Genomic DNA, 72,089 nt, shown 5'->3' with positions numbered 1-72,089 from the left:
GTAGGAGGAATTGTGTCAACATAATTTAGACATGAATCTGACATTGAAATCCATGAAATTTATTAACACAAAATTATAGCCCCTATTTATGGGGTAAATTAAATTACAGAACTTAAAATTGTTTCTGCAAACGTTCCAGGTTTAATGACTGGTTTATGATAAAATAGTTGGAATATTTTTTCCCCTGACCATCCTGCTGCCTTGAGGATTTGGTCCATTGGTACATCCAACTGCATAGCTGCCGATGTAGCTGCAGCCCTGGTGGAATGAGATTTAAAAATATTAGTATCCACCCCAGCCTGTATTAGAACCTGTTTCAGCCATCTTGAGATGATCTGGACCGTCACTCTTTTGTGTGGTTGCTTATGGCTGACTAAAAGTGCCTTCTCATTGCCTCTGATGATTTTCGTGTTCTCCATGTATAACGACAAATGTCTTACTATACAGAGACGATCATCTGTTGGGTAAGACCTAAATTCTATATTGAGGCCTGCTGATCCCTGTCTGTTCTGCTTTACTAATTCATAAATATGAAACGTAATATTTTCAGATGAAGAAGTCATGTTGTCCAGTCTTAATTTATGTAATGACTGTACCCTTTGTGCCGTGACCAATGCCATTAGCATGACTGTTTTTAATGTCAGTCTATGTAGGGACAGAGCTGTTGCTGGAGACCAATTCCTGAGCATCTTCAGGACAATACTCACATCTCATATTTGAGAGTACCTGGTTCTTGGGGGATTGGTATTAAAGATTCCCCTTATAAAAGTTTAGTTACCAGTGGGTGAGTCCCAACAGAGTGACGCTCTGTTCCTTGCCATAGATAAGTTGATAGGGCACTTCTGGCGCAGTTGATGGCACTATAACTGAGCCCCTCATCATAATGGAGGCCTGCCAGGTATTCCAGAACAGACGGGATGTCCATATCTCTGTAGGTGATGCTGTGTTTGTAACAATACATCTCCCACTTCCTGATATAGACCAGATACTGTTTTTTGGTGGACTGTCTGTGGCCCGCCGAAATCATGTTCACTGTTCGGTCCGTCAGTCCCAGCTGTAGTAGTGGTATTTTTAAACTCTACAAATTAATAAATTCAAATAGTTATGGCATGGGTGGCTATCCCTAGTTACGGGATGAACCAATAAGTCTGGTCTATTCGGGATGGTGATACATGGTTCTAATACCATGTTCAGTATCACTGGGACCCATGGTTGAGTAGGCCAATCGGGTACTACCAAAATACCAGACGCAGAGTCTTGCTGTATTTTCCTTAATACCCGACTGATGAGGCAGAAAGGAGGGAATGCATAAATAAACAATTTCCCCCAATGCAGCGAAAATGCATCTGTCGCCGCTGCCCCAGGGTCTGGTTCCCATGAAACATAGTTTGATAACTGGTGATTAAGCCTGGATGCGAATAGATCGATATCTGGTGTTCCATATCGTGCTGTAATATCAGCAAATACTTTTTTATTCAACATCCATTCGGTGTTTTCATTAAATTTGCGTGACCTGGTGTCTGCCACTAAATTTAGTTTACCTGGTAGGTAAGTAGCTGATATCCAAATATCTCTCTGGATACACCACTGCCAAATTGTATTAGCCAGATTGTCACATGATGTCGATTTGTTTCCACCCATGTGGTTGATATATGCTACCACGGTGGTATTGTCAATCTGTAGTCTAACATGCTGGTGATATGACCCAGTACAATATGACATTAGGCCATAGAATGCACCCAACATTTCCAGGTAGTTTATGCCCAGTGTTAGTAATAATGATGCCTCCTGAGCAGTCCATCTACCTCCACAGCTGGAGATGGAATTGGTGGCACCCCAACCAAGTGCACTGGCATCAGTTTGTAGCACCATAGAAGGGTTGCTGATAATGATTGGATTGAAACAAAGCCGAATGTTATCTATCCACCATTTTAGTTCCATTATAGCTTTGATTGGTAGCTTCATTGGTCTGTCAAAATGACCAGCATTGATTTTGAGTGCTTGTATTTTTGCTCTCTGTAAATTTTGGTAATGTAAAGGTCCAAATTGTGTGGCTGGAAAAGCAGCCACCATTTTGCCAATTACTTTTGCTACCAATCTGATGGACGGTTTACTGATGTCAATGAGGTTATTGCAAGCCTCTATTAAGTATATAGCCTTTCCCTTTGGCAAAGTCACCGACATGTGAACTGAGTCAATGGTGAACCCCAAATAGTCCATAGTAGTGGAAGGCGTTAATTTAGATTTAACTGGATGGATAATAAACCCCAGTTTTTCAAATAACTGTTTTGTGGCTGTTACAGTTTGTTTGGCCAATTCCAAAGTTTTGCCCACAATTAGTATGTCATCTAGATATGCCATGACCATGTGTTTTCGTTTCCGTAGAAACGCTGGGGCTGGTTTCAAAATTTTAGTGAACAGTCTGGGCGCTGATGTTAATCCATATGGCAGCGCTCTATACTGTCAGAGCTGTCCCAGCCAGTTGAATTTTAAGTAACATCTGTGGTCACCTCGTATAGGCACTGAATAGTAAGCATCTTTTAAATCGATGCTAGCCATGAAGTAACCTTTGGAAATCAATTGTTTAGCAGTAACAAAGGTTTCCATTTTAAAATGAATATATTGTACAAATGTATTCAATTTGGTCAGATCTATGATGATGCAACAACCACCATCTTTTTTGTTTTTGGTAAAGATATTGGACACAAATTCTAGCGGTTCGTGTTGGGATTTTTCAATTACCCCTTTTGCGTAAAGCCGCTCCAGTTCAGCATGCGCTTCTGATATTTCTTTACCGGAAAGTACGAACATTCGGTTTGGTATATGTTGAATTGGAGGGCTGTACTTGTGTATAAATTTTATTGTATATCCCTGGATACTGCTTAAAATATAAGTATCGGTAGTTAACATACTCCATGCATCCAGAAAGGAGTGTAATCTCCCCCCAACCTCCATGCTCCCTGCAATTTGTAGGGAACCAGACCCACCTACCTCCATAGTTACCAGTGACAGGTTTACTTCTTTTTGTAAATCCTTCGTTGATGTTGAGGCGTCGGTGTCTGGGTTTGTGGTTTGGTTGATGTTGGAGGTTTGCGTATCTTCCAAGAAGGCCGGCCTGGGCCATGGCCTAAAAAAGACTCATGTTCGGTGTACCGGACCTTCGAGCTTTCACCAGTCGGTCTTGTTCTACTGGTGGGTGCGTAAGGGTACGGTCTATGGCTGTAGTGGGTTTTTGATGGTCCCTTTTATGAGTCCCAGGGTTTTTGCTTCCTCATCGAGCTCCTTGACTTGCTTTGATAGGTTACCTCCAAATAGTAGTATTGGTGGTTTTATGTTTCCAGGTTTGCACAGACCCGCGAATTTTGGGTTTAAAGTAGGTCGGATGGCACTCTTCCTGATGCTGTTTATCTCTTATTGAGTGTTGCCAAGCAGTGCCAGTGCATCCTGTTGGTCCTGGGACATGTCCTTCTCATCCACTGTGCGGGTAAATGCTGTTATCCCTGCTGTTAGGAGTTTTAATACCTTTTGGAGTTTGATATCCATGCCTCTAACTCCTATTCCAATATGTTTCCATATACAAGTATTTACTACAAGAACATTCAGGGATATACAGTTACCCGGTGCCAGGTGCCTTGACGTGGTGTCCAATACAGCCTGTTCTTGTAGCTGGTTAAAGGACATATAATCTATACTGGCAGCTAGTTCTTGCTCCAAGTTTTGGCCAGTCTGGTCTGGCTGTATGAAGTTGGACACCATGTCCAGTAGATTTACACGTTCCTGCACCCACTGCACACTTGATTTCTCTTCTGCAAACCCATCTTCAGGATCAGCCCAGTACTGACCCCCAGTGCTCTCCTCTGATGAGGGAGAAGCACTGTGCAGCCCTACAAGAGGTGCTGCTGTGGGTTTTACATAGAGCCCACAGTGACTCGACTCCATCTCCCGGAGCCTGTCACGTTGGAGCAAATGCTCCACACACCGCTCCATCCGGCTCCAGCGCTCACGGTCGCTGGCCGCCCGCGGCTGCTCAAAGTCACGACTTTGTTAGTTTTTTGTCTTGCCTTACCGCCCGGCCGCGGAGTGGATCTGGCCGGTGCGGAGGCGACATCAGGCACAGCTGATCCCATTATAGGTGATTCAAGTGTCGCTGGCCGCTGCTGGCTGCCCGCTACTCCGCGGTCCTCCCCCACCAGCTTTGTCGCAGCCCTCGTTGCTTTCTTCGACTTGTCCATGCTCCCCACCTGTAAATCGGTATGGGAAACACAAAAAGACCGCAGAGTAACTCTTACCTGCAGGTTCCGGTTTTTAAACTGCCGCTGCGGGGGAACGTCGTTCCACCCCGCCTGACTGTTTCGCAATGCGTGTAGAGATATGACACGCATGCGTCCTGGCGGGGTTCTTCACGTAGTCACTCATGTGACTCCAAAGTAAAATCAGTACCCCGTCCCCACTTTTTCCCCATATCACTTAATTGCGTTAACCCTAAGAGCTAAATCTAATTCCCTCTTGAAAACATCCACTGAATTGGCCTCCAATGCCTTCTGTGGCAGAGAATTCCACAGAGGCTTGGCTTGGCTCTGTTCCTCTTCCTGTACTGTTTTGGTTAGTTTCTGGAAGATGGGATATTGGAAGGGTTTCCCATATAATATTTCATATGGGGAGATTCCCCTTACGCTTGGTATCATTCTTATATTTAATAATACGAGCGGTAGGCAGTCTATCCAAGAGAACCCTGTTTCTGCCATGGCCTTTCGCAATTTGCTTTTGATAGTCCCGTTTGTTCTTTCCACCAACCCCGCCGATTGGGGGTGGTACGAACTGTGGTGTTTTACCTGTATCTTTAGGGCACTACTTAGTTTGGCTATTATCTCATTCACGAAGTGACTACCATTATCACTATATAACTATTCTGGGATTCCAAATCGGGGGATGATATCCCTTAGAAGGGCCTTCGCCACTGTCAACGCATCTGCGTTGGCCATGGGGAAAACCTCTCCCCACCTAGAGAAAACGTAAATTATCACCAGGCAGTACTTTTTCCCTTGTGCAGGGCTCAATTCTATGAAGTCCATGTTTACATTTTGAAAAGGATAATTTGGTTGTGGTGCTTTGCGCGGTGCTTGCTTCAACCCCCTTTGTGGATTGTATCTGGCACATATCTCGCATGTTTCACAGTATTTCTTTGCATAGCTTGTGAAGCCGTAGGTTTTGAATATTTTGTCCACTATTTGTATCATTCCTCCTGTTGTAACATGGGTTACCCCATGGCTCATTAAACATGCATATTTAAATAGTGATCTTGGTAAGATTAGTTTTCCCTCATCATTCCTCCATAGTCCATCTTCCCCTCTTTGTCCTTCTTTGGCCCATTTGCCTTTGCCATTATCGGTAGGGGGAGCGACTTTTTCCATACATCGTAGCACTTCATGATCTATTTCTTGTAATTCTAGCCCAGAGGCCTCCTTTGCCTCCAGTTCTCGCCCTCCTGCTTCTTTCACCGCCTGGTCCGCCCGGTGGCTTCCCTTGGTTACTTGGTCAGTCCCTTTAGTATGGGCGGCGCATTTGCAGATTGCTAACGCTGCGGGTAGCAACACTGCCTCCAACAGTTCCAGGATCAAGTCTTTATGTAAAATGGGCTTTCCTGAAGAGGTGACCATGCCACGGTTACGCCATTGTGCTGCGAAAACGTGGACAGTGGAGAAGGCATATGCACTATCAGTGTAAATGTTTACATGCCTCCCCTTCGCCACTTGACACGCTTCAACGAGGGCCACTAGCTCAGCGGCTTGCGCTGAGAAATGCTTAGGTAGTGCTTCGGCCTTGATGATCCTTGTGTCATCAACGATCGCATATCCCGCCATATTTTCTCCAATCTCATTCTTTTTGCATGACCCATCAATATATAGAGTTAGGTCTGGATCCTTCAGTGCCACGTCTTTCAGGTCAGGACGTGGCATACCAGTTTGTCTGTTTCTTCCAAACAGCTGTGTGGTTCTCCGTCCGCTTCGGTTGGCAGTAGGGTGGCCGGATTCAGCATAGTACATCGCTCGATTGTCAGGTTAGGTTGTGAAAGCAGTACCGCCATGCAAGAAAGCTGTCTTGCCGGTGAAAGATATGAGATCATTTGTTGTAACAGCAGTACTGCGACCGCATGTGGGACCCGCAGTGTTAAGGTCCTGTACAACACTATGGTGGCGGAAGCTTGCACCGCGAGGAATGCAGCAATAACTGCTTGCAGGCAAGTCGACAGTGCTCGCGCCACCTGGTCCAGTTTCCTAGAATACTATGCCACTGGCTTCATCTTTCCCCCGTGTTCTTGTAGCAAGACCGATGTCATATATCCGTTCTTACTGTCAACCGCCTGGATGAACGGCTTCTCTGAATTTGGCAGTGCCAAAACGGTTGAGGAGACTGGCGCCTGCTTGACCCTTTTAAATGCCTGTTCCCCCTCTTCGGTCCACTCAATTCTTTCCTTTGCAGCCATAGGTTGGTCATATATCAGTTGCAGCAGTGGAGCCGTCATTTCAGCATAGCTTGCGATCCACTGGCGGCAATAGTTGGCCATACCCAAGAACTCCATCATTTCTTTTTTTGTATTTGGCCTTGGGGCGGCCAAGATCCCCGACTTACGTTGTCCATCCAGTTCCTGTCCTTCCTGGGATATGTTATGGCCCAGGTACTTGACCTTTTCCTTACATATCTGCAGTTTCCTTTTGCTTACTTTGTGTCCATTTTCTGACAGAAACTGTAGAAGGCTTAGAGTGTCTTCTATACATTCGTCGCGAGTGGGGGAACAGACCAAAATGTCGTCCACATAAAGCAGGATTGTGCTATTGTGAGGGGGTCGAACCTCTCAAGGTTAGAGCTCATGGCCATGGAGAATATGGTCGGACTTTCAGTGTATCCTTGTGGCAGTCTGGTGTATGTCCATCTTTTGATCGGGGGGTGACCTTACTGTTTCAATTCCCCTGATTAGTCCCACATCCGACGGTCCTGCCGACCACAATCCGGCTAGCAGGTCTTTTAAAATCTCCTCCTCTTCCTCAGTGAGGTTAAGGATCAATCAATCTTTCCCTGCGGCCAAATGGACCTCCTTCGATCCCCTTGTCCTCCAGTTCAGGGTTCTAGTATAAATACCGGTATCCCTTCCTTTGAACATCTGGCTCCCATCATCGAGTCGTTCCCACTTTTGCTCCGCCTCTCCCTCTGTCACTAATTCCCCTAAGTATCGCCACCTGCCCCCCTGTTTCTTGGACAGGGAGACGTGGGGTCTAGACGGGTATCCCCTGAAGAGCTCGTAGTCCTTCTTATCCAATTGGACTGCAACGGCGCAGTTTCCCTTATTGTTCCAAAAGAGGTTGGTCAGTGTCATGGCAGAACTAGGGTCCTTCATAAATTCGGTTTGGTATTTTTTATCCGGTCCTGTGGTAGGCTTAAACCACATTGTACAATGTAGGTCTTCCGCCCTGTGTATTATCGCCTCGTCTAACATCGGTAGTGGGGAAACTGCTAGAGTCAGTTATTAAAGATGGGATAGCAGCACATTTGGAAAGTGGTGAAATCATTGGACAAAGTCAGCATGGATTTACAAAAGGTAAATCATGTCTGACGAATCTTATAGAATTTTTCGAGGATGTAACTAGTAGCGTGGATACGGGAGAACCAGTGGATGTGGTGTATCTGGACTTCCAGAAGGCTTTCGACAAGGTCCCACATAAGAGATTAGTTTACAAACTTAAAGCACACGGCATTGGGGGTTCAGTATTGATGTGGATAGAGAACTGGCTGGCAAACAGGAAGCAAAGAGTAGGAGTAAACGGGTCCTTTTCACAATGGCAGGCAGTGACTAGTGGGGTACCGCAAGGCTCAGTGCTGGGACCCCAGCTATTTACAATATATATTAATGATCTGGATGAGGGAATTGAAGGCAATATCTCCAAGTTTGCGGATGACACTAAGCTGGGGGGCAGTGTTAGCTGTGAGGAGGATGCTAGGAGACTGCAAGGTGACTTGGATAGGCTGGGTGAGTGGGCAAATGTTTGGCAGATGCAGTATAATGTGGATAAATGTGAGGTTATCCATTTTGGTGGCAAAAACAGGAAAGCAGACTATTATCTAAATGGTGGCCGACTAGGAAAAGGGGAGATGCAGCGAGACCTGGGTGTCATGGTACACCAGTCATTGAAAGTAGGCATGCAGGTGCAGCAGGCAGTGAAGAAAGCGAATGGTATGTTAGCTTTCATAGCAAAAGGATTTGAGTATAGGAGCAGGGAGGTTCTACTGCAGTTGTACAGGGTCTTGGTGAGACCACACCTGGAGTATTGCGTACAGTTTTGGTCTCCAAATCTGAGGAAGGACATTATTGCCATAGAGGGAGTGCAGAGAAGGTTCACCAGACTGATTCCTGGGATGTCGGGACTGTCTTATGAAGAAAGACTGGATAGACTTGGTTTATACTCTCTAGAATTTAGGAGATTGAGAGGGGATCTTATAGAAACTTACAAAATTCTTAAGGGGTTGGACAGGCTAGATGCAGGAAGATTGCTCCCGATGTTGGGGAAGTCCAGGACAAGGGGTCACAGCTTAAGGATAAGGGGGAAATCCTTTAAAACCGAGATGAGAAGAACTTTTTTCACACAGAGTGTGGTGAATCTCTGGAACTCCCTGCCACAGAGGGTAGTCGAGGCCAGTTCATTGGCTATATTTAAGAGGGAGTTAGATGTGGCCCTTGTGGCTAAGGGGATCAGAGGGTATGGAGAGAAGGCAGGTACGGGATACTGAGTTGGATGATCAGCCATGATCATATTGAATGGCGGTGCAGGCTCGAAGGGCCGAATGGCCTACTCCTGCGCCTAATTTCTATGTTTCTATGTTTCTTCCGGGACCCTAGCCTTGCTTCCTTGACCAATGCTTCTCCCATTGCTCCTGGTCAGTTTCGTGCCAGATCTATGGTGTAGTAGTAGTGAGGTTCGCCTACTCCTTCCTGGACTAATATATCCGCCCTGCCGGGTCCCAATCTGACTGCCCTCATTCCGGACCCGGTCGGCATCACCCTTATCTTTAGTCCTTGCATAACATCTCGTCCCAGCAGGTTGACTGGGCACGTCGCTGATATGAGGACTTGCTCCTGCCACTGATCTTGGGATAATGGTTCCTCAAAGGTGAGGGGCTCAGTTAAGAACTCGACATTGGTGTGACCGGTGGCCGATTTTACGGTGATGGAATCTTTGGAGTACTTGACTCCTGGGGGTTCCCTCGTCTTTGGTGATAACAGTCTTGCAAGCCCCACTGTCACAGGAAAATTAGTTTTTTTCCATTGGCGAAGAGGGTAATGGTTGGTTTTACAAAGTTCTGTAGACCATGCAAGATACATTCCAGATCCAAGATTTTTTAAAGTGTTTTCCTGGCTCTCTTTATAGGGTGCTGGCTGTGGGTCCCTTACCCCCTTCTCCTTCCCCTAGTCAGGATCTAGTCTGCTTCTTTGGTTCTTCCTCGTCTTTTGCACCCCGCTTCGGCTGCGGACATTCTTGGGCCCAGTGGCCGATTTTTCCGCAGTTGAAGCAGCCATTTCCCGTGGGAGTTCTGCCACCTCGGCCCCTTCCCCTGCCTCGGCCCCTTCCTTTATACCCCTGTTGGTACAATACTGAAATGGCTGTCTCTTCTCCCTCTATTACTTCGGCCAGATAAACTTGTTTGGTTGTGATTTTTCTGCTTTTTGCATTTTCTTCCACATGTACTGCCCAGTCCTTAAAATGCCTTAACCCTCCGGTTCTGTAACCCACCATGTGCTTCTTAATGGACGAGCTTATTTCTGGCCGCATGCCGTTTAATAATTCTATTTTTAGTTGTTGGGCGAATGGTCCGTCATCCACCCACTGGACGGGTGCCACTATCCCGCTATTTGCCTCGAATGCTTGTCTCAATCTGGCGAAATAGTGGCGCACGTCCTCGTCTTTTGTCTGCACACACTCTCTTATTTTATTATAATCAATCATTTTTTGGTAATGCTCCCTTATACGCCCTTCCATAGCTATTCTCCTTTGTTGGTAAACATTGTCATTAGGTTCCCATTCGAAATGCAATCCTGCCGCGTTATGGGGGTTCCAATCCCCTTCTATCAAACACCAATCAAAACCGAACATACTTCGCAAGGCTTGTTCATATTCAATACTGTTTAACCAATAACTCACGACCAGGTTTCCAAAATCCCGTTGCCACTTTGTGAAACTCTCTTTGGGGTGTGTTATCCCTTCTACTGCCTTAACATCCTTGAGTGTCCATGCCCGATATACATATACCGGCTGGGCTGCTCCTCCTGGATGAGGCATGGCTATCATTGGCAGAATATTTCCCTCCCCTTCGCCCACTTGGTTAAAGGTCGGGCGAGACGGGCTCATTAGGTCCCCATTCCCTCTCTTATTTGTTCCATTAATGGCCCCAATGGTTTAAAATGAGTTCCTGACCTGGTGACGCTCGGATTTTGTAAACCTGGTTGGGTCCGTGAACTCGGGCCGTCGCGGTCCCAGTTTCGCTCCTTTCTCCCGGTGGCAAGGCCACTCCACCTTCCCGAAAATAGGGAGGGGGGTGGGCACTCGCCGTCCCGGGCAAAGGCACCGACGTATTTTGAGGCGGCAATCGATAGAAGACCTCGTTGTCTCCTTTCTGTAGGTACGCCGTCGTCTGTTCTTCTTTTTTCTTTTTCTCCTCCTGCCCGTCCTTCCGCTACACCGAGCCAAATTCGTGCCTGTTGGTAGCCTAATTTATCTTTGTTTATATGTTTCTTAACGGCATCATTTAATATTGCGGACATTAGTTTAGAACAATCGTCTACCAATAATTTACCACTAAACCCATAGTCCCTTTTCCACCTCCGCAGGTGTTTACAATTTTGTTTGCTATCTATAAACATGTATTTTTCATCGCCTTTGTACTTTTTTGAATTTGTCGAACCCATACTCCCCTCTCGTTTACTCTGTCAGTACATACAATTTCCTTTTTCCTCCAAGTCACACTTGACAAAGGTTTAATGAAGTCCCAGACATCCGTGGCCGCGCCGCACTACTCAGGGACAATTATTCACAACAGTTGTCTCTTACCCTTACTTGGTCCTTTTTTTTGTTTCCTGTACAGTTTCGCGAGAGTACAAAGAGGTTCGTCAAAAAATCAAACAGTTTACCTTTTCAGTTTGTCGAGCCCATTCTGATTCCCTCCTCGAGACGTACGACGATACTTTTTCCCTGTCAAGTCCAACTTGACTCTGAAGTCCCAGACTTCTTTGGCGACCCGGTCGCCGGAGTAGTCCAACTACTCTCTTCAATTGTCCCAAACAATTCTGTACGTCGTCTCTGGTCTCCGAGGAAGGTAACAAAATACAACTCAAAGTCAAAATTACTTAACCCGGGGGCCCCTTCCTACGGAACATTCAGTTTTATCTCGGTCGTGTCGATTGGACCCAGTCACTCTGTTTCCACCTTCCGTAAATCCTTAAAGTGATCGCTCTTGGTTTATTGGACGAAGGCAACAGAGGTATTGGGGCCCCATGTTGGGCGCCAATTATGTTAGAAATATTTTCCCAACAAACGACAGTAACAGAAATTTAGATCCAACTGAATGTTTAATACATGAGAGAGGATCGCACAGAGTACAGGCATCTGAGGGAGTCTCTCTGCCGAAGCAGTGCCCAAACTCATTATTTTATACAATGGAGTAAACAAGGATGTATCTACCACAACTTAATCTCATCACGCAGGGTACAACTTAATCTCATCATGCAGGGTACAAAGCACAAACCCACAGTCAGCACATAATGTCATTCCAAGATAGACTTGCCCATACATGATTCTTAAAGGTACAGTCCCCGATACCTATAGGAATGAATTTTTATATCATTACCAAGGTACAGTGAAAAGCTTTTGTTGCGTGCTAACCAGTCAGCAGAAAGGCAATACATGGTTACAATCGAGCCATTTGCAGTGTCATTTCCAGTCACGATAAAGGAATAACGCTTAGTGCAAGGTAAAGCCAGCAAAGTCCGATCAAGTGTTCAAAAGGGAACTGCAGATTTCGCTCCATAGATGCTGCTGCACCCGCTGAGTTTCCCCAGCAATTTTGTGTACCTTCGAAAGTCCGATCAAGGATAGTCCGAGGGGCGCCAGTGAGGTAGATAGTAGTTCAGCACTGCTCTCTGGGTGTGGTAGGATGGTTCAGTCGCCTGATAACAGCTGGAAAGAAACTGTCCCTGAATCTGGAGCTGTGCGTTTTCATGCTTTTGTACCACTGTGAGGTTTGTTTCTCATCAGGGCAGATAGGGAATCTAAATTCAAATTAGGTTAAACGTCAGAATCTGGAAAAGTAAACAAACAAAACATTATATTGTTGCTACAATCCACGCAGCTCACTTACATCTGACAGACAAGGTAATCATGCATGAAGTGGCCTATCTGTGACTCTGTACCCACAGTGGCCGATGCTTCATTGCTTGTCTAACTCAGGGGAAATTAAGGATGGATAATAAATGTTGGGATTGCTGGGGATTATAAGCTTCAGGCTCTGGAATAAATAGGAAACCTGGTGTCACACTCCATTGCAAGTGGCATATAAATCAAGAAATAAACGAGGTGCAAAGAAGGAGAATGAAATAACAGCATAAAAGAGTAGAGTTGGCACATAAAATCCTGTCACTTAAGTTCCCAACTATTTTAACCCTGATTTTCTGATGGACAATTATTATCTTTGCCACACTGGCCATAATGGGACTGTAAAGTCGAGGTCCACAGACTCGCCAGCCGCCTGCCACTTTTGTAGGCTGGAAGAGTCTATGTGTACCACGTGTATATGGAGTGTGTGAGGCTGCAGCCCCTGTTCCATTATCTAAAGGGGCTGCTCCTTGCTTTCTGGCTGCATTTCTCACCCACCATTCGCATCTTTGGACACCCTGTGCGTAGGGGAGAGGGTAGGGCCGAAGATGTCCTGGTTGGGTTGCTCCTGGGCCTGGCCAAGCTGGCCATCCGCGAGTCACGGCACCAGGCCCAGGAGCAACCCAACCAGGGTTACGTAATTTCCGGGGTTACGTCAAGTCAAGTTAAGAGAGTTTATTGTTCAAGAAGGAACTGCAGATGCTGGAAGATCGAAGTTACACAAAATTGCTGGAGAAACTCAGCGGGTGCAGCAGCATCTATGGAGCGAAGGAAATAGGTGACGTTTCGGGCCGAAACCCTTCTTCAGACTGATGGGGGGTGGGGGGGGGGGGGAGAAGGAAGGAAAAGGGGAGGAGGAGGAGGAGCCCGAGGGTGGGCGGATGGGAGGGTGGGAGGAGACAGCTAGAGGGTTGAGGAAGGGGAGGAGACAGCAAGGACTAGCAAAATTGGGAGATGGAATACGAGGTGCTGTTCCTCCAATTTCCGCTGTTGCTCACTCTGGCAATGGAGGAGACCCAGGACAGAGAGGTCGGATTGGGAATGGGAGGGGGAGTTGAAGTGCTGAGCCACCGGGAGGTCAGGTTGGTTATTGCGGACTGAGCGGAGGTGTTCGGCGAAACGATCGCCCAACCTCCGCTTAGTCTCCCCGATGTAAATCAGCTGACATCTAGAGCAGCGGATGCAGTAGATGAGGTTGGAGGAGATACAGGTGAACCTTTGTTGCACCTGGAACGACTGCTTGGGTCCTTGAATGGAGTCGAGGGGGGAGGTGAAGGGACAGGTGTTGCATTTCTTGCGGTTGCAACGGAAAGTGCCCGGGGAGGGGGTGGTGCGGGAGGGAAGGGAAGAATTGACGAGGGAGTTGCGGAGGGAGCGGTCTTTGCGGAAGGCAGACATGGGGGGAGATGGGAAGATGTGGCGAGTGGTGGGGTCACGTTGGAGGTAGCGGAAATGGCGGAGGATTATGTGTTGTATTTGCCGGCTGGTGGGGTGAAAGGTGAGGACCAGAGGGACTCTGCCCTTGTTGCGAGTGCGGGGATGGGGAGAGAGAGCAGTGTTACGGGGTATGGATGAGACCCTGGTGTGACCTTCATCTATGGTGGTGGAGGGGAATCCCCGCTCCCTGAAGAACGAGGACATTTCCGATGCCCTGGTATGGAATGTCTCATCCTGGGAACAGATGCGGCGTAGGCGGAGGGATTGGGAGTAGGGGATGGAGTCTTTACAGGGGGCAGGGTGGGAAGACGTGTAGTCCAGATAGCCATGTGAGTCAGTGGGTTTGTAATGTATGTCGGTCAGGAGTCTGTCCCCTGCGATGGAGATGGTGAGGTCAAGGAATGGTAGGGAAGTGTCGGAAATGGTCCAGGTGTATTGGAGTGCCGGATGGAAGTTGGTGGTGAAGTGGATGAAGTCAGTCAGTTGTGTGTAGGTGCAGGAGGTGGCCCCAAAGCAGTCGTCAATGTAACGGAGGTAGAGGTCGGGGATGGGGCCCTGATACGTCTCGAACAAGGATTGTTCAACGTAACCGGCAAAGAGGCAGGCGTAGCTGGGGCCCATGCGTCTGCCCATAGCTACGCCTTGTGTTTGGAGGAAATGGGAAAGTCAAATGTAGAGTTGTTGAGGGTGAGGACCAACTCCGCTAAGCGGAGGAGAGTGTCAGTGGCTGGGTATAGGTTGCTCCTCTGGTCGAGGAAGAACCGGAGGGCTCCGAGGCCATCCTGGTGGGGGATGGAGGTGTAGAGTGACCGGACATCCATGGTGAAGATGAGGGGGTGAAGGCCCAGAGAGTAGAATGCGTGGAGGCGGCGGAGAGTGTCCGAGTTGTCTAAAACATAGGTGGGGAGGGATTTGACCAAGGGGGATAGGATGGAGTCAAGGTATGTGGAGATGAGTTCGGTGGGGCACGAACACGCAGAGACAATGGGTCTGCCGGGAGAGCCGGGTTTGTGGATTTTGGGGAGAAGGTAAAAACAGACCGTGCGGGGCTGGGGAACGATGAGGTTGGAAGCTTGGTTGGGCAGGGCGTGGGAATTGATGAAGTCGGTGATGGTGCTGGAAATGGTGGCCTGGTGCTCATCAGTGGGGTCATGGTCCAAGGGTAAGTAGGAGGAGGTGTCCGAGAGTTGGCGCGTGGCCTCAGCTTTGTAGAGATCGACGCGCCAGACTACCACGGCACCTCCCTTGTTGGCTGGTTTGATGACCCAATCTGGGTTTTTGCGGAGTGATTCAATGGCAGTGCGTTCAGAGGGGGAAAAGATTAGAGTGAGACAGGGGAGTGGAGAAGTTGAGGCAGTTGACGTCGCGGCGGCAGTTCTGGATAAAGAGTTCCAGAGCAATAACCAATCTGACCTCCCGGTGGCTCAGCACTTCAACTCTCCCTCCCATTCCCAATCCGACCTCTGTCCTGGGTCTCCTCCATTGCCAGAGTGAGCAACAGCGGAAATTGGAGGAACAGCGCCTCATATTCCGTCTGGGGACCTTGCGTCCGGATGGCATTAACATTGAATTCTCCCAATTTTGCTAGTCCTTGCTGTCTCCTCCCCTTCCTCAACCCTCTAGCCGTCTCCTCCCACCCGCCCACCCTCGGGCTCCTCCTCCTCCCCTTTTCCTTCCTTCTCCCCCCCCACCCCCCATCAGTCTGAAGAAGGGTTTCGGCCCGAAACGTCGCCTATTTCCTTCGCTCCATAGATGCTGCTGCACCCGCTGAGTTTCTCCAGCAATTTTGTGTACCTAAGAGAGTTTATTGTCATGTGTCCCAGATAGGACATTGAATTTCTTGCTTTGCTTCAGCACAACAGAACATAGTTGGCATAAATCCAGAACATATCAGTGTGTCCATATACCATTATATAAATATATACACACGTCAATAAATAAGCAGGTAAAGTGCAAATAAACAGATAATAGTCTATTAATGTTCAGAGATTTGTTTCCGTTGAGTTTAATAGCCTGATGGCTGTGGGGAAGTGGCTATTTCTGACCCTGGACGTTGCAGTCTTCAGGCTACCTGAAGGTAGCGGGGAGGTGAGTGTGTGGCCAGGATGGTATGGGTCCTTGATGTGTCCACACCCGGGTGGTACTAGGGAGGAACTATGCGCTGTCTACGGGCACCCTGTGGGATTTCCGGAACTGCTGGGCACCGCAGGAGGTTAAAATGCTAATGTGACTGCTGGGCCTTAGGGCCTATTTCCATGTTTCATGGATCTATGGCTCTAAATCTACACCACAATCTCTCCTAGATAATTATGGTCTTCCCAAACAGTGGGGAAAACATTTGAGGGATTTGCCCAAGGGCCTGAGCTACAGGTAGAGGCTGGGACGGCTATTCAATTCAATTCAATTCAATTCAAAGCACCTTATTCGTCCCCGAGGGGCAATTTAAAAAGGCGCATTACAGTAGCTTTTTAAAAAAAAAAAAAAAAAGAGGGACACAATCAACAAACATAAGCAGCACGCATACTGCACAATCAACCAACACGCATTTCACAGACACACTGCACAATCACACAACACACACCGCACATCAACATTCAACACATAGTAATAGTTTTTAAAGTGCTTCCTTAGTGCTTCAATTAAAAAGTGCATATAGAAGGTTATTTCATTTCATATGTTCATGAGTCAATGATCAGCATTAAGAAGCTGGACAGCCCTGGGGATGAAGGTTGCCTTCCTCCTCTGTGTCCGGCAACCCGGACAGCGGAGTCTGCGTCCTGAGGGGAGCCACTCAAACTCAGGAAACAGGATGAGAGAGGGGTCCTGAAGAATCCTGCGTGTTAACTTTACAGACTGTTGGTCGCATAGGGCAGTGAGAGTTCGGACGGGCAGCTCAATGATTTTTGAGCAGACCTTGACCACATTCAACAGGCGGTTTCTGTTTTGCAGGGTGATGGAGTGGAACCAGCTAGTGAAAGAGAAGGTTATTACATTTTCAATGAATGAGTAGTAGAATGTGGTGAGAATGTCTTTGTTAATCCCAAATGACTTCAGCTTCCTGAGTAGGTACTGTCTCTGATGGCACTTTAAGGATTTCCTCTGTGTTAGAGGAAAACCTTAGCAGGTTGTCGAAGGCTGTTCCCAGGTATTTGTATACCTCCACTATCTCCACTGGCTCCTGCTGGATGATAGTGGTGGCTGCCTCAGCCATCTGTCTCTGTTGGGGGGAAAAGGTCACAATCATGTCCTTGGTTTTGCTTATATTTAGCTCAAGACAAGACTTTTCACACCATACTATAAAGTCCTGCAGGGCTGAGCTGTGGTGTTGTGTATGGCTGGGAAGCAGAGACAGGAGGACAGTTTGGCTGGGTGGATCTGCAGTCATCAGTGTAGAGAATGAAGAGAAGTGGGGAGAGGACACAGCCTTGTGGAGAGCCAGTGAAGGTGAAGAGGGTGTCGGACAAGGTGTGGTTCACCAACACCCTCTGTGATCTGTTGGTGAGGAAGTCTATAATCCACAGAGTGAGTTGGTGGTTGAGGTGGAAGCGGGTGATGAGCTTCTCAGCCAAAATATGTGGCTGCATGGTGTTGAATGCTGATGAGAAGTCTGCAAACAGAAGTCTGGCTATGGTCTTGGGGATTTCCAGATGCTTATGGATGGTGTTTAAGATGAATATTTTTGCGTCATCGACACCCCTGCCAGCCTGGTAAGCAAACTGCAATGGATCCATCATCAAGCCAGTTGCCTTGGTGATGTGCTCCTTGATGATCCTTTCCATGGCCTTCATGACCAGGGAGGTGAGAGCCACCGGTCTAAGGTCATTCAGGACCTTGGTGGTGCCCTTCTTTGGGATGGGAATCACTGTTGAGTTTTTCCACATCGCGGGGACTGTGCTGCTGGTCAAAGAGCCCTGGAACAGATGCTGGAACACACCTCCCAGCTGCTCAGCACAGTGCCATAGGGTCCGCCCACAGATGTTGTCTGGCCCTGGAGCTGTGTTCTTTTTAGTCCTTTTGAGGGCTCTCCCCACCTCTGATGTGTTGATGTTAAGGCCGGAGTCATCAGGTCTGAGTGTGGAGACGATTGATTCTAGCTGGGTGCTGTTGTCCTTTTCAAATCTGGTGTAGAAGGAGTTATCATTCGGGAGTGAAGTGAAGCTGCTTCCTGCTACCTGAATGGGCTGCGGCTGGTAGAGACAGGGTTCACTGCTGCCATGTTCTTGAGGCCCTGCCAAGCCGCACGGAGGTTCCCTTTTCCAAAGGTCCGTAAAAAATGTTCTCTTTTTCTTATTCAATATGTTTTTTAGATCTTTAGTCACCCAGGGTTTATTGTTAGGGAAGATTGTGACCTTCTTGGAGGGGATAATATTGTCTACACAGAAAGTGATGTATGCTGAGACTGTATCCGCTTGCTCACTGATGTTGGTGGAGGAGAATGTGAGGGTATTCCAGTCTATGGTTTCAAAACACCCTTGAAGCCTGTCAATACTGTCCGGTGTCCACTGTTTGATGTCCTTGATGACTTTCTCTGTTCTCTTTACCACAGGTGTGTAGGCAGGAGCGAGCAGTATGCTGCTGTGGTCAGCAGAGCCTAGGGGAGGGAGGGAGACGGCTCTGTAGGCGTCTGGGACTGACCCATAGCATTTGTCCAGTGTTTTCCCTAGACGGGTGGTGCAGTTGACATACTGGTAGAATCCTTTAAGTGACTTGTCAATTGAACAGTGATTGAAGTCACCCATGATGAATTTGGGGGCGTCCGGAGATATCAGTTCGAGTCTGTCGAGCATATTTCTTATATGTTCCGTAGCAGTGGATGCATTTGCTCTGGGGTGGATATAAACCAGAATGAAAAACAGTTGTGGGAATTCCCTGGGAAGGTAGAAGGGACGCAGGGAGACAGCCAAGAGTTCAATGTCAGGGTTGCACAGTTCTTCTCTGACAACAACTGTTTTGCACCAGCGTGGATTGATGTAGAGGCAGACACCACCGCCATGGTGCTTGCCAGTCAGTTCAGTATCACGGTCTAACCTTACAGGAGACCCGAAGCCATCTATGTGCATGCTGTCACTGTTGTCACTCCCAGTCAGCCATGTTTCAGTGAAAGCAAGAATGGAAGCAGTCCGGTATTCATACATGTGAAAAACGTTAGCTTGCAGTTCATCAGTCTTGTTACGCAATGAGCGCACATTAGCAAGGATCACTGAGGGAAGTGCACGGTGCTTACTTTCTCCTCGCCTAAGTCTTGCTTTAATTCCACCCTTCTTCTTCCTCCCCAGTCTCGTTACCTTCTTTCTATTGTTGTGCAGGGTGCCTGTCCGGTCGTTTGGGAGTATACATTGTAGCTCCTCCGGCAACTTGTCTATGGCAGGGGCTTGGTGAGAGTGAAAATGCAGCTGAAGTAAAAAGTCCCTGCAGTAAGTAATCCGTTGGTTGTCCGGAAGAGTATATCCATATGATGCAGTGGGCAGATAATCCAAGACGAACAGTAGAAGCATAAGAGTCCATAGTGTCCATGTGAAGTCCATACTTTGGAGCAGTGAACGCAAAAAGCTAGCTGGCTAATTAACGTTAGCTCGTTGGTCCGGTGTGTGTGTGTGTGTGTGAGGTAGTGGCAACGCCCGCACAAACACACCACGAAAGTACTGAACTATACGGCAGCAGTTGCCCGTCAATCGATACCCGATGTACTTAAAACGAAACAAAACTCACGTAACTCACGTAACGTAACGAAGAGACAAACATTCAAAGCTACTCTCTGCACCGACCGGTCGACCGCACGAGCAGTGACCCGGAAGGCTAGGACCTTACTCCTTGGTGCCGAGAGGTGATCTTCTAGAGATCTTCTAGAGATGTATAAAATCATGAGGGGGATAGTCAGGATGATCGCACATTGTTGTTATCTAGTTCTAGGAGAATCAAGAACTAGAGGGAATAGATTTTAGGTAAGAGGAGAAAGATTTCATAGGAACCTGATGGGCAACTTTTCAAACAGAGTGTTGGGTGTGTGAAACATACTATCTGCGGAAGCAGTTGAAGCAGGTACAATATGAACATTCAACACTACTTTTGCACAGTCATGTGTTTTGGAGAGATATTGGGCAAACGCAGGAACCTGAAACTAGCTTAGAAGGGGTACCTTGTTCAGCAAAGACAACTTGGGCCAAAGGGCCAATTTCCATGCTGTATAACATGACTAAAACTACACTGTAATTGTTTATAGAATCATAGAATGATACAGTGTGGAAATTGGCACTTTGGTCCAACTTGCCCACACCGGCCAACATGTCCCAGCTACACTCATCACACCTGCCCGTGCTTGGTCCATATCCTTCCAAACTTGTCCTATCCATGTTCCTGTCAAACTGTTTCTTAAATGTAGGGATAGCCCCAGCCTCAACTACCTCATCTGGCAGCTTGTTCCACCCACCCACCATCCTTTGTGTGAAAAAGTTAGTTACCCCTCAGATTCCTATTAATTTTTTTCTTCTTCACCTTGAACCCATGTCCTCTGGTCGATTCCCCTGCTCTGGGTGCGTCCACTCGATCTATTCCTCTAATGATTTTGTACACCTCCATAAGATAATAAGATTAAACGAGAACTTACCAGTTTGAAGTTTGATCTTTATTTTATGAGGAGTTACGATGAGGGATTACGTGAAGAGCCCGCCAGCACGTCAATCTTCAAAGCAGCGGTGTGAAGTCACAGACAGGAAACATTGACCCGAGAATAGAAAGATTCGAGAAACTAGAACTACCAGCTGAGTTTTATGAGGAGGGGTTGGGAGCTGAGGGCACGTAATCCCTCATCGTAACTCCTCATACACGACAGATGGCACAATGGGCTAAGTGTTCGGCTGGCAACCGGAAGGTAGCTGGTTCGAATCCCGCTTGGAGTGCATACTGTCGTTGTGTCCTTGGGCAAGACACTTCACCCACCTTTGCCTGTGTGTGTCCTTGGGCAAGACACTTCACCCACCTTTGCCTGTGTGTGTGAATGTAATTATGTGAAGCACTTTGGGGTCAATGCAAGTTGACTAAAAATGTGCTATATAAATAAAGAAAAAAAAAAAATTATAGATCAAACTTCAAACTGGTAAGTTCTCGTTTAATCTTACTATTTTACTTCGGAGTCACGTGAGTGACTACGTGAAGATTTTAAAGCTCTGTGACATCATGCCGTGGAACAAGTCCATGCGTCACACACTACATCAATTGACCAAGGATGAGTAAACATAATCATGCATTCAGACATGTCATAGATGTAGACATGCTGATGCTCTTCTATGAACCAATAATCACAATAGTAACCCGTCATCTAGGAGGAACTATAGACAGGACTAAATGAGTTGGCAAATACCCCCGGACTGGCAATGGGTTTGTACAATGTATTGAAAGATCGTTCGTTTGGCCAACCTGGAGACACTAGGATGTGGTACCGTAGAAAGTCCATATCCCTACCGCTGAACTGTTACAGCCGTGGTGGAGTGAGATTCTAAAGTCAGTCACTCCTGCATAAGCCAGAACCCGTTAACCTGGAGATGGTCTATACCGATACCTTCTATGAGGTTTATGTAACTGACAACATTGCTAGATCTGTGCCCCTAAGGCTCTAAGTGACCTAACGTATAGTAGCAGATGACCACACATAACCGAAGGTCCATGGGGTATGCCCAAACTGTAGTTACAGACCTGATGCGCCTGGTCTACTCTGCTTGACTAAGCCACAACATAGTTATTTGTCTGCAGCTGTAACCATGCTGACCTGTCGCGCTATGCAATGACTGGACCCAATGCGCTGAACCAGTGCCATGAGCATAACCACTAAGTGAGTTAGGCCAAGGACAGGGATGAACCCGGGGCCCACTGGCAAGCGGCGTCAGCACAATGTGAACATTCCATATCTCTGAGTGCCTAAGCCTGGGAGGTTTGAGTTGAAGATACCCTTCATGAATCTGGATATCAGAGGGCGAGATTCAACAGGGTGTGTCCTGCTTCTAGCAGAATATGATGAGAAGGCACATTTGGCACAGATAATGGTACTATAACTAATTGTGTCAAAGCCCCATTCGAAAATGAACTCCCAGTCGTCAGTATCCATGCCGTATATATGTCTCCGAATTAATTATCATGCATAGGACAGTTTCACCACTCACGGCTGAGCCAGCAACTCTATGTTAGAATTAACCATATAAGGTTCTTATATGATTCCCAACATCAGCGGGAACCATGCCTGCATATATCTATAAAATACATATCTACTGGTGATAGAGCCTGGATGCAACATCTCGATCTGGTGTTCCATAAGTCATCGTCAGTAGAGTAGTACATGGAGTAGTTCCTGAGGATTGGCGGGTAGCAAACGTAACCCCACTTTTTAAGAAGGGAGGGAGAGAGAAAACGGGGAATTACAGACCAGTTAGTCTAACATCGGTAGTGGGGAAACTACTAGAGTCAGTTATTAAAGATGGGATAGCAGCACATTTGGAAAGTGGTGAAATCATTGGACAAAGTCAGCATGGATTTACAAAAGGTAAATCATGTCTGACGAATCTTATAGAATTTTTCGAGGATGTAACTAGTAGCGTGGATAGGGGAGAACCAGTGGATGTGGTGTATCTGGACTTCCAGAAGGCTTTCGACAAGGTCCCACATAAGAGATTAGTTTACAAACTTAAAGCACACGGCATTGGGGGTTCAGTATTGATGTGGATAGAGAACTGGCTGGCAAACAGGAAGCAAAGAGTAGGAGTAAACGGGTCCTTTTCACAATGGCAGGCAGTGACTAGTGGGGTACCGCAAGGCTCAGTGCTGGGACCCCAGCTATTTACAATATATATTAATGATCTGGATGAGGGAATTGAAGGCAATATCTCCAAGTTTGCGGATGACACTAAGCTGGGGGGCAGTGTTAGCTGTGAGGAGGATGCTAGGAGACTGCAAGGTGACTTGGATAGGCTGGGTGAGTGGGCAAATGTTTGGCAGATGCAGTATAATGTGGATAAATGTGAGGTTATCCATTTTGGTGGCAAAAACAGGAAAGCAGACTATTATCTAAATGGTGGCCGACTAGGAAAAGGGGAGATGCAGCGAGACCTGGGTGTCATGGTACACCAGTCATTGAAAGTGGGCATGCAGGTGCAGCAGGCAGTGAAGAAAGCAAATGGTATGTTAGCTTTCATAGCAAAAGGATTTGAGTACAGGAGCAGGGAGGTTCTACTGCAGTTGTACAGGGTCTTGGTGAGGCCACACCTGGAGTATTGCGTACAGTTTTGGTCTCCAAATCTGAGGAAGGACATTGATTTAACATGATGCTACACTCGTGCCAAAAGAGGTTAGATAAACATTCCTGGCTACCTAGACTTGATTGCACCCAAGTGATTAACCTATGACAGCACCAAAGCGTACGTGTTTGGACTTGAACATCCTGATTATGCATATACGCACAACCCTTAACCCATAACATGCACCTAGTGTCTAAAGGTAGCCGATACCATAGAACTAAAGAATAGGTATTTCATGCAAATCCCATCACCTCACATCTGTTTGTAATATAACTGAAGATTTGCTGACGAAAAATTATGTGGAGCAATGCTGAATACTGTTCGTCCACCATAGTGACTTTCATGGAGGTAAATAACGAGACCTACTTACCAGCGTCTCTAACTCCAGGTCCCTTACCTTACTGGAGTTCTAGCGAAATTTCATTCGCAGACTCTGTCCATGTTGTCATTCCAATCAGATCGCTGATGCTGCTGGCCAACTTCTCTTCTAATGGCTAGTCAGTCACCAATGGAGCAGCAATTGTAGAGGCAAAGCACCATTTTCTCTCATGCTACCATCGTGCATTATGCATTAAGAATGGGACCCCGGCACAGTCATATTCCGTTCCTGTTTGGAGTCAATCCATACTAACCTTAGGCACTCTTTTAGAGTGGAAGTAATTTCACCTGAATCCGTTGTCACCATCCGCCTCCTCAACTTGTCTGTGCATGCCTCTGTACGCAACATGTTTTGCAACTCCATCTCCCATGGTCTTATAATATATATGGCTCCATCTTCATCCTTTATACAACCGAGTGGGAGGAATGGCAACCCTGAACCAGGCGTTGCTTCAGGCACATGTGCATACTCCTGTAGCACTCTCTCTTTTTTTTTTTTTTTTTTTGAAAATATTTTTTATTGGAGATAGGTACATAACCAAATTACATCATTACAGTCTTACATTTTTAAATTGATAATATTGTCAATTATTATTACATTGTCTCCAATACTTTTTGCCTTTTTTTTTTTTTTTTTAAACTAGATAGAACTAAAGAGATAGAAGTAAAGAAAGAAAAGAAAGAGAAGAAAAAAAAAAAAAAAAAAAGAAAAAAGGTAGTTAAAGAAGAATGGAAAAATTTATTAAAACAAAAAAGACTTCATTCGAGATATATTCGTACATTTCAGAGTATAGTATTTCATCCATTCTTTAGCCCGCGTGCTAGTCAGGTTCCTGTGCTGAACCATTCTGACCCTTTAAGTAATCAATAAAAGGAGACCATGTTCCAACGAATAATTCCTGTTTGTCCAACAGGGAAAATCTGATTCTTTCCACGTTTAAGGTCTCCGTCATTTCTATAATCCACATTTTGATTGTGGGGGCCGTAGGGCCTTTCCAAAATTTTAGAATTAATTTTTTTCCTGTTATTAAACTATAATCAATAAAGTTTCTTTGTGTTGTTCTAAGTGTTTGATTTAATTCTAATATTCCGAGTATTATTAATTTTGGATCTGGGTCCAATTGTGTGCTAGTTACTTTAGATATTATACTAAAAATATTTACCCAGAATTTTTTAATTTTTATACAGTTTGCAAACATATGAGATAATGTAGCTTCTAAATGTTGACATTTATCACATAAAGGTGAGATATGTTGAAAAATTTTATGTAGTTTTGTTTTTGAATAATGTAACCTATGTATTACTTTAAATTGTATTAGAGAATGTCTGGCGTTTAGTGAACACTGATGTATGTGTTGCAAACTTTCTTCCCAAGTATCTTTCGTTATTACTTGATTTAATTCTTTTTCCCATGTTTGTCTGTGTAAGTCCGTCGAGGGAATGTCACTGTCTAATAAGATATTGTATATATAAGATATTAATCCTGTAGCACTCTCTCTACCACTCCGTCCTTTGAGTGGGAGGAACTTGCAACCCTGAACCAGTAGCTGCTGCCTGACATGCCTTTAGATGGAGCGTTCTTGGCGCGCCTCTGGCCCCCGTACGTCAGACATAGTGGGAGAAATGCTGGACACAACCTTCCAGTTATATGTCATGGACAAAGACATTTACCTGAATGAAGCCGCCCCTCCCAGTTAACGAGAGATTTGATCACTTAATTGATATTGGCAATTTGGGGAAGAATCTTCCACAGTCCCTTAATGAGCGGATTAACCATGACGCCACCATGTATAGCTCGCACAGGTGACTGATAATTAAAGCTCAACAAGGCTTTCCAACCAGTGATTAAGACTGCCATGGCAGGTGCAATTCTATTACCCAATTTGTTGGTGTAAGTGACAATAATCCTCTCTTGGTATAATAGTGACGAAGTGACCTAGTGGCAACTAAATAAATGCCCACCCTGATAGCCATACTTAAGAAGAATACACTATAACTAGACCACACAACCCATGTTACGGAACCCAGACTCACGTACCTGCGTAGATACCCGTGGTCTTGAAGGTCTCATCCCGTCCTTGATTAGGAGGGTAGAACTGCCGAGGTGCATGGATAGTATATTTCCCCTGAAGGCCAGCTTGGGCCTAGGCCTGAAACCTCTGCCCACATAATCAGTTCCCTGGCTTCTACCAGCTTTAGAAACTACTGCCATAGGAGACTTAAGGGTGATGTAGTCGTTAGTATCGTGAGGGGATCTCTTGTCCTCCCCCCCCACCACCACACACCCAGGGTACACTGGACTCTAATGTAGAATGTGCCCGGAAATTAAAATACCTCTGACACACTTCCAGGGTTGGGGCCAGACACACACTGACACTATGCACTCCTTTCCACTGAGGGAAGATTTGAAAGCAGCCCTGAAAACAGGCGCTGCCGTAGTCCCCCGAGGACCTGCGCTGATATGGCCCTGGTCCGTGGACCATATCAGGATGTGTAGAATGTCCATAATGACGGAGGGGAACCCTCCAGGCTGCCCTCGTCCAGCCCAGGCCCCTCTGACTCCGTATAGGGTGATTTCACGAAAGGTCACTGGAGCGTAGATCCGCACCCACGTGACCGCAAAATTTAACTGGCGTACATGCGTCACTTCCGGTACATGTTAGTGAATGGGAAAACACGCACTTTCACAACCGTTAAAAACATCGAAACCGGCCAGTTTTTGAGCTGCAATTTACTGTGCCAGTCTGGGTGACCGTGAGGCACAGCTACCTAAATTTACAGTCCAAAAGAAAGATAGGAACTAAGGTAAATTCAAGAGGGAGCTGAAGGTGCAAAAACAGCAGAAGTGCTTAGCGGACATTTGCCGTGGAGAATTAAAGATCGAAAATATCGGGAATTATCGCGTTTGCTCGCTGCATTTCATCAAAATTAAGGCATTATTGACTTTTTATCTTTATTCATTTGTTATATGAAAAGTTTTAAAAGTGAAAAATCCGTCAGTAAAATTGAAAAATCGCCCATGGTTCTCAGGTGGGTTTTAACATGCAAAATGAAAACGCTTCTGAAGCTCCATTTACCATTTAAATAATCGTAAACTATCAATGCATTTTGAAATAAATTTTACTCAGATGCAAGCTAAGGAATGGGATAATTGTCAGCTGTTAGTTAGACAAAATTAGGTCATTTTATTATTTGCAAAAATATATTTCTCAATGTTTCTTGTTTAAAGCCTGCACAATCACCCAAACTAATTATTTATTTATTTATCATCTAATAACAGACAAGCCTGCACCATGGAATGATGTCAACAATCCTGATTGGGCACCCACTGTGAGCAGGATAGACAATGTGCACAAGAACGCCATGCACGTGCAACAAGAAGAGAGTATTAAAGCAGATTTGGTTGCAGCTCAAGCATCTATAGCTCTGCAAGTTGATGCTGAACTTCATTTTGCATGTTAAAACCCACCTGAGAACCATGGGCGATTTTGCAATTTTACTGACGGATTTTTCACTTTTAAAACTTTTCATATAACAAATGAATAAAGATAAAAAGTCAATAATGCCTTACTTTTGATGAAATGCAGCGAGCAAACGCGATAATTCACGATATTTTCGATCTTTAAGTCTCCACGGCAAATGTCCGCTAAGCACTTCCGCTGTTTTTGCACCTTCAGTTCCCTCTTGAATTTACCTTAGTTTCTATCTTTCTTTTGGACTGTAAATTTAGGTAGCTGTGCCTCACGGTCACCCAGACTGGCACAGTAAATTGCAGCTCAAAAACTGGCCGGTTTCGATGTTTTTAACGGGTGTGAAAGTGCGTGTTTTCCCATTCACTAACATGTACCGGAAGTGACGCTTGTACTCCAGTTAAATTTTGCGGTCACGTGGGTGCGGATCTACGCTCCAGTGACCTTTCGTGAAATCACCCTATAGTTGCCCTCCTTATGGGCTGCCGAATTCGGGGTCGCTGACCGTACTGTCAGCGAGTCGGGTAGGAAGCCCGACAACAACCAACTCGCTCTATCACGGAGCGTAGTCGGCATTACCCGCGGTCTAATTACCCCGCGGCCCGACTTAACCTCGGGAGTCGCTGACCCTACTATCAGCGAGTCGGGAACGCGGACCCGACGGCCAGTACCCGCGATCTAAAAGAACCCCACGGTCCGAAATTAAAATACCTCGGGATTCCCTCCCGCGGCCCGAAATTAAAATTTCTCGTGAGTTGCTGACCGCACTGTCAGCGACTCGAGCAGTAAACCCGACGGCCACCCGCTACCCACATACCGCGGTCCGTAGCCGGTATCCCCGCGGTGCAATTGGTTACCCCTCGGCCCGACCGGGTTACCGTTGTAATATCCCACAGGAAACTCTGCGAGAAGAGTTTCCTGGAACAAGGACAACCTAGGAAGTAAGTTTAAACTTGCCTGTAGGATTTTAAACTTACCGGTGCAGGAGCTGCGCGCCTGTCCAACCGGTCGCTGTGCCATGCGTTAGATGTAATGACGCGCATGTGTGCTGGCGGGCTCTTCACGTAGTCACTCACGTGACTCCGAAGTAAAATCACCCCTCAACCTCCTGTGCTGCAAAGAATAGAGTCCCAGCCTGCTCAATCTCTCCCTATAGCTCAGACCCTCAAGTCCTGGCAACATCCTCATAAATCTTCTCTGTACCCTTTCCAGCTTGACAAAATCTTTCCTATAATCTTTCCTACACGGTGCCCAGAACTAAACACAATATTCTAAATGTGGTCTCATCAATGTCTAAGACAACTGCAACATGACCTCCCAACTTCTATACTCAATACTCTGACTGATGAAGGCCAATGTACCAAAAGTCTATTTGACCATCGTATCTACCTGCAACTCAACCTTCAAGGAACCATGCACCTGTACTCCTAGATCCCTCTGCTCTACAACACTATCCAGAGCCCCACCATTTACTGTGTAGGTTCTGCCTATGTTGGACTTTCCAAAATGTTACACCTCACACTTCTCTGCATTAAATTCCATCAACTATTCCTCAGCCAACCTGCCTAACCGATCAATATCCTGCTGCAATCTTTCACAGCCATCTTCACTGTCTGCAAAACCACTAACTTTTGTATCAGCAAACTTGCTAATCTTGCACTGCATGTTCCCATCCAAATCATGACAAACAGTAACAGTCCCAGCACCGAACCCTGAGGCACACCACTAGCCTCAGGCCTCCAGTCCGAGAAGCAACCTTCCACCATCACATTCTGCTTCCTTCCATGGAACCAATTTGCTATCCATCGAGCTATCTCAATTGAACTATCCTTGGATCCCATGCGATCTAACCTTCCCGAGCAGCCTACCATGTGGAACCTTGTCATATGCCTTACTGAATCCATGTATACAACATAGAAAGCTCTGCCTTTATCGACCTTTTTGGTTACGTCTTCAAAAAGCTCAATCAGATTTGCGAGATAACCTCCCACGTACAAAACCATGCTGACTATCCCTAATCAAATGCCTGTATAACCTATCCCTCAGAATACTCTCCAGTAACTTACCAACTACAGATGTAAAGCTCACCGCCCCATAGTTCCCAGCATTTTTCCTGCAGCCCTTCTTGAAAAGAGGCACAACATTTGCCACCCTCCAGTCTTCCGGCACCGCTCCTGTATTTAAAGACGACTTGTAAATTTCAACCAGGGCTCCCGCGATTTCCTCTCAGGTTTCCCGCAATGTCCTCGGATATATCTGATTGGGCCCTGGAGATTGGTCTACCTTCATACACATTAGTACCTTCAGTATTTCTTTGACGGTAACACTGACTGCTCTCAAGACATTTCCATGTGCTGCCCCAAGTTCCTCCATCCTACTGTCTTTCGCCTCGGTAAATACAGAGGAGAAAAACTCATTGATGACCTTGCCTATCTCCTGTTGCTCCACACAGAGGTGACTGCTTTGATTCCTGGGAATTCCACACTCTTTCTAGTTACCCTTTTCTCCCTCATGTATTTATAAAATCCTTTCAGATTGTCCTTAATGCTACCTGCCAGAGCTATCTCCTGGCCCTTGTTTGCCCTTCTGATCTCCTTTTTCAGTTTACTTCTTATGGGGCTGTTCCACTTAGGCAACTTTTTAGGCGAGCGCAGGAGACTCTATGCTCACCACATGATCACCACATGTTCGCTGGTGGTCTCTGGTGAGTCTCATTCATGGTCGCGAGGAGTTCCCGCATTCTGGGAACTATTTGCGGCCTCAGTATGGTCGCTGTGAATTTTTCAACATGTTGAAACATTTTCTGCGACCAACAATTGATCGCCATGGAGAAAATCAATAATCCTGTAGTCATATGTGCAGTTGTAGTGGGGTCGCCATGTAGTTATGGGTAGTCGAGGTAGTTCTAGGTAGTTTTAGTTAATCACCTTTTTCATTAGCTCATTGGGGGAAAAAAACGTATGCAGGAGTTTTCAGAACCAAGGATAACCGACCGGTAATGTTAAATGTCCACCGAACTTCACAGCTGTGTATCTCTGGCTTATTAAAAGTTGGCTGGCTTCTTAAAAGTTTTCTCCATTCCTTCTCCCCCCACTCTCCCCACCCCTCTCACCCCCTCTCCCCCCACCCCTCTCACCCCCTCTCCCCCCATCTCCCCTCTTTTAAAGGACTTACCGTATACTGTACTAGCCGTCTTAATTACAGCGGCAACCTTCCTGTTCATCGCGATGTGTGTCTGTATGACCTTTGCTTTGTACCGTGTGAATCTCAGACAACGTTCTCCCGCTTGTCCTGGCCCCCGGCTTTGTGGTGTGTGTGTGTGTGTGTGTGTGTGTGTGTGTGTGTGTGTGTGTGTGTGTGTGTGTGTGTGTGTGTGTGTGTGTGTGTGTGTGTGTGTGTGTGTGTGTGTGTGTGTGTGTGTGTGTGTGTGTGTGTGTGTGTGTGTGTGTGTGTGTGTGTGTGTGTGTGTGTGTGTGTGTGTGTGTGTGTGTGTGTGTGTGTGTGTCCGTCCTCCCTGTCTCCTCCCCTTCCTTAACCCTCTAGCTGTCTCCTCCCACCCTCCCATCCGCCCGCCCTCGGGCTCCTCCTCCTCCTCCCCTTTTCCTTCTTTCTTTCCCCACCCCCCATCAGTCTGAAGAAGGGTTTCGGCCCGAAACGTCGCCTATTTCCTTCGCTCCATAGATGCTGCTGCACCCGCTGAGTTTCCCCAGCAATTTTGTGTACCTAAAGCAAATGGCATGTTGGCTTTGATAGTGGAAAGGATTTGAGTTTAGGAGCAAGGAGGTCCTACTGCAGTTGTACAGGGCCCTGGTGAGACAGCACCTGGAGTATTGTGTGCAGTTTTGGTCTCCTAATTTGAGGAAGGACATTATTGCTATTGAGGGAGTGCAGTGTAAGTTCACCAGGTTAATTCTCGGGATGGCGGGACTGACATATGATGAAAGAATGGAACGACTGGCCTTGTATTCACTGGAATTTAGAAGGATAAGAGGAGATCTTATAGAAATATATAAAATTAATAAGGGATTGGACAGGCTGGATGCAGGAAAAATGTTCCTGATGTTGAGAGAGTCCAGAACCAGGGGTCACAGTTTAAGAAAAAGGGGTCGGCCATTTAGAAGTGAGATAAGGAAAAACATTTTCACCGAGAGAGTTGTAAATCTGTGGAATTCTCTGCCACTGGATGGTTTCAAGAGAGAGTTAGATTTAGCTCTTAGGCCTAACGGAAACAAGGGATATGGGGAGAAAGCAGGAGTGGGGTACTGATTTTGAATGAATGAATCAATTAATGTTTATGAATGAATAAGTTTATTGGCCAAGTATTCACATACAAGAAATTTGCCTTGGTGCTCTGCCCACAAGTTACAACATGACATACAATGACAGTTAGGAATGACAAATTAAACATTAATAATAAAACATTATCGATTAAACATGTGAATTACATAAAATACCAGAGCAAAAGGAGGCTACAGATTTTTGGTTATTGAGTAGAGCTACTACTTGTGGAAAAAAGCTGTTTTTATGTCTAGCTGTGGCAGCTTTGTCAGTCCGGAGTCGCCTTCCAGAGGGAAGTGAATCAAAGAGTTTGTGGCCAGGGTGAGAGGAGTCGGAGATGATCTTACCCGCTCACTTCCTGGCCCTTGCAGTGTATAGAATTGGACAATCATTGCCTCTGGCAGATTGTGCTTCCTCAGCTGCCGCAGGAAGTACATCCTCTGTTGTGCCTTTTTGACTCTGTTAGAAACACAGAAACATAGAAAATAGGTGCAGGAGGAGGACATTCGGCCCTTCGAGCCAGTTGGTAGGCCGCAAGTTGGGGGCAAAGATGCGACTCAGAGAATAGTCACATCCTCGCCAGGAAGTGATTGAGAAACATTTTCTTTCTAACCCTGCCCACCTCTAGTAGGCCCCCCTCGGTCATGACTGACCATGGGTGATGCATCCTGGTCGGATGCAAGCCTGGGCGATGTCATGTGGAGGACAGGCTGTTGCCCATGCAGCATGTCCCCCCTCTCCCACCTCCCCCACATAAAATTACTAAGAAAACCTCCAAAACATACTTTTTAAACAGACTAAAATCTTAAAAAAAGATTGAAAAACAGAAATACTGTAGGCAGAGGCTGCCATCATGCGGCACCCTTAGTGGTCAAAAACCTGGGTTCTATCCTGATTACGGGTGTTGTCTGTACGGAGTTTGTACATCCTCCCCATGACTGCGTTGGTTTTCTCCGGGATCTCCGGTTTTCTCCCACACACCACAGACGTACAGTTTTTGTAGGTTAATTGGCTTGGTGGAAGTGTAAATTGTGCCTAGTGTGTAGGATAGTGTCAATGCGCGGGTATCGCTGGTTGGCGCGGAGTAAAAGTCTAAACTTGTTGACACAAAGAATTCATGGCATGACTTTGTTCATATTTTAATTAAACTGTGCGGTTAAAAGATGCAAAAGTAATGGCAAGAAATCAACCAAATGTAAAGGAAAGGTAAAAACAAAGAACTACTGATGCTGGTTTATACCAAAGAGAGACACGAAGTGCAGGAGTGACTCAGCTGGTTGGGTAGAATCTCCTGAGAAAAAGGACAGGTGACATTTCGGACAGGACCCGTAAATTAATTATGCCAATATTAATTCTGCTTCTTTAAACTTTAGACACAGCGCAGAACAGGTCCTTCGGCCCAGCGAGTCGGTGCAACCAGCGATCACCCCAGACACTAGCACAATCCTACACACTCCAGGACAACTTACAATTTCACCAAATAATAATAATAATAATGATAACTTTATTTATAAAGCACTTTAAACAACTGCAGTTGCCACAAAGTGCTTTACATGAGAACTCATGAACAAAAAGCTATTACAAACAATTAAAACCATTAAAAACCGTAAAACGAAGGACTATAAAAAACACACTAAAAATTAAAAGACATTAAAAGCACTAAAAACAGGAGCAATGCCTCAGCCAGTGTCGAAAGCCAAAGAATAAAAATGTGTTTTTAGGGAGGATTTGAAGATGGGCAGTGAGGGGGCCTGTCTGATGTGCAGCGGCAAGGTGTTCCAGAGTGCCGGAGCAGCAACAGAAAAGGCTCTATCCCCTCTGAGCTACCGCTTAAGCCAATTAACCTACGAACATGAGCGTGGGAGGAAACCGATGCTCCTGGAGAAAATCCACGCGGTCACAGGGAGAACGTACAATCTCCCTGCAGACAGCACCCGTAGTCGGGATCGAACCCGGGTCTCCGGCGCTGTGAGGCAGCAACTCCATCGCTGCGCCACCGTGTTGACCCCGTTTATTTCTCTCCACAAGTGCTACCTGACCCACTGACAGCATTCTGTTTAATAATACGTTTTTGGCCACCACTTGAATTTTAAAATCACAACTGATGGTGGATGCCTCTCCAACAAAATGACGATACCGAGCTACCTCGTTTCCTTTTTAGACATCGGCAATTCTTTACACAAGACGCCTTGAGGCTCCAGGCAAAAAAAAAGAATGGACTGATTATATCTCGTCGTGGGAGATGACATTTTCCACTCCTCCTCCCTATCCACTCGCTCACACCTTGTTCAAAAATGACACAGGAAAAAGAGCCATTATTTATTACTTTAGTTAAAGACTAGCCGCCGGGGCTTGAGAACATGCAGTGAGCAATCAGTTTGTTATTCAAGGAATTGGTGGGCTGAACTAGCACAGTCCTATATGACTGATAAACATTTTAACACGTTCCCATACAAATTCATTTTCTCTACTCATTTCGCGAAGGTTCATTTGAAATTTCTCTGCCTGCTTATTTAATTAACTGTAAAAATATTCTTGTCGAAACACCTCATGTTTACTAATTTCAGATTACCATTTTCAGGTTGTGGAGCTTTCTCCAGAATAGTTTTGATGATGACATTTCCACAATCGAAGGACGAGACACTTCACGCTACCTCGGCAAGGCTGCTGGCTGGGGTGCTGTTCATCCAATTTGCGTTGGGCCTCCCAGTGGAGGAGGCCCAGGTCAGAAAGGTCATTGTGGGAATGTGAAGGGGAGTTAAAGCGTTTGGCAACTGGGAGATTGCGTTGGCCAAGGCAGTCTGAGCGGAGGTGTTCCGAGAAATGATCGCCCAATCTGCGCTTCGTTACCACCTCTTCCACGGCCAACAATGGACCATTGTGGGCTCCACTTTTCCTGAGACATTGGTGCCGCCTCTGATTTGTTCTGTACCTTTTCATACCTCTAGTTTCCCTCCCCCCGACTCTCGGTCTGAGGAAGGGGATATGGGGAGGAACGGGTACTGATTGTGGATGATCAGCCATGATCATATTGAATGGCGGTGCTGGCATGAAGGGCCGAAAGGCCTACTCCTGCACCTATTGCCTATTGTCTATTGACCTGAAACGTCACCCATTCCTTTTCCCCAGAGATGCTGCCTGTCCCGCTGAGTTATGCCAGCATTTTGTGTCTATCTTTGGTGTAAATCGGAGTCTGTAGTTCCTTCCAACACATCAAGGAAAAGGAAGTGGACTAGTGCGGTTAATACGATTTTGCACCAGAACTGAGTTAGAAAGTATTTTGGTTGGGCAGATTATTCCATAGAAATAGAACTGGCTTAAAGGGGGTGAAGAATTAGTTGGGGATAAACATAAGTAGGTATGTTTTATTGTGAATAGTGTTTATGATGTAGGGCATGTTTTAATGAAGGATGCATATAACAGAGGTCGTAAAGTAATCAAAGGATCCTTTGGTCCATATAGACTGGTCACATCAAATTAGTATAAAATAATGATGTGGATGAATCTTTGAAATGTAAAGGAGATAGATTTCTAGATCCATATTTTGAGAAATGAAAGAAGAAACACACGAGTTAGAATATTTTGAAATGTTCAAGGTTTAATTAATCATATTGTAAAGGGGTCCCAAGGAAAGCATGACAGTAATACGATTGAAATTTACATTGGTTTTGTAAGTTAATCAAAAAGTAGCGATTTCAATTTAAACAAAAGAAACTATGAAGGTGTGGAGCAGATCGGCTGGAATAGCTGACAGAAGTCAGACAGCTGGTGAGCATTCATATAAATTTACACAAGTTGCAGCAAATATATAATCCAGTGTAGGAAAGAACTGCAGATGCTGGTTTAAATCGAAGATAGACACAAAATGCTGGAGTAACTCAGTGGGACAGGCAGTATCTCTGGAGAGAAGGAATGGGTGACGTTTCGGGTCGAGTACCTACTTCAGACTGAAGTCTGATGTCAGAAGAAGGGTTTCAACCCGAAATTAAACCCATTCCTTCTCTCCAGAGATGCTGCCTGTCCCGCTGAGTTACTCCAGCATTTTGTGCCTATATTGAATATATATTACTTTTGGGTATAGAAACTTGACTGGGCGATCGTTTCGCGGAACACCTGTGCTCAGCCCGCGTGAACCAACCTGATCTCCCGGTTGCTGGACAGATTAATTCTCCTCCTCATTCCCACACAGACTTTCTGTCCTCGGTCTCCTCCAGTGTCAGAGTGAGGCTAAACGCAAATTGGAGGAACAGCATCTCATATTTCGCTTGGGCAGCTTACAGCCTAGTGGTATGACTATTGATTTCTCTAACTTCAGGTGGCCCCGGCATTTCCTCTCTCTCGATCCCTCCCCCACCCAAGTCGCACTAGCTTCTCATTTTCACCCTACAAACAGCTTACAATGGCCTGTTTCCTTTATCATTGTTACTTTCTTGCATCTCTTTCATTCATTGTTCTTTATCTCTCCACATCACCATCTATATCTCTCATTTCCCTTATCCCTAACCAGTCTGAAGAAGGGTCTCGACCCGAAACGTCACCCATTCCTTCTCTCCAGAGATGCTGCCTGTCCCACTGAGTTACTCCAACACTTTTTGTGTCTTTCAACACAAATATTAATATCCCCAAAGCTCACTTGTAATCTGCTTTTATATTTCTCCTTAAGGCACTGTTTCAGACAGAAGCTGATTTTCAGAATCAGATTACAATTAAGCTTCAGATTAGTCCATTATCACATACACCACAGTGCAATGAAATTCTTTGTTTGCATGAAGTTCATAGCATACACAATATACATGATACTGATAAATACAGCAACAAATAACCGCAGAATTATGCAAACATTATTGCGAAATCAGACAAATGAATACCGGGATGCAACACAGCACAGTTTGGGAACAGTGTCTAAGGCCACAAGATTCAGATTCAGATTCAGATTCAGATTCAGATTCAATCTTTATTGTCATCGTGCAGTGTACAGAACAGAGACAATGAAATGCATTTAGCATCTCACGCAGAAGAGCGAACATAGAATAATGGAACAGTAAAATATATATATGTACATACAGTAGTAGTAGTGCAATTTTTCTGGGGGAAGGAATGTCCGGGTGGGGGGGGTGACTGGCCATCACCAAGGTGCAGAGTTAAGTTGTGTAACAGCCGCAGGGAAGAAGCTGTTCCTGAACCTGCTGGTCCGGCAACGGTGAGACCGGAAGCGCCTCCCGGATGGGAGGAGGGTAAACAGTCTATGGTTGGGGTGAGAGCAGTCCTTGACGATGCTGCGTGCCCTTCGCAGACAACGCTTGCTTTGGACAGACTCAATGGAGGGGAGTGAGGAACCGGTGATGCGATAGGCAGTTTTCACCACCCTCTGCAGTGCTTTCCGGTCGGAGACAGAACAGTTGCCATACCATACTGTGACACAGTTGGTAAGGATGCTCTCGCTGGTGCAGCGGTAGAAGTTCACCAGAATCTGAGGAGACAGATGGACCTTCTTTAGTCTCCTCAGGAAGAAGAGACGCTGGTGAGCCTTCTTGACCAGTATTGAGGTATTGTGGGTCCAAGAGAGGTCATCAGAGATGTTGGCCCCCAGAAACTTAAAGCTGGAAACAAGTTCCACCTCCGTCCCGTTAATATGGATGGGGGTGTACGTGCCACCCCTAGACCTTCTGTAGTCCACAATGTGCTCCTTGGTCTTCTTGGTGTTAAGGGCCAGGTTTTTGTCAGCGCACCATGCTGGACCTCCTCCCTATAGGCCGACTCATCGTTGTCGCTGATGAGGCCAATCACCATTGTATCATCTGCATACTTGATGATGGTGTTAGTACCATGTACAGGTGTGCAGTCGTAGGTGAAGAGGGAGTAGAGGAGGGGGCTCAGCACACAGCCCGGTGTTCAGGGTGAGGGTTGAAGAGGTGTGGTTGTCTGACCTAACAGACTGAGGTCTGTTAATTAGAAATTCCAGTATCCAGTTGCAGAGGGAGGGGTCGATGCCCAGGTCGCTGAGTTTGGTGATCAGTTTTGAGGGGATAATGGTGTTAAATGCAGAGCTATAGTCGATGAACAGCATTCACACGTAGGTGTCTCTGTTGTCGAGGTGGGAGAGGGCGGAGTGAAGTGCCGTTGAGATGGCTTCCTCCGCACTCCTGTTCTTTCGGTAGGCCAACTGATAGGGGTCCAGTGTGGGAGGTATGCAGCCTTTGAGATGTGCCAGGACCAGCCTCTTGAAGCACTTAAGTGCAACTGGGCGGAAGTCGTTGAGGCTTGCCGCAGTGGAGTATTTTGGCACCGGCACGATGGAGGTGGTTTTAAGGCACGTGATGACAACTGCTTGGGCAAGTGACAGGTTGAACATGTCAGTCCAGACGTCTGTCAGCTGCGCAGCACAGGCCCTGAGGACGCGCCCGGGGATGCCGCCAGGGCCAGCAGCCTTTCGTGCATTAATCCTGCTAAGTGCCACATACACAAGAAATTGCAGAGAGTTGTGGACATAGTTCAGACCATCACGAACTCCAGCCTCCCTTCCATTGACTACACCTATACTTCACGCTGCCACGGCAAGATCACCAGCATATTCGAGGACCAGTCTCACCCCTGCCACTCCCTCTTCTCCCCTCTCACATCAGGCAAGAGCTACAGCAGTTAGAAAACACATATCTCCAGACTCAGGGAAAGTTTCTTCCAATTCTGGGACTACTGTCATTCAGAAGTTAACAGGCAATTGAATGGTCCTCTCATCAGCTAGAGTCTGATTCTGACCTCCCATCTACCTCATTGGAGACCTTTCTCTATTCACTATGGAATCCTGTTTAGTCTATTCTTTGACTGGATAGCATGCAAACAAAAGCTTTTTACTGTACCTTGGTACGTGACAGTAATAAACTAAACTAAACTAAACGTTGTAGAGGCACCAAACGTGGTGAACAAATGGGTTACTTTATTCAGGCATAAAAGGTTTGTTCTAGATGCACGTTGGTCCTCTAACAAAAAGTTGTTGTTGCTGCTGCCTCATGGGCTCGAGCTGAGTCCCTGCTGAGATGGACGGACATTCACCCCTGGAGAGAAGAGAGCTGGTCAGCTTGAAGTGAGAGAGCGAGGGTTGTCCCAGGGTTCGTGAAATATCCCAGCCGGAGGTTTGACAGCAGGAAACTATAGATAGATACAAAATGCTGGAGTAACTCAGCGGAACAGGCAGCATCTCTGGAGAGAAGGAATGGGTGATGTTTCCGGTCGAGACTGAAGTCTGAAGAAGGGTCTCGACCCGAAACGTCACCCATTTCTTCTCTCCAGAGATGCTGCCTGTCACGCTGAGTTACTCCAGCTTTTTGTACCTATCTTCGCAACACATTGAGATGATGATGTACTGGATGGAAGGAAGTGTCGAGCTTGTGATGGACTGGGCCCTGTTTGCAACAGTTGCTTATCAGCAGTTGTTTATCAGGCTGAGCTGCATCCCTGCATTGTCACTATACTCTGTAATTGTTGTTCTCATTATCAGGCAACTGAACCATCCTAGCAACAACTAGAGAGTAGGTCCTGAGCTATTATCTATCTCATCGGACACCCTCGTACTATCTTTAATCGGACTTTACTGGATTATATTTTGCACTAAACATTATTCCCTTTATCCTGTATCTGTACATTATAAATGGTTTGATTGTAATCATAGAACATAGAAACATAGAAAGTAGGTGCGAGAGTAGACCACCAGGTCCGTCAAGCCCGCACCGCCATTCGCTCATGGCTGAACACTAAACAGACACACTTACCCACAAACAGTAGACACAAGACACAGAACACAAGACACTACCCTCCCCTTTATACCGCTATCACCCCTCTCCATCCCAAGAACCGCGTGATCTCCTGGGGGAGGCAAAAAAACGGATAAAAACCCAGGTCCAATTCGGGGAAAAAATCCGGGAAATTCCTCTCCGACCCCAATCCAGGCGATCGACACTTGTCCAGGAGATCACTCAGGTCTTACTATACTAACCATGCCTAGGTCCATATCCCTGCCCTCTCCCCGTAGCCCCTTATCCCCTTGGCAGCTAAAAAAACATCTATTTTAGACTTAAATATATTTAACGTTTCTGCTTCCACTGCTCCCTGGGGCAGTGAATTCCATAAATTAACCACCCTCTGGGTGAAGAAGTTCTTCCTCATCTCAGTTTTAAAAGAGCCCCCCCTTATTCTGCGACTATGTCCCCTAGTTCTAGTTTCCCCGATCATTGGGAACATCCTCGGTGCATCCACCCGATCAAGGCCCCTCACGATCTTATATGTTTCAATGAGATCGCCTCTCATTCTTCTAAACTCCAAAGAGTAGAGTTCCAGCCTACTTAACCTTTCCTCATATGTCAATCCCCTCATTGCAGGAATTAATCTTGTAAACCTTCGCTGCACTGCCTCCAGGGCTAGTACATCCTTTCTTAAGTATGGACCCCAGAACTGTACACAGTATTCCAAATGTGGTCTCACTAATACTGTGTACAGCTGCAGCAAGACCTCCGTGTTTTTATACTCAATCCCCCTAGCAATAAAGGCCAAAACTCCATTGGCCTTCCTGATTGCTTGCTGCACCTGCATACTAACTTTTAGTGATTCATGTACTAATACCCCTAGATCCCTTTGCGTTGCATTACAACGCAGCTCCTCCTCATTTAGAAAATAACTTGCCCTATCATTTTTTTTCCCAAAGTGAATGACTTCACATTTATTAGTATTAAATTTCATCTGCCAAGTTGTTGCCCACTCACCTAGCTTATCTATATCCTTTTGCAGACTCTTCCTATCCTCCTCATCCCCTACTTTTCCTCCCATTTTAGTATCGTCCGCAAATTTTGATATATTACACTTGGTTCCCTCCTCCAAATCATTTATATAAATTGTGAACAACTGGGGTCCCAGCACCGACCCTTGCGGAACCCCGCTAGTTACCGGTTGCCATCCCGAGTATGAACCATTTATCCCCACTCTCTGCTTCCTATTTGTTAGCCAATCCTCTACCCATGCTAATATATTACCCCCAATCCCATAATTTTTTATTTTTAGCAATAGTCTCTTATGTGGCACCTTGTCAAAAGCCTTTTGGAAGTCCAAGTATACCACATCCACCGGTTCCCCTTTATCCACCCGGGTTGTTACTTCCTCAAAGAATTCGAGCAGATTCGTTAAACAGGACTTCCCCTTCACAAAACCATGCTGGTTCTGTCCGATGAAGTCATGTTTATCCAAGTGCCCCGTTAGTGTTTCTTTAATAATTGTCTCTAACATTTTACCCACCACCGATGTTAGACTAACCGGTCTATAGTTACCCGCCTTCTGTTTACTTCCTTTTTTAAATATAGGTGTTACATTGGCCATTTTCCAATCCACTGGGACCGTTCCTGCCTCCAGGGAGTTTTGGAAAATTATCACCAATGCATCCACAATCCCCACCGCTATCTCCCTCAAGACCCTTGGATGTAATCCATCAGGCCCAGGGGATTTATCCTCCTTCAGTCTCATTAATTTCCCTAATACCACCTCCTTGGTGATCTTAATAGTATTTAGCTCCTCCATTCCTACCGCCCCCTGTTTATCCAGCGTTGGAATATTTTTTGTGTCTTCTATGGTGAAGACTGATACAAAATACTCGTTTAATGCCTTTGCCATTTCCATGTTCCCCACCAACAACTCTCCAGTCTCACCCTCCAATGGACCAACGTTCACCTTAGCCACCCTTTTTCTTTTTATATAGCTATAAAAACTCTTACTATTAGTTTTTATGTTGTTCGCTAAATTCCTTTCATAGTCTATTTTCCCCGTCTTAATTAATCTCTTAGTTATTTTTTGCTGACCTTTAAATGCTTCCCAATCCTCTGCCCTCCCACTATCTCTGGCTACCTTATATGCCCTTGCCTTCAGCCGAATACTATCCTTTATAGTTTTACTGAGCCATGGCTGACTGTTCTTACCCTTACCCCTTTTTTTCTTCATAGGAATAAATTTGTCTTGAAGGTTATACAGTAGATCCTTAAACGTACACCACTGCTCATGTACCGTCTTATTCTTGAGTCTGCTATCCCAGTCAACTTTGATCAGCTCAGTCCTCATACCTTCATTATTTAGACTAAGCACCCTAGCCTGAGTTTCAACCTGCTCCCCTTCTATTTGAATATGGAATTCGACCATATTGTGGTCACTTGTTCCTAACGAGTCCCTAACTATGACATTTTTAATTAATCCTGCTTCATTACACAGGACCAGATCCAAGATTGCCTCCCCCCTTGTCGGTTCTGCGACATACTGTTCTAGGAACCCGTCTCTAATACATTCTATAAACTCTTCCTCTAGTCTACCCTGCCCAGTTTGGTTTGCCCAATTAATATGAAAATTGAAGTCCCCCATGATTACAGCAGTTCCCTTTTTACATGCGTCAACTATTTGCAGATTTATGTTCTGACTAACAGCGTCACAGCTATTTGGAGGTCTATAAATTACACCCACTAGTGTTTTTTTCCCCTTGTTATTCTCTATCTGTACCCAATCTGTTTCACTATCCTGATCCTTCAACGCAATATCCTTCCTCTCTATTGCCGTTATTCCCTCCTTTATTAAAAGGGCCACCCCTCCTCCCTTTCTTTCCTGTCTATCTTTTCTAATTGTCGAGTACCCCTCTATATTTAACTCCCAGTCCTGATCCCCTTGCAGCCATGTCTCCGTAATGGCCACGATATCATAACTATATATACTTAATTGCACCGTTAATTCATTTATCTTATTTCGAATACTCCGTGCATTTAGATAAAGCACTTTCAGATGATTTTTACTACCCTTCCTTTCCGTTTTTGCCCCTTTTACATCTAGAGCTTTATCTTCACACATTCTGGATCCTCCTGTCACATTTTGATTTTCTGCTTCCCCACTGATACCCTGCTCTATTTCCTCTACCCCTGCCGTTATTACCCCCCTTGATACCTCCCCCCCGCTACTTAGTTTAAAGACCTCTCTACTGCCCTAGTTATATGATTTGCCAGGACCCCAGTCCCAGCACCGTTCAGGTGAAGTCCGTCCTTACAGAACAGATCCCCCCTGTCCCAGTACTGGTGCCAGTGGCCCAAGAAACCAAACCCATTTTTCCCACACCAGTCTTTGAGCCACGCATTCAGCTTTTTAATTTTACGTACCCTCGCCGATTTGGCCCGTGGCTCAGGTAGCAATCCGGAGATCAGTACCCTCGAGGTTCTGCTTTTTAATTTATTCCCTAACTGCTCAAACTCCTTCAGCAGATCCTCCTTCCTCGTCCTTCCTATGTCATTGGTCCCCACATGGACCACGACCACTGGATCCTCCCCCTCCCTCTGCAAATTTCTCTCCAGCATCGCAGAGATATCCTTAACCCTAGCACCGGGTAGGCAACACAGCCTTCGGGACATGTTCTGCTGGCCGCAGAGAACCTTATCTACCCCCCGAATAATACTATCCCCTATCACAACGGCATTTCTTCTAACTCCCCCCTCTTGAATGGCCCCCTGATCCACGGTGCTGCAGCCAGGTTGCTCATCCCTCCCACAGCCCCTGATCCCGTCCTCACATTGAGTAAGAGCCTCGGTCATGCTCGTCAGGGACAAGGGTTGTGGCTCCTGCCGCATCTCCTCCTGGTTCCCCCTACCTGCCTCGCTTATGGCCACACCTTCCTTTCCTTGCTCACTAACTACTGAATTAGTTAAACTGGTCGGTGTGACCATCCCCTGGCACCAAACATCCAGGTAATACTCCCCTTCCCTGATGTTCCGCAGCGTATGAAGTTGGGTCTCCAGCTCATCAATGCGGAGCTCGAGTTCCGCTAGCCTCAAACACTTACTGCAGCTGTAGGTATCATCTACATCAATGGTGTCGACAAATTCCCACATCTCACAGTATTGGCACATCTCCTGGCCGCCCATCTAGTAGCGGGAGCGCCTGACTCCCGCTGCTGCTCTGCTGAACGTAATGCCGGCGCGGTCCCTCCCTGCAGCTGCACTCAATCGACAGCCAAACTCCGTGAGCGGCGTTCAACCCGCTCCTCAATCAACCTGCAATCCACTGCAGCCTGGACCTCAGACAAATCTGTTAGATCAGGCAGATCTGTCAATAATCAATGGTACAGTCCCGTTATCCAAGGAATTAGTCAAGTGAATCTTCACTGAATTTTTGTATAGTCTTTCCGCTGACTGGATAGTATCCAACAAAAGCTTTTCACTGAACCTCGGTACATGTGACAATAAACTAAACTGAACTAAACTAAAGGTAGACACAGAATGCTGGAGTAACTCAGCGGGACAGGTAGCAACTCTGAAGAGAAGGAATGGGTGATGTTTCGGGTCGAGACCCTTTTTCAGGCTGATGTCAGGGGAATGGACGGGACAGAGATACCGTAGAATGTAGTCGGAGAAACTAAACTAAATTAAACTGAACAATTTTCACATTTTCCTCATTAAATGAAGCAGAAAATTTGATTAGACAAGTCATGTTGTAATTGATGAAGAAAGAGAATAGAATAGAATAGAATAGAATGTCTTTTATTGTCATTCAAACAGAAAAGGTTTGAACGAAATTTCATTCCTACAGTCATGACATTGCAAAAGAAAAACAAGACACACACTGTGTCAAAAAAAGTTATCAAGAGTAAATGTTTTCTGCCAATCTTGTACAGGCCATTGGTGAGACTGGACCGAGAATATTGGATGCATTTCTGATCACCATATCATCAGTGAAGATGGTTGAGTCCGAAGAAGGGTCTTGACCCGAAACGTCACCCATTACTTCTCTGCAGAGATGCTGCCTGTCCCGCTGAGTTACTCCCGCTTTTTGTGTCTACCCACAGTGAAGATGGTGGTGGGAATAAGGAGCAAGAGGCCAAAGTATGCAGTCTTTAGTTGCAAAGAATTCCACAGATTCAACAGCCACTTACTAAGGAAATTCCCCCTCATCTCCTTCCTGAAGGAACATCATTTAATTCTGAGGCTATAACCTCTCGTCCTAGACTCCTTCACTAGTGGAATTATCCTCTCTACATCCACTCTATCCAAACCTTTCACTATTGCAATGAGGTTCCCCCTCATTCTTCTAAACTCCAGCGAGTACAGGCCAGTGCCTGCTGCCTCACATTCACAAATGAGGCAATTCACAGTGTCCGTTTAAACCTTGCATCATAGAGTCATAGAGTGTGGAAACAGACCCTTAAAGGGCTTTCTCATTGTGCGACCTGAAGCAAGACCTAACAAGATTTAACATCGTGGGAACCTTCTGCGATAGCAGTACGGCATTCGTGGACCACCGAGGACCTCCGTGGCGCTAACGGCAGGTAGTCGTGTGACTTGGTAAGGTCGGGAGAAAATTCAAACATTTTGGAATTTCTCCAAGAGTGTCTTGAGCAGCGTTGCAACATTGTATGGTCGCAGATGCCAGTGCGATATCCGTGCGATATCCGTAATGACACTTGCGAATACCGTGGGAACTCCTGCGAACGGTAAACCCGGAAGCTGGACAGAAGGGACATAAGGTGAGTAAAAGAGGTGGTCTCAATATCGCCAATGGACCATGTGTCCATTGAGGACGTCCCACCTAATTGTCATTGTTTGAGAATCTTTTTCACAGTAAGACTTGCAGAGATGCCTCTCAGAAAATCGCAAAGAAAGGGGTCAAAGAAAGTCGGAAAGTTTTTAGCCATGCAGGTAAATGAGGAGGAAACTCAGCAAGAGAGACAGGTGGAGAGGCAAGAGGAGATGCCAGAGATACCACTGCCTGTGGGCTCCTTGGAGCAGGGAGAGGGTGATCAAGGTGGATTTGAGATTGCCTCCCCAGTAGCTGTTGCCTCCACAATATTCTCAGCAGACGAGAACATAAAGGTTAGATGGCAGAAGGTAAAGCCATATAACTTCAACAGGGAACAAGAGGGTGAACTGGTGGAGTGGTACCAATTCAATGAGATTCTCTATGACAAATCCAGAGAGGATTATAGAAATAGGGAGAGAAAGCGCAACCTGCTGGAGACGAAGGCTGCTGAGTATCCCCGGTGCTCATGTGAGTAACTATAACAATATATTAGTTTATGTACAGGAGAACAATTTAATGTTATCCATGATTTTAAAACATACAATGCTACAGATGTAAAAGTGCTGTTTTTGCAGTCACCTTTAATTTATCTTATAAGTCTGTCTGTTCCCTGCAGCTGCAATGTAAAAGTAGTGGCAGACAGCTTTTACACCCTCTTCGTTTGAAGTGGGAATCATCTCTTTTAGAGCCATAAAATAAATTATGCATGAGGTCCCAAATTATTCTTTAACTCATTAAAGAGCTCGGGTGAAATTCTGACAAAGTTTTTGAATGCACTTTTATCCTCTTCGCACAGCACATTAAGCAGTTGCTCATATTGTCCTAATTGAGGTCTCCGTTGAAACATGGGCTTAACCCAGTGAGACTTCCTCTTAATTATCTTTTTAATTAATCTCACCCTTCTGCCTTCACGCAAGCGTTTTCGATACACATGTTGCGCTAATGCATACAGCACGTCAATGAAAATAACAACCAGCCTGTACTCGAACCAACTTTGTATAGGCATGTCTGCAAATGAGACAATTCTACGAACGGAGGATATTTATATAGCGTGTGAAAAAAAAGTGACATCATTTGTGCCACGTGATTAACTACACTACAGTCCACGATGTTCATTCACGATTAACGGGAAAGATCGGGAGACGGACAAGTCAGTCGCACAAATGACAGAATTGCCGAGTACCGTGGGAACTCTTTATCGTGGGAACACTTTATCGTGCGGAACTCGTGCTGGACCACGACCACTTCACTCGGGTGACATCTTGCTTCAGGTCGCACCGTGAGAACTCGCCATTAGGCCCAACTTGCCCACACCGACCAACATGTCCCAGTTACACTACTCCCACCTGCCTGCGCTTGGTCCATATCCCTCCAAACCTGTCCTGTCCATATACCTGTCTACCTGTTTCTTAAACGTTGGAATAGTCCCAGCCTCAACTACCTCCTCTGGCAGCTTGTTCCACACACCCACCACCCTTTGTGTGAAAATGTCACCCCTCGGATTCCTATTAAATCTTTTCCCTTTCACCTTGAACCTATGTCCTCTGGTCCTCAATTCCCCTACTCTGGACAAGAGACTCTGTGCATCTACCCGATCTATTACTCTCATGATTTTATACACGTCCTTGGAATATGGGAGCAAACCGGAGCACCCGGATGGGAATGAGCCACGGTCACAGGGAGAATGGGCAAATCCCAAACAGACTGTCGCAGTGACTAAAATAAAACCTAGGTCGCTGGAACTGTGAGACAGCGACACAATTTACAGTTCTACCGTGCTGCCCTGTGGGATTCATTATAGTTGAATGCCTTTTTAATCTCCCCAGAGCTTTTTTTAACTCTGTGGGATAACCAGATGTAATGAAGGTTTCTCCTTGAACGCGAGTCTTTTGCTCCTGGCATGGGCTCATATGTTATGCTTATCATGGTGCAGAAGGGGACCACTTGGTCCATCGCATCCATGCCAGCACCTAGCAAAGCAATTCAAGCAGACCTATTCACACTTGCCCACATTTCCTTGTACCACTGCACCATCCCTTCACATTTTAATTGATTCCACTCTTATTCTTCCTACCCTTAGCCATGACTAAATGGGAATTTGAACTAGTTATTGAACTACAAATATGCCTTAAGAGCATTGAACATAGAAGTACCACACAGGAACAGGCCTTTCGGCCCACTATGTCTGTATCCATCTGTATCCATTACGGGTGTCAGGGGTTAAGGGGAGAAGGCAGGAGAATGGGGTTAGGAGGGAGAGATAGATCAGCCATGATTGAATGGTGGAGGAGACTTGATGGGCTGAAAGGTCTAATTCTGCACCTGTCACATGACTATATGACCTTATGACAATGCCTTATTAAATGATGGCACAGTTGTAGTGTTGCTACGTTACAGTGCTAGAGACCTGGGTTCAATCCCGAATACGGGTGCTGTGTGGAGTTTGCACTTTCTCGCTCTGACCGCGTGGGTTTCCTCCAGGTGCTCTGGCTTTCTTCCACTCTCCAAAGAGGTTCATTGGCCCTAGTATGTAGGATAGTGCTAGTTGGTCAGCACGGGCTCAGTGGGCCGAAGAGCCTGTTTCCATATTATCTCGGCCATAAGAGTCAGGACGCCACGATGCTGCTTCGTAGGCCTGTGTTTTGGCCACGTTTGGAGTATTGCGTGCAGTTCTGGTGCTGTAAGGCAGCAAATCTACCGCTGTACCATTGTGCCGCCCTTTGCTTGAGACTCTCCAACCATGGGTAGATGTAACAGGTAGGATGTATGTGGAGGATTGGTAAACGGTTCAGAGCAGGTTGAGCAGATTGATGCCTGGGTCATTGTGAATTAGCTACAGGGAGAGGTTGGACAGACAGTCACAATCTTTTCCCCAAGGTTGAGGAATCCCAAGCAATGAATGACACGCGTGGCGAAGCGGCAAAGTTGCTGCCTTACAGCTCCAGAGCCCTGGGTTCAATCCTGACTATGGGTGCTGTCTGTACGGAGTTTGTATGGTCTTCCTGTGACCACGGGGGTTTTACCCGGGTGCTCCGGTTTCCTCCCACATTCCAAAGACGTACAGGTTTGTAGGTTTAAAATGGTAAATTGTTCCAAGTGTGTAGTGTGTGTTAGTGTAACAGGGTCGCTCGTCGGTGTGGACTCGGGAGGCCGAAGGGCCTTTTTCTGCACTGTATCTCTAAACTAAACTAACTGGTATTAGAACGAGTGGGGAAGCTGTTAGGGAGTTGACGGGTGTTTGAGAGGGGAGGAGAGAGAGTTCGCGCTCTGTCTACGGAACTGCTGGTGGTAGTAATAAATTGCTTTAAGTCTACCAATTTTAAATCAGCTATTTATTTGACATTTCAATTTCAGTAAGCTAGTTAATGTTCCATATATTAATCTAATTACCAAATATTCATCTAATATTCAATGTATAAAACCATATCTAATTTGTTAGAAATCTGTCTCCCCTGAGTAAATTATATGCTGATCTTCCTCTTTTTTTTGCTGTATTCTGTTCTGCTGAGTCCCTTTCTTTTAAATTATTACTCTGTAAGGGGCGGAGCTAACTGAAATTAACATCTACGGAAGTTTACAAGAATGATTCCATCAGGGGGTGGGACACACCCACAGCATGCCTATAGGCTGTGATTTTTTACGTTTCTTTTATTTCTTAGCTTGTCTGTTACACACTTTATCTATCTTTTTTAAGGCACTTTTTCTTGGGAGGATGGAGCTCATAAAGCGGCCTTTTCACGGGGCGACTTGACGCAAGAGTTAACCAGAGTTTAACATCGTGGGAACCTCGTGCGGTAACAGTACGGCATTCGTGGACCACCGTGGACCACCGTAGCGCTAACGGCAGGCAATCGTGTAACTTGGTGACTCGGGAGAAAATTCAAGCAAGTTTGAATTTCTCCAAGAGTGACTTGTACACTTGTGGTTGAGCATTGCAACATTATATGAACGTAGTGGCCAGTGCGATATCCGTAATAACTCTTGCGGTTACCGTGGGAACTCCTGCGAACGGTGAACCCGGAAGCTGGACAGAGGGGACAGAAGGTGAGTAAAAATTGTCTTCTGTGGGATTGAATTTAAAAAATAAAGATTTGCATCCGCATATGGACATCAACTTATTCATGAGTTATGTTAATGAGATTCCAGAAAATAACTATAATCTTTAAAAGGGACTTTAAAAGGGACTTTACTGAAAGGTCCCGCATTTTTATGGTCCGTGAGAAATTTTTCACATGTACTTCTTCGAGAGATACAGCTCGGAGTCCTCGCTGACTAGCGATCGATGCCTTTCCGAAGCAGGGTCCGGAACGCTACCAATCAATGTTCTCCAGAGACCCGTGTAACGAGTGAACTGCACATGCTGGTTTAAACCGAAGACAGACACAAAACGCTGGAGTAACTCAGCGAGTCAAGCAGCATCTCTGGAGAAAAATAGCTGATGTTTCGGGACGAGACACATCTTCAGACTCAATTCCGATTAGGATGTCTGAAGAAGGGTTCCGATTCGAATCGCCACCTATTGTTTTTCTCCAGAGATATCGAGACCCTTCTGATATGCTGCCTGTCCCGCTGAGCTACATGTTGTGTCTATCTTTGTTTTAATCCAGCATCTGCAGTTACTTCCTGGCCGAACCCGATTGAAAGATGAGAGGCTGGGCGATAGAGCATTGTGTGTGACAAGGATCAGGCTTCAGTAAGCAAAGTAAAGAGAGGTGGCAACGTTATGGAAATGAAGCGGGTAATCCGAGTGATGGCGAGACGGTATCCTCTAATGTGTCGGAAAGAACTGTAGATGTTGGTTTGCGCCGATGATAGACACAGTAATACTGGAGACAGACATAAAATACTGGACGGGCAGCATCTGGATAAAAGGAATGGGTGACGTTTCGGGACGAGACTCTGAAGAAGGGTCTCGAACCGAAACGTCACACATTCCTTCTCTCCAGAGATGCTGCCCGTCCCGCTGTGTTACTCCAGCGTTTCGTGTCTGTCTTCTGTATGCTCTGTGGTGGTCATCTCGGAGTCAAGTGGCAACTCTGGTCTGTAGACACGAGGAACTGCAGACGCAGGAATCACGAGCAAAACACAGAGCGTTGGACGAGCCTGACCCTTTGAGTTCCTCCATCACTTTGTGTTGAAGTCAGGTCTGGACATTGCTTGGCTCAGTCTCAGGCGCCGGCTAACTAGGAAGGTCGAGTCAAAGTCCAGCACTAACACTCAAGAAATAACGTTTGCGGCCTGATGTTCCAATATTTAATTGAAATCATTAATAAAGTTAATAAAAAGATACCGGTCTAATCAGTATCTACGGGATTGGACAGGCTAAGTGCAGGAAGAATGTTCCCGATGTTGGGGGAGTCCAGAACCAGGGTCCCAGTTTTACAGTCTACCGTGGGAACTCTTTAACTCAGTAAAGTAAAGTAAAGTAGCCTTTATTGTCATATCAGCGCACAGGCAGCAGTTGATTGTTGCTCTATTCAGTTTCCCAGGGGGTCGGGACGGGACTGGAGTTGGGAAGGAAAGGTGGGGGAGTCGAGGGAGAGGAGGGGGAGACAGATGGGGGTGTCTTCATTTACTGGCGGCGGGTGTCTGTCACTGAAACAGGCAGGTGAGATTTCACATCCACCTTGTGTGTGCCTCTCTCTCTCTCTCTCCCTCCCTCCCTCTTACACAGGCTGAGAGACTCTGCCTCTGTGTGTACGTCTCTTTCTCCCCCTCTCCCACACACAGTAAGACCGAGGTACTGTGCTCAGTCCATCTGTGTCTCCCACATACACAGTAAAACATGTCTCCAAATGAGCCAATTCAACCAAGGGAGGATATTTATAGTGTGTGAAAAAAAAAGTTACATCATTTGTGTCACGTGTAGTTCACGATGTTCATTCAAGATTTAACGCGAAAGCTCGGGAGACGGACAAGTCACTCGCACAAATAACAGAAATGCCGAGTACCGTGGGAACTCTTTATCTACCCCCCGTTATATCATGCGAGACTCGTGCTGGACCACGACCACTTCACTCTGGTGACATCTTGCGTCAACTCGCCCCGTGAAAAAGCCCCATAACAGGCTGAAGGCTAACTGGATTGGTCAATTATATAATTCTATTTCCTTTCTAAAGCTAGAGCTACTGCAATCATAATTCGTAAAGGCATACCATTCAAACACAAAGCCACCATAGCCGATAAGGAGGGTAGGTACATTATAGTATCTGGGGAGTTGTATTCAACCCCACTTACTATGGTGAATATTTACGCCCCTAATTTTGACAACACACAATTTGGATTTGAAGTGTAGACGTAGTGAGAGAGGGGATGGAAGCAATGGAATCTTATTTAACTACCTGAATTTTTTTTAATGAAAAAGAGTAAAACTTGTTAAGTTTTGAGGTGTGCTGGAAAATACTATGCATAATTACAATCGAGCCATTCACAGTGTACAGATAAAGAATAAAGAGTCACGGTCACAGGTAGTCACGGTGGCGCAGCGGTAGAGTTGCTGCCTTACAGCGAATGCAGCGCCGGAGATGCGGGTTCGATCCTGACTATGGGTGCTCTCTGTACGGAGTTTGTACATTCTCCCCGTGACCTGCGTGGGTTTTCTCCGAGATCTTCGGTTTCCTCCCACACTCCACAGGCGTACATGTTTGTAGGTAAATTGGCTTGGTAAATGTAAATATTGCCAACATGCACAACAACCTCCGGCTGCTCCGAGATGTCCTCGACCCTGGCATCAGGGAGGTAACACACCAGCCTGGAGCCTCGCCTGCTTTCATCAGGAGGAAACTAGGTTGCCTAGAGTGTGTAGGATCGTGTTAATGTGTGGGAATCGCTGGTCGGCGCGGACCCGGTGGGCTGAAGGGCCTGTTTCCATGCTGTATCTCCAAACTAATCTAAAGTAGTACATTTAGTGCAAAATAAGGTCCGATTAAAGATAGTTCACAGGTTGCCACTGAGGTAGATGGGAGATCAGGCTCGCACTTCAGCTGTTTTGTGATGCATATTTCTATGTAATTTAATTGATTTCTCTTCAGAAGCGTAACTAATAGTAGCCATCTTTTCAGGGAGTTAAATATTCATTATAATTGTCATAGCCTGGATGATGGATGATGGTCAAATGACCCTGGCATTTCCATTCTTTCTAATGAGGGCTGCATGTGAAGGTTACATGCTGTATGGACAAACCCTCATTATTGAGCCGAAGGACGTTTATTAAAATTCTTTGACAATGCTCACAGATCATTGTATATAACACAGGTCGACAGGAGCATTTGCAATCCTTTTAAACCCTCCAGCCATTTCCATCGTCGAATCTGATGTCAAGTGATATAATCTAACACAAGGAGGTTAGACTTTGTTTTTATAGAGCAATCCTGGATCTCAGAGGTTTGGAGATAGATCGAGGTGTATCCATCGAGGGCTTTGGCCCACCTTTAGTGTCCAGGTGTGAAGTTTGCCCTTCTCCTTGTGACTGCCAGGGTTACCTCGGGATGCTCTGCTTTCCTCCCACAAGGTCAGGCTTGGTGGTTTACACAAAAGGGACACAGAGTGCTCGAGTAACTCAGCGGGTCAGGCTGCATCTCTGGAGAACATGGATAGGTGACCTTTCACAGAGTGTTGGAGTAACTCAGCAGGTCAGGCAACATCTATGGAGAACGTGGAAAGGTGACATTTCACAAAGTGCTGGAGTAACTCAGTGGGTCAGGAAGCACCTCTGGAGAACATGGATAGGTGACGTTTTGGGTCGAGATCCCTCTTCAAAAGATATCTGAAGAAGGGTCCCGACCTCAAACGTCACCTGTCCATGTTCCCCAGGGACTCTGTCTCACCTGCTGAGTTACTCCAGCGCTTTGTGACCCTTTGCATATTAACCAGCATCTGTGGTTCTATGTTTCTACATCAAGACTTGGTTCGATGATTTCCAACTGCACACAGATTCCATGCACGGAGCTCACAAGAGCTTCCCAGTTGTCTGGATTTGAAGTGACTGGTCTTCAGCAGTTGAAACAGTTTTCTTTGAATTTTAATTGGCGTTACTTATTAGGTTTTAGATTTTAGAGACACAGCATTGAAACAGGCCCTTCAGCACACTGGCTCACGCTCACCAGCGATCATCCCATAAATGCACAGTATGGTCGGTTGGAGACGCTGCGAGTCGGCTGCCCTGCCAGCAGCGTGTTTGTTATTTTGACTTTTTTTTGGTTTTTTAGTGTGTCCAAAAGTTTGTTTTGGTGTCTCTCGGTATGTCTTATGTGGGTGGTGGTGGGGGGGGGGGGGGGGGGGGAATGGAGGAAACCATTTTTCGGTCACTTCCTCGGCAGAGAGGCAACTTTTTCCATGTCGCTTCTCCGCCTCCCCTCTCGCGGCCTAACAGCTTGGATTGGAGCAGCCTTTCCCGGCGCCGGGCCCAGAGCTTCAGCAGCGGGAGCAACGTGGACTTTTCCATCGCGGAGCGGGGGTGAACCCTTGCCGGGGGTCGCCAGAGAGGGGTGCTCCGATCGCTGGCCTGGTGTCGTTGACATCATGGGGCTGTGGTCTGCAGAGCTTCTAGCTGCAGGCATGGCGTGGACTTACCATCTGGGAGTCTGGGATCCCATGCCGGGGATCGCCGGGGAAGAGCTCCGACCGCCGGCCTGCGGCCTATAGCATCCTGAAGCCGCGGTCTCCGGTAGAAAAGTCGCAGGGCTGTCTCACTGATCGGAGGCAGTGGGCTTGGTTCTCATGCCTGGGGTGAGCAGGGTAGCAATGTTTTCTGGTACAAAGAGGTTGAGAGGAAACTTGATGGAAGTGTATAAAATTATGAGAGGCATAGGTAGGGTAGGCAGTCAGAACATTACATCCAGTCGGAAGAAAGATCTCAACCCGAAATGTCACTTCCTTCTCTCCAGAGATGCTGCCTGTCCCGCTGAGTTACTCCAGTATTTTGTGTCTATCCAGGGTAGAAATGTCCAACAACAGACTGTCCAATAATAGCTATTAAGGTGAGAAGGGGAAGATTTAAAGGACGAGTTTGATACAGGATTCTGGTATAAAACCACAATAGAGCAATGAATTCCAGTTCAACTTATTTAAATGTCATGAATGACAAAGGGATCGACATTGGTGGTAAGGGAGGCAAATGCAATGTTACCAAATGCAATGTTGGCATTCATTTTGGGAGGACTGGAATATAAAAGAAAGCATCTAACGCTAATGCTTTAAGGCTCTGGTCAGGCCGCATTTGGAGTATTGAGAGCAGTCTTGGGCTCCATATATGAGGAAGGATGTGCCGATGTGAGAAAGGGTCCAGAGGAGATTCACGAGAAATATCCCAGGGATGATTAGGTATGAGGAGTGAACTTGCAGGGCAGTTTATAACACAGTGGGTGGTGGGGCTGGAATACATTGCCAGGGGTGATGCTAGAGGCAGATATGTTAGAAGCTTCATGATCTTACATACCTCTATAAGATCACTCCCTCATCTTCCTGTATTCCAAGGAATTAAGTCCTAGCTTGCTCAACCTCTCCCTATAACTAATGCACTCGAATCCTGGCAACATCATCGTACATCTCCACTACACTTTTCCAGCTTAATAACATCATGCCTATGTCAGGGTGACCAAAAATGAACACAATACTCTAAATGTGGCCTCAACAATATCTTGTACAACTGTTACATGACTTCCTGACTTCTATACTAAACATAGACACACAAAGTGCTAGAGTAACTCAGCGGGACCGGCAGCATCTCTGGAGAGAAGGAATGGGTGACGTTTCAGGTTGAGACCCTTCAGTATTCTGACTGATGAAGGCCAATGTGCCAAAAGCCTTCTTGACCACCCTATCTACCTGCAACGCCACTGTGATCGTGTGGCAGCCTGGGTCACTGTACTGCACACTGCAGAATCCAAGGCAAGTGATAATTGTATTAATCCAAAGCCAGTCACGTTGGAAGTATCCAGTGGGATTGAACAGGAGGAAAATGACATTAGCTTGCATACATGTGTGAGATGATCAAAGGACCTCAGCAAAGGTGTACAATGCCTTTCCACTGGTGGTCCAGAATATCAACGCAGAAACAGGTTATGCAGGAAATTTGTCTTCAGGACGTGTGGAACCTTCTCATCACCAAAGGTGGCGGCAGCTGCTTGAATCAAGAATCTTTAATCTGGTGCAACTTCATGTGAAATTAAAGAAGACAATGATAAACACTCAGCTGGTCAGACAGCAATTGTGCATCCAGAGTCACATTTCAGACTCATGAGTAAAGTCAGATGGCTGTGCCCTCTCTGATCCTATACTTTCCCCCACTGAAAACATTCCTTCTGCATCCACTCCTGTGACTAGTGGTGGGCCTCAGGGTTCGGTTCTGGACCCGTTACCGTTTGTCATCTACATCAATGATTTGGATGAGAACATACATGGCAAGATTGGCGTGTTTGCTGATGATGCAGATGGTGGTTTTGCAGATAGTGAAGATGGTTATGAAATATTGCAGCAGGATCTTGATCGGTTGGGCAGGTGGGCTGAGGAATAGTTGATGGAATTTAACACAGAGAAATGTGAGGTGTTACACTTTGGGAAGTCCAACATAGGCAGAATCTACACAGTGAATGGTAGGCCTCTGGGGAGTGTTGTAGAGCAGAGGGATCTAGGAGTGCGGGTGCATGGTTCCTTGAAGGTCAATTCGCTGGTAGATAAGGTGGTCAAAAAGACTTTTGGCACATTGGCCTTCATCAGTCAGAATATTGAGTATAGCAGTTGGGAGGTCATGTTGCAGTTGTCTAATACATTGATAAGGTTGAATCTAGAGTATTGTGTTTAGTTCTGGGCATTATGTTATAGGGAAAATGTTGTCAAGCTGGAAAGAGTACAGACAAGATTCACAAGGATTTTTGGCCAGGACTAGAGGGTCTTGATCATATCAGCCATGATCATATTGAATGGCGGTGCAGGCTCGAAGGGCCGAATGGCCTACTCCTGCACCTATTTTCTATGTTTCTATGTCTGAGCTATAGGGAGAGGATAAGTAGACTGGGACTTTGTTCCCTGGAGCGCAGGAGGATGAGGGGTGATTTTATAGAGGTGTATAAAATCATGAGAGGAATAGGAGCTGGCCTAGGTCTCCTCCATTGTCAGAGTGAGGCTAAATGCAAATTGGAGGAACAGCACATCATATTTTGCTTGGGCAGCTTACAGCCCAGTGGTATGAATAATGATTTATCTCACTTCAGGTAGCCCCGGCATTCCCTCTCTCTCTATCCCTCCCCCACGCAAGTCGCACTAGCTTCTCATTTTCACCCGACAAACAGCTTACAATGGTCTGTTTCCTTTATCATTGTTACTTTTTTGCATATCTTTCATTTAATGTTCTTTATCTCTCCACATCACCATCTATATCTTTCGTTTCCCTTATCCCTAACCAGTCTGAAGAAGGGTCTCGACCCGAAACGTCATCAATTCCTTCTCTCCAAAGATGCTGCCTGTTACTCCAGCTTTTTGTGTCTATCATGAGAGGAATAGATCGCGTAGATGCACAGCGTCTCTTGCCCAGAGTAGGTGAATCGAGGACCAGAGGACATAGTTTTAATGTGAAGGGTTAAAGATTTCCCAGGAATTTTCACACAACATTTTCACACAAAGGGTGGTGGGTGCCAGAGGAGGTAGTTGAGGCAGGGACTATGTACAACTGATCACAATATTCCAAGTGTGGTCTGACCAGTGCCTTCCAAAGCCTCAGCATTACATCCTTGCTTTCACAGTATATTCCAGTCCTCTCAAAATGAATGCGAGCATTGCATTTGCCTTCTGTACTACCAATGTCGATATCTAGGGCTTTTCATTCATGGCATTTAATTAACTTGAGCTGAAATGTGCTGCTCTATTGTTGTTTTACGCCAAAAACCTGTTTAAACAGCGTAATCCTTTGGGGAGCCACTCTGGGAAATGGCATTTGACTGCTGCATTACCAGGATAACCTCAAGGATTTATCTGCAAATTTTAAAAGGTACAGGATCAATGCCTGCAGAAGCTGTAGAATACACAGCACACCCCTCATGCCAAACACCTAGCAGATCTCAGTGAAGCATTAAAGTGTGCAGGAAGGAACTGCAGATGCTGGTTTATACTCCAGCACTTTGTGTCTATCTTCAGTGAAACATTAGATTTGGCTCTTAGAGCAAAGGGAATCAAGGGATATGGGGAAAAAGCAGGAACGGGGTACTGATTTTGGATAATCAGCCATGATCATGTTGAATGACTCGAAAGGCTCGAAAGGCCAAATGGCCTAATCCTGCACCTATTTTATAATTTCTATGTTCTATGTTATATGGTTGAAGAGGTTTGCAGAGAAATCCATCATGTCAGTTACAATAAAACACATTATAGAGCAGAGTGAAAACCAAAGTGCTGGGGAACTCAGAAGATCAGGCAGCATCTGCGGAGGGAATGAACAGATGACATTCTGAGTCTGGGCCCTTCTTCAGACTCATCCCAATGGTCAGACTGATACAACAAAAGGGTCGCGGCATGAAACATCACATGTCCATTACCTCCACAGATGCTGCCTGACGCGTTGATTTTGTCCAGCACTTAGCAGATGCAGATGCTGAAATCCTGGGCAAAAACAGTTTCTTATGTTTCCATCAGAGTACAGCTGTCACACACACACACACACGCACGCACGCACGCACGCACACACACACACACACACACACACACACACACACACACACACCAAAACACACACACCACAAACACACACACACACACACACCACACACACACAAAAAACAAAAAAAAAAAAAAAAAAAAAAAAAAAAAAAAGAAGAGAAGAAGAGAGAGAGAGAGAGAGAGAAAGAGAGAAGAGAGAGAGAGAGAGAGAGAGAGAGAGGAGAGAGAGAGAGAGAGTAGAGTAGATCGGAGAGAGAGATAGGACGAGAGAGAGATGATCGCAGGCTCTCTGCTATGCGAATAGCTATCGATCTTCTATCTCTCTATATCTCTATCATATCTCTCTTCTCCTACTCTCTCTCTCTCTCTCTCTCTCTCTCCGGGGTAAGTCATGAAAAGAGGGGGGTGGGGGGGGGGGGGGGGGAAGAGCGGTCTCGAGGGGGGAGAAGGAGTGGAGCCAGAGATACACGGCTGTGAAGCTCGGCGGACATTAACATTACCGGTCAGTTATCCTTGGTTCTGAAAACTACTGCTTACGTTTTTTCCCAATGAGCCAATGAAATTCACCGACCATCGCCGGATACAACCTACGAGAACCTAAGAGAACCTTCGACCTCCTGGCAACCCACTAGGACCTCCTGGCGACCCACGAAAATTCTCGCTACTCTTCATGGCGGCTTCATTCTAGTCACCGCTAATTTTGCAACATGTTGAAAAATTCGCAGTGACCATAATGAGGCCTCGACTAGTTCCCAGAATGCGGGAACTCCTCGCGACCATGAAGGCGACTCCCCGGTAACCACCCACGAACATGTGGCATCTGCATAGTCTCCTGCAGTCTCCTAAAAAGTCTCCTCAGTGGGTCAGGCAGTATCTCCGGAGAATATGAATAGGCGACGTTTCAGGTTGCGACCCTTCTTCAGACTGATTGTGGTGGGATTGTGGGGTGAGGGGGGTGGGGGGAGGAGGCAGAAAGCTAGGATGGGACAGTACAAAACCATGTAAGTGATAGGTGGATACAGATGAGGGGAGTTTGGATAGGCAGATGGTTGATCAAATGGTCAAAGCTAGCGCTGAAAGAAAGACGCAGTGGAATAAGGATAGAAGAGTTGCGAATTCTGAAGTCAGAGGAAGGAATGTAGGTGCGAGGAGAGTGAGAGAGGAGAAATGGGTGTGATAGCTGGGTCTCCCCACTGTTATAACGAGAGAATCATGCATAATGGATCCTTCCGGCTGCCCTACAATTAACAATGTCCCCACAATGATCAGGCTTCCCTTCCCTTTCTGATCTACATTCTGCCCTAAACATTATCCACCAAAACCCTTGCACTGGATTCCAACATGAGCAGGTACCTTTTAGTTTCTTATTGTCATCCTTCTTTCCACCTCCGCAGATTCTAAATTGTCAGATTGCCTCACTGGCATTTAGGTAATTGGTAGAAATGTTCTCCAATTCGACCCTGGGGAAGCCATTGTCATCACTCCCACTATCTCTCACCTCTGACATTTTAACCATGTATAACATTGTTGCCTGGATTGTTCATATTTCTCATGATCTAAAAGAAGGTCATTCAGCCCACTGAGTCTAGGTTGGGTTTTCATAAATTCATACGTTATAGGAGCAGAATTAGGCCATTCGGCCCATCCAGTCTACACCACCATCGGTCTATCTCCCCCTCTCAACCCCATTCGCCTGCCTTCTCCCTATAACCCCTGACACCCGCACTAATCAAGAAACTACCTATTAAAAATATTTTAAAATATCCATTGACTTGGCCTCCACTGCGGCAATGAATTCCACAGATTCACCACTCTCTGACGAAGGAAATTCCTCCTCTTCTCCCTTCTAAATGGACGTCCTTTAATTCTGAGGCTATGACCTCTGGTCCTAGACTGTCCCATTAATGGAAATGTCCTCCCCACATCCAATCTATCCAAGCCTTTCACTATTCGGTAAGTTTCAATGAGGTACCCCCTCATCCTTCTAAACTCAGGAGATAAATGAGCATGTGAGAGACAATAGTTTTGTTTTAGTTTAGATTAGAGATACAGCACGGAAACAGGCCCTTCGGCCCACCGAGTCCACACCGACCAGCGATCCCCGGACATTAACCCTACCCAACACACACCAGGGACAATTTACATTTATACCAAGCCAATTAACCTACAAACCTGTACATCTTTGGAGTGTGGGAGGAAACCGAAGATCTCGGAGAAAACCCACACGGTCACGTGGAAAACTTACAAACTCTGCACAGACAGCACCCGTAGTCGGGATCGAACCCGGGCCTCTGGCTCTGCAAGTGCTGTAAGGCAGCAACTCTACCGCTGCGCCACCGTGCCGCTCTCCCAGTAATTTATTGCTTCCCACATACGCTTCAACTCAAAGAGTGGCAGGTACCTGGGACGCATTGCCAGGGGTGGTGGAAGGAGATACGGTAGTGATGTATAAGAGGCCTTTAGTCAGCGGATGGATGGATATGAAGCATGTGCAGGTAGATAGGGTTAGTTTAATGTGGCTTCGTGGTCGGCACAGAAATGGTGGGGTGAAGGGCCTGTTCTCGTGCTGCACCGTTCAATGTCTTATGATCCCCAATATAAAAGGATTTGTGGCATAAGCTCAGATTCTCACACTGAACTGCATGAGGTAAGGTGTTCAAGGCAAATACATATTAAAGGGCGAATGGAGTCTTTTACCCAGGTTAAGGGAATCAAGAACCAGAGGACAGGCTTAAAGTGAGAGGAGCAAGATTTAATAAAAACCTTTTTCGCTCAGAGTGGTGGGTTTATGTTTGCAGGTTGAGGCAGGTACTTTAACAGCATTTAAAAGATCTTTGGACAGGTACCCAATAGATAGGAAAGATTTAGAGTGAAGGTTGACAAAAAATGCTGGAGAAATTCAGCGGGTGAGGAAGCATCTATGGAGAGAAGGAATAGGCGACGTTTCGGGTTGAGACCCTTCTTCAGACAGACTGAAGAATGTTCTAGCATCTGCAGTCCTTTCTTAAATATTTAAAGTGATATGGGCCAAATGCAGGCGAGTGGAATGGTGTAGATGGGGATCTCGGTCAGTTTGGATGAGTTGGACTGTACGGCCTGTTTCCACGCTGCATCACACTATGACTAAAAAAAAACTCGCTCTGTTTCCCCCCTCCACCCATCCAGTTGAGGGGTAGTTTACAGCAACCAATTAACCGACAAATGCAACGTGCCTTTGGGAGGCGGTAGGAATGCAGAAAATTTCGAGAAACAGTCTTGGGGTAGAAGGTGCACATTTCACACCAGGTCCTGAACGTTGGGCAAAAACATCACAAACTGCAGTCCAGCCATGTGTCCAAGATGGGTATACCTCAATCAATCTCCAAACCTCTGAACTTCAGGGTTGCGCAATGGTTGCACATGGCTGGCATGGTCTCAGTGGGCTGAAGGGCCTGAGTCTGAATTGTGTATTTTATATGACTCCATTCAAACCCTCTATCACCCAATCTGATTATTCTAGTGAAGAAGACCAAATTCGAACTGTGTTGAATGGGTGAAATTTATTACCCAAGAGAATGGCTGAATTCAAAATTAAGCAAAAGGTTTAAAAGGTGATTACATTATTTCTTCTTACTTGTTGTGACACCGAAAGAGGCTGCCATTGGAGAGGAAGCAGCTTAACCGCTGCACCAACTTTTATTCTTTTAATTTTGAACTACTGAAATGTATTAGGAATCTTTTCCATCTGATCTTAGCTGCAAAAAAGGCAAAGACATTAGTGGACTGTTACTCTTGGATTATAATGTGCAGGGAGTTGAACATTGCTTAAGAAACACAGCAAGATTGGTTGACTTGGAGAGTCTAGGACCTGAGGGCACAGTATCAGAATAAAAGGATTTACCTTAAGAAAGGAGACGAGGAAGAATTTATTTCGTCAGAGTGTGGTGAATCCGTGGAATTCATTGCCACAGAAGGCTGTGGAGGCCAAGTCAATGGAAGTCAAGTCATGCCAAGTCCAGACTGAAGAAGGGTCTCGACCCAAAATGTCACCTATTCCTTCTGTCCAGAGATGCTGCCTGTCCCGCTGAGTTACTCCAGCATTTTGTGTCTAGCTTCCAAGTCAATGGATCTTTTTAAAGTGGAGATTGACAGATACTTGATTAGTACGGATGTCAGGGGTTATGGGGAGAAGGCAGGAGAATGGGATTGAGAGAGAAAGATAGATCAGCCGTGATTGAATGGCGGAGTAGACTCAATGGTCCAAATGGTCTAATTCTTCTCCTGTAACTTAAGAACTTATGACTCCTCCTTTTATCTGAATTCTCAGAAAACCCGTCTCATCCACGGCCAGTCAGATTTGGTTTCTATTTCCTAAACACGCAGGTTCGCACATGAAAAATGAGATTTGCCCCCATGCTGTCAATGTTAATAATTTCACCTTCATTTGAAATGAAGTCTACCTTTTTCAAAATACCATCTACTTTTTTATCATCTCCTCTAATTGGATTTAATCCGCACCAAAGGCAAGGCTAAATCTCTGATGTATTGGTGATTTTGTTTGTTATACGGTGACTGAATGTGTAAAGCATTGTAAAGCCAGACCTTCAGCTCAATGCAAACAGACAGCGAGTTTCTCATCACACATACATTTCACTTATACCGTCATTGATCACCACTGCCAGAGCCGAGTTGTAAATTGCAAAACGACACACACAGGCACACTCTGATTAATGTGAAGGATTTACCAATCCACTTCCCAAAATAACTCACTGAGTATGAAGAAAGGTCTCAACCAGAAACGACACCAATCCATGTTTTCCTGAGGCTGCCTGGCCCGCTGAGTTACTCCAGCACTCTGTGTCGGTCACTGAGTGTCAACTGTCTCCGTGGCGTACTGCTGTGTCCAGGGCACTTTCTAGGGCACACGCCTTCTGGGTAAGTATTTCCGCCATTGCCGGCTTGTGATCCATCTCACCATAGGGGCACTTTCTGCGGTGGGCGGCCTTCACAAGTTCACAAATTGTAGGAGTAGAATTAGGCCATTCAGCCCATCGAGTCCACTCCGTCATTCATTCGTGGTTGATCTCAGCCCCCTAATCCCATTTTCCTGCCTTCTCCCCATATCCCTTGACACCCGTTCTAATCAAGAATTTGTCTATCTCTGCCTTACAAATATCCACTGACGGCCTCCACAGCCCTCTGTGGCAATGAGTTTCACAGATTAACTACCCTCTGACTAAAGAAGTTCCTCCTCACCTCCTTTCTAAAAGAGTGCCTTTAATTCTGAGGCTATGATCTCTGGTCCTAGACTTTCCCACCAGTGGAAACATCCTTTCCACATCCACTCTATCCAAGCCTTTCATTATTCTGTAAGTTTCAATGAGGTCCCCCCCTCAACCTTCAAAACTCCAGCGAGTAGAGGCCCAGTGCTGTCAAGCACTCACATATGTTAACCCACTAATTCCTGGAATCATTCTTGTAAACCTCCTCTGGACCCTCTCCAGAGCCAGCACATCCTTCCTCAGATATGGGGCCCAGATTTTCTCACAGTATTCCATATGCGGCCTGACCATCGTCTTATAGAGCCTCAGCATTACACCTCTGTTTTTGTATTCCAGTCCTCTTGATATATTTGCTAGCATTGAAATTGTCTTTCCTACTACCGATTCGACCTTTAGGACAGAGATGAGGAAAAACGTTTTCACCCAGAGATTTGTGAGTGTGGAATTCTCTGCCACAGAAGGCAGTGGAGGCCAATTCACTGAATGATTTCAAGAGAGAGTTGGATATAGCTCTTAGGGCTAACGGAATCAAGGGATATGGGGAGAAAGCAGGAACTGGGTGCTAATTTTGCATCTATTTTCTATGTTTCTAAGTTTCTATGACTTCCCTTCAGGGTAAGCACTGCCACCATTGCCGGCTTGTTTCCGATGTAAGCTGTGTTGTGGAAATTACAAACTGCCTTGAAGCCACTAGGGACTGAGTACAGAATTGTTTACGTAAGTGCCAGTTTACATCAGTCGCCTATTTTGTAAGTCGGGGATTGTCTATGCTTCTCAGAATTATAAAGCCCAACTTCTGCAATTGATTGGAAAACTGTAAAGTGAACCAGGCTTGTTAAAGTGTAGTTTAGAAATACACCATGGAAACAGGCCCATCGGCCCTCCGAGTCCATGCAGGCCATTAATCACCCATTCACACAAGTTCTATGTTATCCCACCTTCTCATCCACTTCCCATTCATCGGGGGCAATGTTTACACAGGCCAATTAACCTACAAATCCACACGTCAAAGGGATGTGAGAAGAAACCAGAGCAACCGGAGGAAACTCATGCACACAGGGAGAATATATAAACTTCATACAGACAGCAACCGGGGTCAGGATCAAACGCTGGTCACAGGCGCTGGGAGGCGGCAGTGGTGTAAGTGTTTACTGATTGGTGGGTGCTTGGAACGTGGAGGAAGCATAAATGGGTGTGGCATTTATGAGGCTTTTGTTGGGGATATGGATATGGGCATGCAGAGGAGAATAGTTTAACGGCATCATATTCGGCACAGACATTATGAGACAAAGGGCCTGTTCCTGTTCTGTACCGTTCTGTGTTCTATGCAATAAATTTGACCTTTAAGGCAGTGATGGATAGATTCTTGATTAGTTCAGATGTCAGGGGTTATGGGGAGAAGGCAGGAGAATGGCATTAGGAGGGAGAGCTAGATCAGCCATGGTTGAATGGCGGAGTAGACTTACATAGAAACATAGAAACATAGAAAATAAGTGCAGGAGGAGGCCATTCGGCCCTTCGAGCCAGCACCGCCATTCATTGTGATCATGGCTGATCGTCCCCAATCAATAACCCGTGCCTGCCTTCTCCCCATATCCCTTGATGTCACTGGCCCCTAGATGGGCCAAATGGCTTAATTTTATTCCTATCACTTATGATCTTATGATTGCAAAATACAACTCGTAAATAGTTAATTAGTGAAGATAATTACACAAAACTAGCTCCGTCCTATTAATAGACTTTAATCAAACAAAAAAAAACTGTTCTAATTACAAGTACTGAAGTAATTTAGAAGAGACATATGAAACCTTCTTACACCATGCTCAGAAAGGTGATTCACCAGGGAAAGAACTTCAGCTAAATGAAAAATGATACTGCTCCCAATGTGATTAGTATTATTTAAATGATTAATAAGCAATGACTTTAAAATAGGCAACCTTTAATTATCTGATGACAACTAGGTCAATTCGGATTTCCCTTATGCAGTCTACAAACGTGTTTTTCTTTCAATAAATAAGGCCGCTGACAAAGTAACAATGTATACGCAGTATCTGCACCAGGTACCCCTTTGTTCTCCCCCTACCCCCCTCCCCCTCCCCCTCCCTACGCCGGGTTCCCATTGTTCTTCCCCCTCCCTCACGGAGGTCCCCCCATGCCGGGTCTTCCTTTGTTCCTTACCTCACTCCCACCTGGTCCGTCCTCATCCGTCGGTCAGCGCCATCATCGACCACCTCATTGACGTCTCCACTAATGCTGGCGGGTCCTCTCCGGCCGCCTCCATGGCGCCGCCCCAGGACCCAGCCGCAGGGCTCCGTCGACTCGCGGCGACCAGGCTCTGACCTCAGCCACGGGCTCCAGGCTCCGGCCTCACTGAGTCCGTGGCCCACCGGGAGGCATCTGCCGCAGCGGCCCGCCGGGAATGATGGTTGCAGGTTAGCGAGACTACATCGCAGATTACACCAAACATAGACAGCACGATCGTTTCGCTAAACACCTTCAGTCAGTTCACCTGAACCTACCTGATCTCCAGGTTGCTAACATCTTTAATTCTCATTCCCATTCCCACACTGACCTTTCTGTCCTGGGACACTTCCATTGTCAGAGTGAGGCCCAGCGCAAATTGGAGGAACAGCACCTCATATTTCATTTGTGCAGCTTAAACCCGAGTGATATGAATATTCATTTCCCTAACTTCAAGTAACCCCGGCATTCCCTCTCCCTCATGCCTCCCCCACTCAAGTCGCACCAGCTTCTCATTCTCATCTAGCAAACAGCTAACAATGGCCTGTTTCCTTTATCATCATTACTCTTTTGCATATTTTTAATTCATTTGTTCTATAGCTCTCTACATCACCGTCTATATCTCTCGTTTCCCTTTCCCCTGACTCTTAGTCCGAAGAAGGGCCTCGACCTGAAACGTCACCCACTCCTTCTCTCTGTAGATGCTGCCTGTCCCGCTGAGTTACTCCAGCTTTTTGTGTCTATCTAGAGATTAGCATAATTGGATCCATTGGTTATAATGTTTTTTTTACATTATTAATTATTTATTCACTCACAGATTGTAGGTATTGCTGGCAGTGTAGGTATTGCTGGCACTGTAGGTATTGCTGGCACTGTAGGTATTGCTGGCACTGTAGGTATTGCTGGCAGTGCATAAATTTATTGACAACCCCCAATTGACCCTGAATTGAGTAGGCGGTTAAAAGTCAATCACATTGATGGGTCTGGAGTCAATATGATGCAGGTAGCATAAGGAAAGCAGATTCCCTTCCTTGAATTGAAATGCTGAGGCCCTATAAGGTGCTTGTCAGGCCGCATTTGGAATATTGTGAGTAATTTTGGGCACCAGATCTGAGGAAGGATGTCGACACAAAATGCTGGAGTAACTCAGCGGGTGAGGCAGCATCTATGGAGAGAAGGAATTGGTGACATTTCGGGTCAAGACCCATCTTCAGGGTCCTTTCCTCACTCCATGAAGAGGGGTCTCGACCCGAAACGTTGCCAATTCCTTGTCTCCAAAGATGCTGCCTCCCTCGCTGAGTTTCTCCAGCATTTTGTGTCTACCTTCGACTTTACCGGCATCTGCAGTTCTTTCTTAAATACTGAGGAAGGATGTGCTGGCTCTGGAGAGGGTCCAGAGGAGGTTTTACAGGAATGATCCCAGGAATGAGTGGGTTAACATATAATGAGCGTTTGACGACTGGGCCTGTACTCGCTGGAGTTTAAAACAATGAGGGGGGGAACCTCATTGAAACAAACAGAATAGTGAAAGGTTTGGATAGAGTGGATGTGGAGAGGATGTTTCCACTAGCAGACTAGAGGACATAGCCTCGGAATTAAAGTCCTTTTTTTTAGTAGATGAGGAGAAATTTCTTTAGTCAGAGGGTGGTGAATCTGTGGAATTCTTTGCCACAGAAGTCTGTAGAGGCCGTCAGTGGATTTTTATTAAGGCAGAGATAGATAGATTTTTGATTAGTAAAGGTGCCAGAGGTTATGGGGAGAAAGCAGGAGAATGGGGTTAGGAGAAAGATCAGCCATGATTGAATGGCGGAGTAGACTCGATAGGCTGAATGGCTTCATTAAATTCAGGAGTAGAATCACGTTGAAGGGTCTGGACACCTTAAAGCCCTCTCCCACTGTACGAGTTCATTCAAGAGTTCTCCCCGAGTTTGCCCTGATTCGAACTCGGAGATTTACGGTAATGGCTGCTCGTAAGTACTCGAGGCTCTTGTGGACATTTTTCAACATGTTGAAAAATCTTCACGAGTCTTCCCGAGCTTACCTGCCATTAGCGAGTCTTCCTGAGTACTTGCCGTTAGTGTTACGAGCCGCTAAGAGACGTCCCTGAGCTCCGACGTACCCGCTACGTTCATTCTACGTGTTTACCACAAGTTTGATTTTTTTTTAAACTCGGGAGAGCCCTTGAATGAACTTGTACAGTGGAACAGGGCCATTATCACGATAGACAATAGACAATAGACAATAGGTGCAGGAGAAGGCCCTTTGCCCCAGCACTGCCATTCAATGTGATCATGGCTGATCATCCCCAATCAGTATCCCATTCCTGCCTTCTTATGTCATCACTTATGATATTACATGAATTCTTACCTTAGAAACTGATGTCCTTTGTGTAAAATATCAGGCTATGTGGATGCTGTGTTTTGGCTATGCTTTTCACTTTCATTTTTCCTTCATCTCTCTGTTCTTCACACTCTTAGTCTTGAGCGGGAACATGCATCCTAGTAAAGAACAGGAACTACACATCAATAAATCATCTGGACCTAAAAGTGTCACTTGTCCATGTATTAGAATGGGTTGAAAATATTGAATTGTGTTACCTTCCCCTTTTTAATTGAAAAGGCTTATCTGTACATAAAACCTTTTACACCATCAGGATGCCCCACGGCATCTTACAATTAACGATGCCAGAGGGCAGCACGGTGGCGCAGCGATAGAGTTGCTGCCCTTCCACGCCAGAGACCTGGGTTCAATCCTGACTATGGGTTCTGTCATTACGGAGTTTGCAGGTTCTGCCCGTCACCACATGGGTTTTCTCCATGTGTTCCAGTTTCCTCGCACATTCCATAGGCGTGCGGGTTTGTACATTAATTGGTCTCTGAAAATTGTTCCTAGAATGTAGAATAGAACTAGTGTAAGGGGTGCTTGTTGGTCATCATGCCACTCGGTGGGCCAAAGGGCCTGTTTCCATGCTGACTAAACTAAACCAAACGTGCTGTCACTGTGAAAGAGACGGGTTAAACCCTGACACAGAACTTCACGGAGGTTAATGAGAATTAAGGAAGAGATAAAATAGGAAGTAATATGTGTACATTGCTAAGCTTTAACACCTGGGGAAGATGGAGGAAGGGAGAGATAGAAGGGTGAAGGAAGGAGGGGGAGAAACAATGAATATTCTCGTTTTTTATGTCCACCCTGGATTGGAGTTTGCGATCCAGAGTCACCAACAATGCTCAATTCAAGCCCAAATCTCCCTTAGGTTTTTCATTATCAGTTGAGTTTATTGTCACATGTACCGAGGTACAGTGAAAAGCTTTTGTTGCGTGCTAACCAGTCAGCTGAAAGGCAATATCGGAGGAGGCGCTGTCCTGAACGGCTGCCTGTCCTGCAGCTGTCCGTTTTTTTTCACTTCTTTTTTTATTATTTTTAGTATGTCAAAGCGTGTAGTCAGGGGGTCTAATCTTTTTATGTGTGGGGGGTGGTGGGGGGGGAAGGGGGAAACTGTTTTTCAAGTCCCTACCTGGTCGGAGGGGCTGCCTTCCTCCGAGCAAAGCCTTCAACCTGTCCTCGCGGCCTACCAGCGGGTCCTGGAGCGACGTTTCCCTGAGGGGACCTGGCCAGAACCTCGGCTTTGGCGGCGGCGCAGCGCTGGAGCGCTGTTGCGGAGCGGGCGATGCCTTTCCTGGGTCGCCGCGCTGGAACTCCAGTATGCTGGGACCGCCGATAAGAACACTGTGGAGCGGCCAGCTGCGGCGCTGAACTTTACATCCCGGAGCCTGGGATCTCTCACCGAGATCGCCAGTGTGTGGAGCTCCGTCCGGCGCGGTCTGTTGGCTTGGAAGCCGCGGTCTCCGGTGGGAAGGCAGCCGTTCCTGGCACCCCAAGCCGCTGGGGGTTCTCCCGACGCCGGAGTATCATCACCCGGCGAGAACATCGGGCGCCGTGGCGGCGACTGTGGAGGCCTCAATAGGCCCGACTCTGGGTGGACAAGAGGATGGGGACTGGACTTTGTGCCTTCCCCCACAGTGGTTCCCACTGTGGGGGGATGTTTTTGTGTTTTGGTGTTGAATTTCTTGAATGCTATGTTGTATTTTTATTAGTGTGCTGCAAGGATATCTGAATTTCCCCTGAATAAGGGGATTAATAAAGTCTAATCTAATCTAATACACAATTACAATCGATCCATTTACAGTGTACAGATACATGATAAGGGAATAACGTTTATTGCAAGGTAAAGCCAGCAAAGTCCGATCAAGGATGGTCCGAAGGTCACCAAAGAGGTACCTACTAGTTCAGCACCGCTCTCTGGTTGTGGTGGGATGATTCATAGAAACATAGAAACATAAGAACTAGACCAAGTGCAGACCCGTTGGGTCTGTTCGCCCAACGTGCGGTTGTGGGGGGGGGAGGCTGCATGCAGCATCACACACACTAACTATCCCCCCCACCCCCCCCCCCCCCCCCGCATTCACGCTAATTACCCCCTTGATATTACATTAATAATATTAATGGAGAGAGGAGAGGGGGGGGAGTAGAGGGGCGGATGGGGAGAGAGGTGAGGAGAGGGGGGGAGAGGAGAGGGGGGGGGGGAGAGGAGAGGGAGGGGAGAGGAGAGGAGAGTGGGGGAGGAGGGGGAGAGAGGAGAGGGTGGAGAGAGGAGAGGGGGGAGAGAGGAGGGGGGGAGATGAAGGGGGGAGAGGAGAGGGGGGGAGATGAAGGGGGGGAGAGGAGAGGGGGGAGAGGAGAGGGGGGGGGAGAGGAGGAGGGGGGGAGAGAGGAGAGGGGGGGGAGAGGAGAGGGGGGGGATGGGGAGAGATGTGGGGAAAGAGAGAGAGAAAGGGAGAGAGACAGGGGGGAGAGAGAGAGAAAGAGAGAGGGATAGGGAGAGAGAGATGTGGGGAGAGAGAGGAGGAGAGAGAGAGAGAGAGAGTGCCTTTTTACTTCAACCCAAAACCCCCCAAACAACCATTTGCAGGCAGTGCTTTTTTACTTCAAATTAACCATATTTTCATTTTCAAACCACATTAAGGGTACTCACAGTGGTGTAGACATTTGTTCAGTGTCATTCAGAGCTCAGAGCAAAGACCTCTATCTTGCAGAGACTGATTGAGGCACACCACTTCCTGGTTTTATAGTCCCTCCCCCTCCCTCCAGCAGGGGCAGCAGAGAGAATGGTGAATTTATTTTAAACATAAATTTCTCTCTGATTTTTCTTCGATGGGAAAAATACTCTGGTCCAGGAAGGCAGACGTGGGCTCTGATCGAGGTGGCCAAAAATGACGGCCGTAGGTGGCGGCGTTCTCTCGGAAATCGCAGCACAGTAGGCCAAAAGCGGTCAAGATCAGACTTTTAGTAATATAGATAGGTGCAGGAGTAGGCCATTTGGCCCTTCGAGCCATTCAATATGATCATTGCTGATCACCCAAAATCAGTACCTCGTTCCTGCATTTTCCCCATATCCCAAGATTCCTTTAGCTCGAAGAGCTAAATCTAACTCTCGAAAACATCAAATGAATTGGCCTCCACTGCCTTCTGTGCACAAAAGTTAACAGATTCCCAACTCTCTGGGTGAAAAAAAGTTTTCCTCATCTCAGTACTAAATGGCCTACGCCTTATTCTTAAAGTATGACCCCTTGTTCTGGACTCCCCCAACATCAGAAACAATTTTCCTGCATCTAGCTTGCCCAATCTCTTGAGAATTTTATATGTTTCTATAGTTATATGTTTCTATAATTTTATATGCTTCTAAATCCCAGTAAATAAAAGCCCAGTTGACCCATTCTTTCATCATATGACAGTCCCGCCATCCCGGGAATTAATCTGGTGAACCTACACTGTACTCCAGCATTTTGTGTCTATTCAACAAGGTGAAAGGGTGTGTTAACCATTATCAGGTCATAACGTCACAAGTGATAGGAGCAGAATTAGGCCATTCGGCCCATCAAGTCTACTCTGCCATTCAATCATGGCTGATCTATCTCTCCCTCCTAACCCCATTATCCTGCCTTCTCCCCATAATCCCTGACATCTGTACAAATCAAGAATCTATCTAATTGTCTTAAAAATATACACTGACTGCCTCCACAACCCTCAGTGGCAAAGAATTCCACAGATTCACCACCCTCTGACAAAAAAAAATCCTCCTCATCTCCTTCCTAAAGGATCATCCTTGAAATCTGAGGCTATGGCCTCTGGTCCTAATCTCTCCCACTAGTGGAAACATCCTCTCCACATCCACTCTATCCAAACCTTTCACTATTCGGTAAGTTTCAATGAGGTCCCCCCTCATCCATTTAAACTCCAGCGAGTACAGGCCAAGTGCCGTCAGACGCTCATCATATGCTAACCCACGTATTCCTGTGATCATTCTTTTAAACCTCCTCTGGACCCACTCTGGAGCCAGCACATCCTTCCTCAGATACGGGGCCCAAGATTGCTCACCAAATGCAAGAGAATTTGAGTAGAAGAATGGAGATGTTGTTCTCCAATAATATAGCACATAATAGTACCACAGCTGGAATATTTTGTACAGAGAAAGGTTGAACAAGTTAGGGCTTTATTCTTTGGAGCGCAAAAGGTTAAGGGGGGACTTGATAGAGGTCTTTAAAATGATGAGAGGGATAGACAGAGTTGACGTGGATAAGCTTTTCCCACTGAGAGTAGGGAAGATTCAAACAAGGGGACATGACTTGAGAATTAAGGGACTGAAGTTTAGGGGTAACATGAGGGGGAACTTCTTTACTCAGAGAGTGGTGGCTGTGTGGAATGAGCTTCCAGTGAAGGTGGTGGAGGCAGGTTCCTTTTTATCATTTAAAAATAAATTGGATAGTTATATGGACGGGAAAGGAATGGAGGGTTATGGTCTGAGCGCAGGTATATGGGACTAGGGGAGAATACGTGTTCGGCACGGACTAGAAGGGTCGAGATGGCCTGTTTCCGTGCTGTAATTGTTATATGGTTATATGGTTATATTGTCCCGACTTCGGGTGATCACAGAGGAAGAGGACTGAACTTTTTAGTGCCTTTCCCCACAGTGGAAAATTTTGATTCTGCTGTGGGATGTTGTTCATATTAAATTCTATAATGTGTTGTGTCATTTTTCTTTTT

This window comes from Amblyraja radiata, chromosome 3 (genome assembly GCF_010909765.2).
Source record: "Amblyraja radiata isolate CabotCenter1 chromosome 3, sAmbRad1.1.pri, whole genome shotgun sequence".
Lineage (NCBI taxonomy): Eukaryota > Metazoa > Chordata > Chondrichthyes > Rajiformes > Rajidae > Amblyraja > Amblyraja radiata.
The sequence above is the reverse complement of the archived record's forward strand: the minus strand, read 5'-3'. Positions refer to the sequence as shown.